The sequence below is a fragment of the Sciurus vulgaris genome (genome assembly GCF_902686455.1).
Source record: "Sciurus vulgaris genome assembly, chromosome: X".
Classification (NCBI taxonomy): Eukaryota; Metazoa; Chordata; class Mammalia; order Rodentia; family Sciuridae; genus Sciurus; species Sciurus vulgaris.
The window spans coordinates 71,434,822-71,506,910 of NC_136471.1; the positions used below are offsets into that span (position 1 = coordinate 71,434,822).

Below are 72,089 nucleotides of genomic sequence, written 5' to 3' on the forward strand. Positions count from 1 at the left end.
TGGAATCAATCACCCTATCATTGTTTTACTTGCTCTAGTTTATATTTGATCCTCTTACTCCACATTCATGCATTTACATTATCTGCTATTACCTGAAATATGCACTGTCCTTCTATTCCTCCTTTCTACCTTGGTTAAAATTATTCCTTTCTGTCTTTTCTCTCTCTTTCTGTCTCTCTTTTTCCCTCCTGTTTCTAATCAATCTTTCTTCTTCACCCCTTTTAGCCCTCATTTAAGGTTATAGCAATTTTAGTAAATTTAATAACTATATTCAAACTGTTCCAAGCTTTACCTGGATTTGGGAAACTATTGAGAAAAATATCAACAAGTTTTGGTTTCTCATAAAGTTTAAAAGCACGAGGGCAGGGATATAGCTCAGTTGGTAGCGTGCTTGCCTCACAAACACAAGGCCCTGAGTTCAGTCCTCAGTATCACACACACAAAAAGGAAGTGGCTTAGCACTGAAGTGATTATAGTAAATAGGGTTCAGTGGAATCTCTCAAAGTAGCACTGATATTGGGATCAGCAGAAGTCAATGTTGACTTAAAGTATCACTATCTGGATATCCACCCAAGCCAAAGCTGTCAAGAGAAAGCAGCTCACAAAGTAATCCCTTACTTAAAATAAAAAGTGCTAACTATTCATATTGCTGGGTAGATATACAGACAATATGAAAAATCAAGGGAAAAACCATTCCAAATAACCCTAACTGATGCTGTGTATACCACAGGAGAGGAAATGTCAGAAATAATTTAGAAATTTCACAGTTAAAATGATATATGAGCTAAAAGAAGACATAAGGAGTGAAAATAAAAAATACAAGAAATGAAAGATCATGTCGATAAGAGATAGATTCTAAAAAAGAACCAAATATAAATCCTGGAAATAGAAGATTCAATAAACCAAATTAAAAATACAATAGAAAGCATCATCAATACTTTGAAGATAGACTTTGAGGCCCTGAAGACAAAGTACACAATCATAAAAATAAAGTTGACCACAACAAAAAGATGTTAAGAGACCATGAACGGAATATTCAAGAAATATGGGATGAAGCAGGCAAATTTAAGAACCAATGAAAAAGATGAAGGCTCTGAAGTGCATGCTAAAGAGATACACAATATTTGCAAGGAAATAATATTAGAAAATTTTCCAAACCTTCAGAATGGAATGCCAATTCTAATACAAGTGACTTATAGGATATTAAATATAAAAAAACAAAAGAGATCCACTGTAACGGACAATATGATAAAAATGCCTAACATATGGGGTGAGAATAAGTTTTTAAAGCTGAAATAGAAAAAATACATAGAAACATTTAGAGATAAACCAATATAAATTTCAAATGATTTCTCAAGCCAGACCCTAAAAGCCAGGAGGGCTTGGAATAACATATATCCAGCTTTGAAGGAAAATGGATATCAACCAAGAATACTATCCCCAGCCAATTCAAGCTTCAAAATTGAAGATGAAAAAAACCTTCCATGATAAAAAGAAGCTGAAATAGTTCATATCTAAAAAGCCTGCACTACAAAATACACTCAATAATTATATCCTGAAGAAGAAATACAAATTAAAACATAAAACAAGCATAGGGAGGAATTACACTAGAACAAGTCAATTAAATGAGAATCATGTCAGATTTAAACACAAATAAATTAAAATGGCAGGAAATAAAAATCATATCTATAATAACATTGAATGTAAACAGTCTAAATGCCTCAATCAAAATACATAAGTTTACAGATTGGATGAGAAAACAAGACATAACAATATACTGTCTGCAAGAGACACACCTCAAAGGCAAAGACCTACAAGACCTACACATTTGGAAAATGAAAGGATGGTAAAAGATATACCATTAAAATGGTACTTGTAAAGAAGCAAGGGTAGCTATTCATAGCTCAGATAAAGTTGACTTCAAGCAAAGATTAATGAGAAAAGACAAAGAGGGTTGCTTCATACTGCTTAAGGGAATCACACAAAAGCAAGTATTAATGAGTGTAAGCTGGGGTGGTGGTCCATGCCTGAAACCACTGTCACTGGGAGGCCGAGGCAGGAAGATTACAAGTTCAAGTTCAGCCTCAGCAATTTAGAGAGGCCCTGAGCAACTTTGTGATTCCACATCTCAAAATAAAAAAATAAATTTAAAAAAGGGGCTGGGAATGTGGCTCAGTGGTCAAGCACCCCTGGGCTCAATTTCTGGTACAAAAAAAAAGGGGGTAAATATTTATGATCCAAAAAATTATGCATATACATACAAAAAGAAAACACTTCCCAATATTAAGAATCAAACAGACCACAATGCAATAGTAATACTAGTTTATTTTAAAACACCCCTCACCCACTTAATAGATTATGAAGACATAAACTAAGTAAAGTTCCTATAGAACAGAAAAATACAATTATAAATATGGACCTAACAGGTATTATACAATATTTCATCTATGGACAACTCAATACGTTTTTGTCTCAGCAGCACATGGGAACAGTTTCTAAAATAAAGCTTATTTTAGATCACAAGGCAAATCTTAGCAAATAGAAAAAACATACAGATAATACCTGACATTCTATCAGACCATAACAGAATGAAATTGGAACCCAATCATAAGATAAAAATAGAAACTCTCTAATACCTGGAGATTAAAAAATACATGATTGAATGATGTGTGGATAGGAGAAGGCATCAGAGGAAAAATAAAATATTTTAGATATAAATGATAATAACTGAGTGGTTCAAGAGACTGAAGCAAGAGAATTACAAGTTCAGAGCCAGCCTCAACAACTTAGCAAGGCAGTATGTCAAAATTTTTAAAAAGTCAGAAAAGATAAAAATGTTGTGATTGTACCTCATTGGTTCAATCCCCAGTGCAAAAACAAAAATCAAGTAAATGAGAATAGGGATATGACATATCAAAATCTCTGGGACAGAATTAAAGCAGTTCTAAGAGGAAAGTTCACAGAATTGAGCTCATACACTAAAAGAATAGGAGATATCAAATTAATAATCTAATGGTATATCTCAAGGTCATAGAAAAGAAGAAAAATCCAACACCAAGATCACTATAAGACAAGAAATAATTAAAATCAGACTTGACATCAATAAAATTGAGAATTAAAAAAATGAAAGTTTATTGAATTTGAGTTGACTTGTTTGAAAGATAAACAAGATCAATGAACCCTTAGCCAAAATAACTAAAATAAAAAGAGAAAACATTTAACTTAATGTTTAGGGTGAGAAAGGAAATGTCACCACAGACACTACTGATCATTTGAAGTATTTTGAAGATTTAGACTCTAACAAACTAGAAAATTTTCAAAATATTGAAAAAATTTCTGGAGACTTATAAACTACCCAAATTGAACCAAAAGTATATAGAAAACTTAAACATCAATATCTAGTAATGAAATTGAAGCAGCTATCAAAAGCCTTCCATAAAACAAAGCACAGGAATGGATGGATTCTCAGCTGAGTTATTCCAAAGCTATACAAAAGAAAGAAGTCCAATTCTCCTCAAATTATTCTATGAAACAGAAAAGGAGAGAATACTGTCAAAATATTCCTACAAAGCCAGGATCATCCTGATATCAAAACCAGACCAATATCCTTGGTTAACATGGATTCAAAAATTCTTAATATTAGCTAGCTGCATACGGAAACTCATTAAAAAGGTAATACACCATGATCAACTGAGTTTAGTCTCAGGGATTCACAGTTGCTTCAACAATGGAAATCAATACATGTAACTCACCATATAAGCAGAGTTAAAGTAAAGAATATCATAATATCATAATTGTCCAAATGGGTGCAGAGAAAAGAGTTGACTAAGTACAGCACCATTCATGTTTAAAACACTAGACAAACTAGGGTTAGAAAGAAAGCACCTCAGCTCTATAAAGACTGTAAATAACAAATTCAAGGCCAGTATTTTGTGGAATGGAGGAAAAACTGAAGGCATGTCCTTTACAAAGAGAAATGAGATAAGAATGCCCCTTTCTCCACTCCTATTCAACGTAGTCTTTTGAACTCTAGGCAATCAGGAAAGAGAAGGAAATTAAAGGATATAAATAGGAAAAGAAGAGCTCAAATTATCTATTTTCTGATGACATGACCTGATGTTTAGAAGACTCAAAAACTTCCAACAGAAGACTTCTAAAGCTTATTAATGAATTCAGAATTCAGCAAAGTAGCAGAATACAAAATCAACATGCAAAAATCAATTGAATTTCTAAATTCTAAAGATGAATCTGCTGAAAAGGAGATTACATAAAATATCACATTCACAATAGCCTTAAAAGATGAAATATTTTGGAATCAATCTAATCAAAGAGGACCTCTAAAATGAAAACTATAGAACACTGGAGAAATTGAGGAAGACTTTAGAAGATGGAAAGACTTCCCATGTTCTTGCACAGGCAGAATTAATATTGTCACAAAGGCTATACTACCCAAAGTGCTATACAGATTCAATGCAATCCCCTTCAAAATTCCAATGATGTGCTTCACAGAAATAGAAAAAGTAGTCATGAAATTAATTTGAGAAGATAAGGGACTGAGAATAGTCAAAGAAATTCTTAGTAAGAAAAGCAAAGCAGGAAGCATCACAATACCAGATCTCAATTATGCTACAGAGCAATAGTAACAAAAACAGCATGGTACTGGCACCAAACAGGCATTAAAATAAATGGAATAGAACAGAAGACACAGAAATATACCCATGTAAGTACTGTTATGTGAACTAAACAAAGTTGCCAAAAACATACACTTAGAAAACATATCCTTTTTAAGAAATGGTGCTAGGAAAACAGGAACTCCTTATCTGCACTACTAAAGGGGAAGATTTGTGAAGAACATTAAAAAAAAAAAAAGGAAGAAAGTGTTCCAAACAAACCAAGATACTATATTACTAGAATCCAATGACAGCATGGTAGAAGAAATGTCAGAAAAGGAGTTCAGAATATACATAATTAAAATGATTAGCAAAGCAAAGGATGAGATAAGAGAGCAAAGCAGGCAATGAATGATCACTACAATAAACACTTAAAAGAGCAAATGCAGGAAACAAAAGATCATTTCAAAAAGAGATAGAGATTCTGAAGAAAACAAACAGAAATCATTGAAATTAAGGAAACAATAAACCAAATAAAAAGCTCAATGGAAAGCATCACCAACAGACTAGATCACTTGGAAGACAGAACCTCAGACAATGAACACAAAATATTTAATATTAAAAATAAAGTTGAAGATGGTAAGAAATCATGAACAGAACCTCTAGGAACTATGGGATATCATGAAAAGACCAAATTTAAGAATAGTCTGTATTGAGGAGGCACAGAGATACAAACCAAAGGAATGAACAACCCATTCAATGAAATAGTATCAGAAAAATTCCCACACTACAAAAGGCTTACAGAATACCAGATGTACAAAATTACAACAGAGCCACACCAAGGAACATTATAATGAAAATGCATTACCTACAAAATAAAGATAGAATTTTAAAGGCTGTGAGAGAAAAGCATCAGATTACATATTGGGGGAAACCAATATGGATATCAGCAGATTTCTCAGCCCAGACCCTAAAAGCTCGAAGGGCCTGGAACAATATATACAAAGCTCTGAAAGAACATAGTTGCCAACCAAGAATCTTATACCCAGCAAAACTAACCTTCATATTTGAAAATGAAATAAAATCCTTCCATGATAAAAAAAATTTAAAAGAATTTACAAATAGAAAGCCCATACTACAGAACAATCTCAACAAAATATTCCACAAAGAGGAAATGAATAACCACAGTGCAAGTCAGCAAAGGGAGGAACTATCCTAAAGAAAAATTCAATCAAAGGAGAAACCAAGTCAAGTTAAACACCAACAATAATCAAAATGACCAGGAGTACAAATTATATCTCAGTAATAACCTTGAAGGTTAATGACCTAAACTCATCAATCAAAAGACATAGACTCACAGATTGGATTAAAAAGAAAGACCCCAAAATATGCTGCCTTCAAGAGACACAACTCATAGAAAAAGATATCCACAGACTAAAGGTGGAAGGAAGGATGGGAAAAATATACCATACACACACAGACTCAGTAAAAAGCAGGGGTTTCCATCCTTATATTGGATAAAGTAGACTTAAAGCCAATGTTAGTCAGAAGGGATAAAGAAGGATGCTTTGTACTGCTTAAGGGAACCATAAATCAGCAAGACATAATGATCATAAATATTTATGCCCCAAACAAATCCTTCTCAATTCCAGGAACAACATAGACTGAAACACAATAATTCTGGGTGACTTTAACACATGTCTGTCACTACTGGATAGATCTTCCAAACAAAACCTAAACAAAAGAACCACAGAACTCAATAACAAAATCAACAACTTAGTCTTAACTGACATATATAGAATATTCCATGCATCAAAAAGTGAATACACTTTCTTCTCAGCAGCACGTGAATCCTTCTCTAAAATAGCCCATATGTTATGCCACAAAGCACCCCTTAGTAAATACAAAAAATAGAGATACTACTTTGTATTCTATCAGATCATAATGCAATGAAATTAGAAATCAATTATAAAATAAAAAACAGAAAGTACTCCAGCACCTGGAGACTAAATAATATGCTACTGAATGAAGCATGAATAACAGAAAACATCAGGGAGGAGATAAAAAATTCTTAGAGGTAAATGAGAATGATGATACAACATATCAAAATCTCTGGGACACTATAAAAGTGGTACTAAGAGGAAAATTCATTGCATGGAGTGCATTCCAGAAAAGAATAAAAAGTCAACAACTAAAGGACCTAACATTACATCTCAAAGCCCTAGAAAAAGAAGAACAGAACAACACCAAAAGTAGCGTAAGACAGGAAATAATTAAAATCAGCACTGGAATCAATGAAATTGAAACTCACAGGAGAAGATATACAGGTGATCAACAAATATATGAAAAAGTACTCATCATCTATAGTATGCAAATTAGCACAAGCAATAATAAGTATCAGTGTGGATGTGGGGAATAAAGAACACTGATATATTGCTGCTGAAGTTGCAGTTTGGTGCAGTCACTCTGGAAAACAGTATGGAGATTCATCAGAAAACTTGGAATGAACCCAACACTTGCCCCAGCTATCCCACTCCTCAGTTTTCACTCAAAGGACTTAAAATCAGCATACTGTAGTAAAGCAGCCACATCAATGTTCATAGCTGCTCGATTTACAAAAGCTAAATTTTGGAACCAACCTAGGTGCCCTTCAACAGATTAATGGATAAAGAAAATGTGATATATATATACCACTCAGTCATAAAGAAGAATAAAATTATGGCATATGCTTATAAAAGAATGGAGTTGGAGTATATCATGCTAAGTGAAATAAGCCAATCCCAAAAAACTGAGGGTGGAATGTTTTCTTGGATAAGTGGATGATGATACATAACAGGGGGTGTGGGGGGTAAGAGAAGAATGGAGGGACTTTGGATTGTATAGAGGAAAATGGAGTGGGAGTGGGTGGGGGGAGGAAAGATAGTGGACTGAGATAGGTATTACCCTATGTACGTGTATGATTACATGAATGGTGTGAATCTACATTGTGTACAACCATATAAATGAAAAGTTGTACACCATATGTGTACAATGAATCAAATTGCAGTCTGTAAAACTAAAAATAATAAAAAAAAGACAAAATCTACTTATCAAAAGCCCTAACCCTTTAAAGACAGAGCAAGGAAATATACTTTCAAAACATGCTAGAAATGAGAACAGAGAAACAAATGGGTACATGTATAAAGGTTCGTGAATCTTTCAACATACACTCACACACACACACACACACACAAATCTTTATGAAAAATTAAGAAATCATTTCTGTTGTGGTGGATAGAATAATCAATGAGAATATATGTCCACTGTCTGGGCCCAATTGTCTTTACTTCCACTTCTTCTTGAGGTTTGTACTGATTCTTTTTTTCCTTTTTTTTTTTTTTTGTGGTGCTGGGGATCAAACCCAGGGCCTTGTGCTTGCAAGGCAAGCACTCTACCGACTGAGCTATCTCCCCAGCCCTTTGAGGTTTGTACTGAGTGCAGGAGTAGGAGTTGTGGGCTGTCAAATCCATTTCTTGTGTGTTGTTCACCAAGATGCCAGTTGATGTTCAAAAAAATCTCATCTTGACTTCTCAGCAGTATGATTAGGACAAAATGGGAAGGGCTGTCAGTTCCACTCCCAGAGTGAAATTGCTGCTGGATTCTGAGAAATATGTTCCTGTATGTGGAGATCCTGAGGTTGTGACTTAGATCTAGTGAGGTCCCAGGGGCTTTATTGCATGGCATGTTATTTTATTGAGCACCTCTAGAGCCCAGCAGTTGCTGATCTATGCTTGGAGAGTGTACACAAGGAGTTTCCCCAGGAGAGACTCATGTAACAGAGGAACCAATCTTTCACCACTTATTTTGCTTGAAGTTACCACCTTTTCCACCTCCCAGGCTCAGTCTCTGACCACAGTTACAACTACCCATTCAAATTTGTGATCTGCTGCATAGTGGGGAGGGAGCTGGGCTCTCCCCAGCCTCCCTGACTTGTATTACCCTGGGTAAAATACTCTCTGCACCAGGTTTTCTATGGATTTGCTTGGTACACTCTAGGTCATGCAGCTGGTATCTGCCAGGACTGTGTACCAGAACCAGTCCCCATCTTCTACATCCAAGTTGTGGGTTCCTGTTGGGTGCCACCACAGTGTAGTGGCCTCAAGATGGCTCATGCCTCAGCTCTCTATGGACAATTGGGAAACAAGGGACATTGTTCATGCACCAAATTATTGTGACCAGCCTCTGGATCGGCCTAAGCAGGCCACCCCTCCAATCTCAGGAGTTTCTATGCTAAATCTGTCCATAGTATTTCTCAATTTTTTCCATCCTTGTGTGCTAATGCCACTGCTCCCCCAAGAAGCTTAGCTCTAATTTTGTACCTTTCCTTGTTTAATAATTCTGCCCAAAAGTATAAGTCTCTAAGGCATTCTGAATTCCAACACTGAATTTCAGTGAAATCCCTCTTTCACCCACCTTGCAGGAGAATATTCCCTCTGCTTGAAAGCCAGGTCACCAAATGATAAGAAATACACCTTTCCTCTAGTCTGCCATAATCTACTCATTTTTTTCTTTTGCTAAGCTTTATCATTCAATAAAAAATAAAGTAGGCTACATATTCCATTTAATCAGCATCATTTCAGCAATTGTGAAAATGAGAAAACTAAAAAGTAGGGGAAAAGGAAAAACACAGAACAGAATGAACATGCTTTCTTGAACCACACATCTTTCTAAAGGCACTGGAATCCCAAGGATATTTGTGTGTGTGTGTGTGTATGTTTTGTATCTTGATGTTACAACTTTATTGAATTTGTTTATCAGTTATAAAAGTTTTATGGGATCTGCAATTAGATATCATTTTACTTATTATTTTATAATTTGAATTCATTTCTTTTTCTTGTTTAAATGCTCTGGGTAGGATTTCCAATGCTATGTTAGATAGAAGTGGCAAAGATAAATTCCTGTACCTGGTCTTAGGGATTGTAATCATTAATTGGAATTGTCAACTTGGGTGTATTAAGGGATGGTGAAGATCAAGTGGCTTCTGGGTGTGTCATTGAGGGTGTGTGTAGGAATAGATGGCATATTGTAAGCAATATGGAGACCCTCCCTAAGCATGGGCAGCACCATCTAATAGGTTGGAAGCTTGGATGGAATAACAGTTGGAAGAACAAGTAAGCAGCAACAAATACAAGCTCGATTCTCCTTGAACAGGTTCCTGATTGCTGCTGTGATCATATGAGGACATTAGACTCTTGCTCCTTCACTCTTCCAAATCAGACTATGCCAGTGATTCTCCAGAGAGTTTCCAGAAACATTTGGTCTCAGATTGGGATAGCATCATTTATCCCTCTTGTTCTGAGGCTTCAGCATCTTGGACTATGCAGATACTAGTTCCTCTAGCTCTCCAGCCTGAACATGGTCATTGTGGACTATCCAACTTCTGTATGTATAAGCTAATCTAATAAGGTCCATTTTTATAATCATACCTCCTGTTAGCTCTGTTCCTCTAGAGAACCCTAACACAGGGATAAAGCTTTACATTTTTCACCATTATGATGTTACCAGAGGGCTTGTCACAGATGACTTCTATTATGTTGCACTGCATTCTATACTTCGTTGAACATTTTTATATTGCAAGGGTTTTGAAGTTTTTCAAATGTTTTTTTCTGCATCTATTATGATGGTCATTTGATTTTTACCCTTTATTCTCTTTTATGCTTTTATTAGTGCATTATAGTTACACATAATATTGAGGTTCATTTTGACATAATCACAGAATGGAATATACTTTGCTCCACTGCAGTCCCCAGTACTTCCCTCTAATCTCCCCTCCTCACAACCCCTGTTCCTCCTCTCCTCCACTGGTCTTCCTTCCATTTATAGTTTTTTTATTAGTGTTTTATAGATGTGCATAATGGTAAATTTCACTGTAATATATTCATTTATGGACATAGCATAATTTGAACAATTTCATTCCACATTTCCTCTCTTTCTGCTTCCCTCCTCCCTTCCGCAGAATCCCTTCCTCTGCTTCAGTGATCACTCTAACATCCTCATGTGTGTACCCAAATTTTTTTAATTGAGTTTTTGCATGTGAGAGAAAAATTCAACCTTAGACTTTCTGAGTCTGAATTACTTCACTTAGCATGAGGTTCTCTACTTCCATCCACTTACCACCAAATGCCTCCTCTTAATGTAATACATTAAATTTGTTGATTAGTTGAGGTTTGCTCTGGAGGTTATCAACAGAGAGACTTATGGATGCCCTGTTTACAGACCAGAAATTCTCAAACTGGAGTGATTTTTGCCATCCAGGAGACATTTGGAAAAGTGTGGAAATGGTCTGTGTTGTCATGACTATCGAGAGGTATGCTATTTGCTTATAATAGGTAGAGGCAAGGATTTCCTCAACCCTTTGTAGTGCACAGGACAATAACAACCCAAAATTACTCAGTCAAGAATTTGAATATTATGGAGTTTGAGGAATATTGTCATGGTCTAATAACCAAAGTTCCTATGTTGTTAAAAAAGGAACTTTTGTGCTAAAAGTGGAGCTATGAAGGCTGTTTTTCTCTGCCAGTGTTAACAGAACTAAGGTTGCAGGTGAACTCAGAACTGGACTAAGAAGATATTGTATAAAGTAACAACAGCTTCTATAAGCAACATTATTTCATCTCTAAATTTTTCCTTAATCAAGTATATTGTGAGGTTAAAGCTAAGTCCATGAGAAATGATCTTGGAATCTTTAGGAGTTACATTTATTGCAAAGAAAATTTAATAGCCACATATTTTCCAAATATGCTGCTAAATCACATTAGTTTTCCCACTAATAAAAAAAGGCTTTGAAATGTGCATGCCTTAGAAATTCCAAACGTGTCTCTTTCTCTCCTCATGAAAGCAAATGAACTTATGGACAGTATCATGTTCATGAATGTCACCTGGACAGATGATTTATTGGAATTGCCAATGTTAGAGAATTATAATTAAGTAAAATATTATGTAAAAATACAAGGGTGGACTCTTACAGAATGTGGTTATAGGGGAAATGAGCCTTCCTAGTTTTTTCTAGTTGTTTCATATACCTTGGCATGCATATAATCATCTTCACGAGGATTTCCTCAATGTTCCCGGTTTCTAGTGACCCTTTACTCCATGGAAAATCAATAGAATATTGTCTTATTCTTAGACAATATATTATTTCTATTATATAAGACTATATACAGTTTTACACGTAGCTGTATATATACTTTCCTCATTTTTCTTACTAGATAGCTTCTTGTAGGCATATCATTTCTGAAATTCTCACAGGGTACTATATTATAATAAGGGGCACCAAGTAGATATGGAATGAATAAACATGGAAAATGAATAAGTGAATTAACATTTATGAAAAAAATATTAAGGTATGTTGAACTAAATTAAAATGAAAACATCAAATTTTGGGAGTGCAATGAAAGTAGTTCTTAGAAGGAATGTTTTAGTATTAATGGATATACTTTTATAGAATATAGTCCTAAAATCAATAATTTAACATCTTTCTTTGGAAATTATAGTTTAGATGTGGTGTCCCCCAAAAGCTCACATTCAAGACAATGCAAGGTTTAGAGGAGAAATGATTGGGTTATATATCAGTGAATTAATTCCTGATGGGATTAACTGAGTGGTAGAAGCAGGTTGTTTGGCTAGAGAAATGGCTCATTGGGAGCATGGCTGTGAAGTATATGTTTTGTATCTGGGGAGGGGAGTTCTCTCTCTCTGCTTTTTGATCATCATGTGAACTGCTTTCCTCTGCCACACTCTTCCTCCATGATGTCCTTCCTCACCTTGAGCCCTAAGGAATGGAACCTGCTGTCTATGTACTGAGACCTCTGAAATCATGAACTCCCAAATAAATGATTCCTACTCTATAGTTGTTCTGGTTGGGTCCTTTTAGTCACAGCAACAAAAGCTGAGTAAAATAGAAATTGGTACCAAGAAGTGGAGTCGTTGATGTGACTAACCTGACCACATGGTACGTAAGTTTTTGGAGCATTTTGAAATTATTTGGAGGAATTTTGAGGTGTTTAGCAGTACAAGCTGGAAGTGCTTTAGATTGCAGTAAGTGAGCTTAGTGGCCAGTTCTGGTGAGAGCTCAGAAGACCAGAATGCCAGTAGGACCTAGCATAATGAAGACAGTGCTTAAGAGGATTTAGAGGAAAAGGAGGACACTATTGGTAACTGGGCTAGAGGACATTCATGTTATGTTCTGGCTAAGAAGTAGTCTGCATTTTGTCCGTGTCCTGGGACTTTCTGTAAGGCTGATTTCAAAAGTGATGGACTTCTTGGTAGAAGAAATATCTAGGCAACATAGCATTCAGGAAGTGGCATGCATATTGCTGGCAGATTTAGTGAAGTTTATTGTGATTCAGAAACAAAAAGCATAGCAGAAAAATTTGAAAAACTTGGACTTGAAAGGTGGGAATGAAGCTAAGGCTAAGGAAGTTGTAGTTGTTAAAGACATCACTGCCATTAAAGAAATCCTGAAGACTTTGCCCAGACAACGAAAAAGGTGCCCTGAGGGCATCTCAGAAATCGGGATCAAGGGAGTAAAAGTGAAAATTCTCTTGAGATCAGTGAGGAATCCTTCTTGCACAAAAGGGTCTAGGAAGTGTTTTCAATCTGCTCAGCCACCCAGACATTCAGAGGTTGCTGCAGTCAGCATCCCTGGAAGCTTGGCTACTGCTTGAGATGACAGCAGATCTTATTGTCAACCACGTGGTGTTGTTTCTGTTGGAATGCAGGATGCTGGAGTTAGGATTCATGGAGGCTTTCACCAAGATTTCAAAGGAAGGCCTAGGAGGTCAGGCAAAGTGCAGCAGCTTCAGAGTCTCTGCAGGCAACCCCTGAGAGAGCAAAGCATGGAGATGTGAGGATGAGGCCAAAGCTGCAGTGGAGATTCCCAAGAAATGCCAGTAACATGGGACATCATCCTAGGAAAGCTGCAGGAATTGAGCAGAGACAAGCCAACAGAAAGGCCACTTGGGCTTCAACAAACAAGGCCACAGGGGCAGAGGTATGGAAGCTCTTTGGAGAGAAAATCACAATGCCATGTGCCCCAATTGGAGCTATAGATATTATTTGCCCAGCAAGATCTTGGTCTTGCTTTGGTCCTATCCCTTGTTTCTGTGCCCTTAATTTTGTGAATGGAAATGTTTACTCTGTACCATTATATATTGGATACTTGTAAATTGCTTTTAATTTTACAGGAGCTCACAATGCGCAATTGCCTTGAGCCTCAGAGATGACTTTGGACTTGAACTTTGAACAATCTCATAACTGTTGAGACTATTGGAACTCTTGAGAATGGACTAAATGTATGTTACATTGTCAGATGAGTGTGAGCTCTTGGGGTCCAGGGATGGAATGTTGTGGTTTAGATGTGGTATTCCCCAAAAGCTCACATGTGAGACAATGCAAGAAGGTTTGAAGGAGTAATGATCAGGTTATATCCTTAACTTAATCAATAAATTAATCCTTGATAGGATTAACTGGGTGGTAACCCTTGTAATCTTAGAATGTTTTGTTGCTGTTTTAAATTGGGATACATGAATTGTTTTTTTAAACCAGAAGTTGTGTGGAGAAAAGCCAACTGACATAATGTTGTATTACATACCATATTTATATAGCAGTATATATGATGTATGGTGTGTATACATATATATGTGTGTGTGTGTATGTATATATATATACACATACACATATATATTATATATATTTATATTTAGATATATATATATATATATACACTGCTATTTGTAAAACACATTTATGAGAGATTATTGTAATATGAGGGAACAAAACATGTTCCAAATACATGGTTATAACACATTTGAAGAAATAAGAAAAGCTCTTAAGTTTTTATTTTGACAAAAATTTTCAGAATACTTTGCTATTTGCCAGGTGCTTTATGTATCACTTAGCTTTTATCATAGTCCAGAAACATGAGCAAAGGAAGTTATTTGTTTATGTATCTCAAAACAGTCCTTGCTAACACATTAAACAGGTAGAGCAGATTCTCAGGAAATTAAATTGTGGGCACTCATCCCTCACTAAATACATGGAATTGTTCAGGACTACCTTTCTATCAAAATTTGTGAATGCTCAAATTCCCTATACAAAATAATGAAGTGTGTGCATATAAGCTACATACATCCTCCCTTATACTTTAAATAACCTCTAGATCATAATACCTAATAAAATACAAGTGATAAGGGAAAGTCTGTACATATTCAGTATGGTTTCAATACTCTCCTAAATACTTTCAATCCACAGTTGATTGAATTCTTGGATGTGAAACCTAAAGATATATATGGCCACCTGTGCATTTTACTTTTTATAATTTTAAGTTGATTTTGTGGTTTAACCATTTTTTTAAATATTTTTTTTGTTTGTCACTGGATCTTTTATTTATTTATACATGGTGCTGAGTATCGAACCCAGGGCCTCACACACGCTAGGCAAGCACTCTACCACTGAGCCACAACTCCAGCCCCCGGTTTAACCATTTTGAACATATCGTTTTGATACTTAAATTCAATAGATACTTTTGGTAATAATATTGGTTAGGTTAAATCATTTTTAAAAAATAGTATTATTCAACTAGCAAAGCCTGAATTCAGAGTTATATTGTACAGTGAGTCTACTCATAAAATGATAACTGAGTCCTACTTTAGAAGAGTTAAGAATCCTTTGGCACTATCAATATTTGGTCTGAATAATTCTTCATTGTGGAAGTACATTCCAGCAAATGTAGGATGTTTAGAAGTATCTCTGGGCTCTCCAACACATGCCATTTAGCACTACTTCTCCCATGACAAAAAATACTGTATAATAATGAAAACATAAAAATGTAATCTTATCAAAAATATTACAGCATACATTATTGAAATTAAGTCAACACAGAAAGTCAACTAAACCTAAAGCTGATTCTTAGAAAGTGTAAAAATATATGATGAACCTCTGTCTAGAAAAATGAAGAATAAAAGTCAGAAGACACTAATTATTAATATCAACAATGAAAGGAAACATCGCTACAGATTCTATGAGCACTATGATGATAATAAATACTATGAATGCTATAGAATACTATGAACAGTTATGTGCCCCCCCAAAATTGATAACCCAGTTAAAATTGATAAATTCCATGAATGACATAATCTGTCAAAACACAAACAAGAAGGGGAAAAAAAATAACAGAATGAATCAAACAATATTGCCCTATGTAAATTTATGATTTTTAATTAAAAAAAAGAATTACCTGCAATATATATATCAGAAAAATGAGATTACACTCCATTTATCTATGATCTATCAAAGTGTATAAATGCATTCTCCTATCATGTACAACTAATTAACAAATAAAATAAAAAATATAAAAAAAGAAAAAAAAGAAAACACTCAAAAAGTAATTGATCAATGAATAAGTGAATGAGTTAATAAGTAAATCTTATAGAAATAGTATATCAGCAAAGAGATCTAGATTGGGACATTGGATTAATTTCATTTTAAAAAAAATTATATTTGTTTGCTCTAATTAGTTATATATGACAGCAAAATGCATTTCAGTTCAAATGGAGCACAACTATTCATTTCTCTGGTTGTACTTGATGTAGAGTCATACCATTTGTGCAATTGTAGCAGTACCTAGGGTAATGATATCAATCTCATTCCACTATCTTTCCCATTCACCTGCCCCCGAAAACAGTATGGAGATTCCTTAGAAAACTTGAAATGAATTTCATCTCTTCTTCTGAGAGTGATTGATATTTGGTTGATATTAGATACCTTGAGTATGGATTTGAGAATTCTTGGCTCAGAATGAAGAATGCCTTCACATCTGCATGAATGAGTCAGGGGAATTGACAGGATGCATGTCAAGAAGTCATTTAAAGTATATGGAATTGCCTTTGTATGTAAAAAAGTAAAATATTGGTAGTTTTGTATTGTTTAATGTAATATTCATTGACCTTGAAAAAAAAACACAAACAAGAAAATGTAGACAATATGAGTAGTCCTATAGCAATTGATTAAATTGAATTAATAGTTAATAGCATTATAAAAGAGAAAAATGTACACTGAAGTCATCGTTAAGTTCTACCAAACATTTAAGAAATAAATTACAGAAATTCTCTACAATTTTATCTAAAAGATATAAGCAAAGGGGATAATTCCAAACATTCAATGAAGCCAGCATTAACCTAATACAAATATCAAATATATTACAAGATACCTACAGGTCAATATTTCTTACAAACATGGAATGGATGCAAAATCCTCCACAAAATATTAGGAAACTGAATTCAACAATGTATAACAATAGCTATATATGATGACCACATGGAATTTATTCCAGATATGCAGTTGTCAACTTTCAAAAATCAGTTAATGTAACCAGTGCATTAATATAATAAGAAGAAAATCACACAATTCTGTCAATAGATGCAGAAAAAACATTCGACAATATCCAACATCCATTCATAATAATAACTCCAAATGAACTAGAAATAGAGAGGAACAGCCTCAATTTATAAAAATTTAAATTTAATAGTTAATAAAAATTATATAAACCACAGCTGACAACACATTTTATGCTGATACGTTTGAAGCTTTCTTGCTAAGATCAGGAACAAATAAGAATATCTGCATTTTTATATCATACTGGAAGTCCTAGTTAATTCAGTGAGACAAAAAGGAACAAAAAGATATATTTATTGGGTAGGAATAAATAAAACTGTTTCTGTTCACATATGGCATGGTCATCAACCTAGAAAATTTAAAAGAATCATCAATAGAAACTTTCTGAAACTAATCCATAATTATGGCAAAATTGCATACCAAATTAATACAGAAGATCAATCACTTTTCTTTATACAAAAAATAAGCAAGTGGAATTAAAAATCAAGGTAAAATAACAGTAGTAGCATCCTCAATATATGCATAAGATCTATGTAAGGAAAATGACAAAACTCTAATGAAAGAAATTCGAGAAAAACACATAATTAGAGATACTCTGTGTTCATGGATATGAAGACTCAATACCATCAAAGCATAGGCTACTTTCAACTTGATCGCCTGAGTCAATGCAATCCCAGTCAAAATCCCAGAAATTATTTTGTGGATAGTTATGTTCCCAAAGGTTAAATGGAGAAACAAAAGAACTATAATATCCACCACAATATTAAAGGAGGAACAACTGAGTAAGAGGAGAGGCTCTATCCATTTTTAGTACTTACTATAAATCTACATTAATGAATTCAGTATGGTATGTGTGAAAGAATAGAAAAATACTTCAATTGAAAACAGTAGAAAAGAAAGATTCAAATATAGTAAACTGATCTTTGAGAGTGGAGTTAATGCAATGAAAAAATGTAGTCTTTTCAATGAATGGTGCTGGAACAACTGCATACCCACACATAAGTAAGCGTAATCATAGATTAACTATCCTTCACAAAAGACAACACAATGGATACAGAACTAAATTTAAATTACAAAACTGAAAAGTATTAAAAATAAATAGGAAAAAATTTAAATGACATTGTGTTTGGTCATCCAACACCAAAAGCATCAAAGGTGAAATTCAATAATGAAATTATTGGTAAGCTGAACTTTATTAAAAGATCAGTGATATATTCATATATGTACATAGGATTCAGTCCTCTGTTCTTCCCTTATCCTGTCCCTTCTCCTTCCCTTTCAGTCCCCTTCATCTAGTGCACTGATCCTTCTTCTATTTTGATGGAATTTCCCTCCTTTCCATTTCTTTTCCTCTTTCCCTTATTTTGGACTAGCTTGTGCATATCAGAGAAAACAATCAGCATTTGGTTTTCTGAGTCTGGCTTATTTCACTCAGTATGATAATCTCCAGTTTCATCCATTTACCAGAAAAATGCCATAATTTCATTTTTCTTTATGTCTGAGTAATAGTCCACTGTGTATATGCCCCACATTTTCTTTATCCATTCATCTTCTGAAGGGCACCTTGGTTGGTTCCACAGCTTGGCTACTGTGAATTTTGCTGGTATGAAAATTGATATATGAATATATCACAGTGAATCTTGACATCATGTATATTCATAAGACACTAACCAAAAAAAATCTAAAAGTAAACAACAGACACTAACCAAAAAAAATCTAAAAGTAAACAACAGAAATGTCAGGGTAGAGGGAAGGGAACAGGGAGTAGGAGGCGGGAAGGGAAAGGGGAAATACTGGGGACTGTGTCAAAATGAATCATAATGTTATATATAACTAAAAAGAAACAAACAACAGGAAAGAGGTGATAATAGGTGATAAAGGTAAAAATTCAGTGATTCTCAGGGGTGAGGAAGAATGTATGAATGAATACACAGAGAACAGGGTTTTTCCCCCCAGGGTGCTGCAACTATTCCATATATTATAATGACGCATACATGTCATTGTACATGTGTCAAAATTTACTGTATATAAAATGCAGTATGTACTCTAATCTATGGATTTTGAATAATAATAAACAGATCAGGTTTACAGAGTATAACAAATGTATCATTCTGATGTAGTATTTGATATTAAGGGAGGCTGAACCTGTGTCAGGATGGGATGTGTGAGAACCCTTATTTTCTGCTCAAATTTTCTGTGATCTTGACTACTCTAAAAATAATTTCTTTTCTAGTCATGCCACAAAACTTGCTCTTCTAATATTCAATCATTTTTTTCTCCTAGAATTGTTGCAAGCTTCTGTTTAATTTCCAGAATTTTGAAAATTCTAACCCTAACAATTGATACCTTTTCCACTGTTATTTCCACTAAGAATTGTTTTTTCAAAGTTTTATTTCATCAGATTTTAAGTTTCTTTTTAGTTATAATGACGGTATATTTTGACATATTTATGCCAACATGGAGTATATCTTATTCTAAATAGGATCCCAGTCTTGCGATTGTACATGATGTGGAGATTAACTGTGGTGTATTCTTATATGTACATTAAGAAAGTTATAATGGGTTCATTCCAGTCTTTCCCATTCCTGTACTTCACCATTTTCATTGATTTTATCTTACACATTTCACATGATCTCAAAATGTCATTAACAGGAATCTTTGTTAATATTTTGATGTAGGAATGTTTTGGGTACAGTTCATGGAGGAGAAATCATATTAGGATATATGTGTAATAAGGTGGATGAGATAGGTTGGGTGAGGTGGAAGGCAGTGCAAGGCTGCAGAGACAAATATATAGGGGTCTGAGTCCTCATAAGGAAATGACAATGCCATACTTAATTTTTCTGAATCCTTCTTGAACAACTCTGTTTAAAGTTACTTCATATTTCTGTTGCAGTGAGAGAAGGAAACCAACTCTTCATAGATAGTGAGTTTTGGGTGAGTTTTGAAACAAGATACCTTTCCATAGAAAAGGGAGCATTTTCAATCTCTTTTAGCATCAACCCAGGTGCCAGGAACCTGTAAGAATGTGATAATTAACTTCCTATAAAACTATTCTGAATTCCTTCATTTTCTTTAAAAATTTATGTAATGTTAATTGAAAAGGACTCTCAGTTCATCTACTGTCTTATTCCTATCTCTTGTGAGCCCAGAGATAATTCATTTCATTAAGTTTCAGCTATTACTTAAAGCCCTTCATATAATTTGAGTGATGTGATCAAAGCAAGAAAGTGAATATCCTTTAGAATATAGATATATCTGAATAATGAATCTTACATTTCTTTCAGCTCTAAACTAGATACTCCACCCCCATCCACATAGCCAAATGTAGCAGGCACTTAATACACATTATGGGGAAAATCAGTTTTGAAAGACAGATCTATCTATATATATATATGTGTGTGTGTGTGTGTGTAAATACATACATATATATATATAAAATCCATGATTTAACTGGAAGGTTACAAGCAAAATTTCATTGAACAACTAAAGGACTATAGTAGACTATTTTGTTCATTTACCCTGCTTATTCTTAAAGTTGGTTATTTTTATGTAAGTGTGGACTGTATCTAGGGTTTCTGGCAACGTTTGAAGTACCTGACAATTTATTATTGTATTTTAAAAGATTAAAAATCTGTTGACTGTGTTGGTGATTCATTTTGATTTTTACATTGCAATTACCTATTTTCCTTCAAGTTTAGTCATCTGGTAATTTGCATTATGTAGAAATAATACCCCACTTTTATTATATTTACTGACATACTACTCCATATTTCTGATACTCATATTTTCAGACAGGCTAGATAATTGCTAAAGATGCGTAAGCTTCAAACAAACTATATTGATTATTGTTCTCTCCCTCCAATTACTTTTTCTCTAGTTCTTTATTCTTCTAATAAAGCCTATATTTAAAACTATTTTGTACACATTGCTTGGATATGTGGTCAGTATATACAGACCTCTACATTATCTGGCTGTACTGAATGTGATGTGGATGTGCCTGTGTGTATTTGGAGTTAGATTAAATAACTGTAATATAATTTGTCATTTGCCATTTTAGTTATTTCACCACCAATTTTGTCCGTATTCAAATGTTGTAGTTACCATTTATTTAATGGGGAGGAAGCAATTAGTAAACTTTACCAATATAAAATCAAATGAAATTAGGGAAATAAATGGATACAAACCATTTATATAATTAGGCTATGTGGATAATATTATCTTGGTTGGTGCTATTTGTTGGTTAATCTGTTATAAATGGTAAAAGTCAATTATAAACAGTCATAATATTTGGAAAGTGAGTACTTTTTCATGTTCCATGTGTATAAATAACGTCTATTGAAATCAGTGGTGATTCTCTACAAATTCCAAGGTAAAAATCACTAATTTTTTTGAACACACTGTAAAGAATTAATTTATACTAGTTGAAATAATAGACTTTACCCATTTTGCAGTTGGCACATCACTGTATGTTTCGCAGTGATTTTATTTCAGAACTCCTTTTAATCTAATAATATTTACAGTGCTTTTTCCACATAGTGCACAAAAGCACAAGACAAACAAATGATACAGGTATAAGAAATTTTAGATAAATAATAAAGGGCAAATTTTTATTATATAATCAATTTAGAAATTAGTCTGCACTGAAAGGTTCCTGCACTGATCATATACCATTAACTTTTTGCCAACAGTAAAATATATATATTTTCCAAAATAGTACAATTCAAGTATCAAAACAATGTAACATAATAAAAAAAACTATTGTGATTTAACATATAGGGAACATTAAAGCAAAGATACACGTTTCACTCAAACTTTGACATTTCAAATATATCTTAGATACCCCATTCCTTAAATATGTCTGAAAATTTTCATTTACAGAAACACAGTAATTTCTTATGAACATTTCAAAATTTTTGCATTGAAAGAAAAAAATTGGTTATGCGAGTTTTAAGACTAAAAAGGCGCCTAAAACCTTTATAAACCTACATTTACATTCACTGCTTTCCTGAAAAGCTGAATTGTTTTGTGTTAAAATGTAAATCTTCTTGATGTAATAGTATAGGAAATCACATCAGCAATTTTACTGAATTCTGGACAACAGCACTGGGGTTTTACTACTTTATTTCCCACTCTGACTATAATTTCTTTCCCTGGTATTTTCTTTAATGATAAACACCTATATGTGAATTTATTCAAACTTGAAACATATCTTTAAGAGAAATGCTTATGGATGCAATTTGTTTTCTTAGGTCTGAATTCAGTACAACATTAAATTTATTCTCATCAGATGAATTGGTTTACATCTAGTTTAATGGTACTATAGAGTTTTTGTCATATCCAATAATTTTGATCTAATTTATATAAAAAAAACAATTAGTCAAGGATGTGAACCATAAATAATTAATTTTCATCTTTCATTGTTCATAACATAGTACTGACATATTTCTGGACTGAATTATTGGATAATTGCTTTAATTCTTTGTTGTGCAGATTGAGACATTTACTTAACATACAGATGAACTTTACAGATTTTGTAGCTGTTTATACTTTTCAAACTAGAAGGAAAAGTTACTAAAACAATTTCACTCAATCTAAACTGGAATTATCTGAGATTAAAGAATTTGCCACAAGTTTCCAAAGTGAGTGTTAATTTTCAACTAAAGCTGGTGACAATGTGTGGATATAAAGTGGATACAGGTTTTAGAGATATATGGGATGTGTTTTACCATAGAAACACATAATAAAGAACAAGTCAGTGCTTGTCATGTCACCTTATACTTTAGCATGAGTCACATTAAAAGAAAACTATGATGAGTTAAAGAATTGAAAGGGAAATTGAAAACATAGCTACAAGGCAATATCATCCAATTTTAATGAATTGAGATCTGGAAGATTTAGATAATCAAACAGGTTATTGCCAATCTTTAATGGAAGACACTTAAGACAGAATGAAATATAAATAATTTAATTATTTGGTAAATGTGACATTGCATTATAATTTATGAAGGAAGTTATTAATAGTTTTATATTTTAGTGTAATATCAACTCTGTAGGAATTTTTAAATGTATGTTTGTACGCTTTGACACAATTTTATATATTAAATCTAAACTGAAATTTGTTTTTTGTTTTTGGAAATATATGTTTTGTCTTATAACTTATGTATTTGAATTTTAGCTGAATTAAAACTTTCTAAAAAAACAATAATCATACAATAGCACATAACAATGCTTAAAAGGACTACTACTTACTAACAAAATAAGTTAGTAATTTACACCAGCCAGAACTCAATGACACAATAAGTGAATTTCTTCTAAATGCGATTTCTTCACATTTAGAGTTGCTTAGAGTTCCAAGGTTCTTCAAGAACTGAAAAGTGAATGTTTACCTCCAAAATAATGGCTTCTAATTTATTGTGCTTTTAAAGATTTCTAGGTAAAGTAGTTGTGAAATGTCAGATCATACAAAAATTGAATTCTCTACCATATACACATGGATACATGCTTTTCTAGAATGGGACCATCTCAGGGCACAATCCTCCCTGATCCAATAATTGTGACATTTCCAGATTCTCCCTTCTCTAGAAACTAAAATTGGAGATAGTACAATTTTGCCTCTTGATAATATAAACAGTAATAAACTGCCCCAGATTTTTATTCTTTATTTACATTCACAGTGAGAAGAGAGAAGTGTCATTTTAATATACAGGGAAAAGGTGGAGGAAAAACAAGTGATTAAAAGGTTGTTCTTCAGAAGGGTGACTACAGACAACAATAATGCACTGTATATCTCAAAAAGCTAGAAATTATTTTTTAATCTTTGCACCATAAAAAATGTCAAATATTGGAGGAGATAAATAAGTTAAATGTGATTTAAACATTATGCAATGTGTCCTTATCTAAAAACACTGCTTGGTACCCCATTAATAGACACAATTTTGTATTTTTGAACATAGGTTAAATACAAATTTAAAAACGGCTAAACTCTTGCTCTTCAGGAAAATGGATTGCATGCTCTCCTTTTGGAAACTGTCAGGATTACCAGGATTTATACATCTCTTTTACAGAATACTCCTTAACTTAATAAACAGGCACAGAATTCATATAAATCTATTTGCAACATATTAAATATGGTCCTCAACATTTCCACGTCAGATATTTTCCCTGGCATAGTTTCTGGTTTGGTACATGTTTACCTCAAAAAATAATGCCTTTCACTTTAAATATGTATTAAATTGTTCTGAAAAAAAGTCAATATTTAATCACCAAAATTGTTACAATTTACACTTTTTATCTGCTGATAGCATCTGAAAGCATTTTGCTTCATAGAAAATATGAAGTCGTAGTAGTTATTTGACAAGAGTTAATTGAAGTCCACTGCAACCATTGGTTTCTGAAGACATTTAATTCTCAGTCTCCCAAATCTTCTCTAACAAAACTCACAAAACAAGAAGTAACATAATTTACACAGAAATCCTTTTGTTCAGGAGGTCATATATAAGGCTTATATGATATTCACAATTTTATTTGCTTAAGCATCTGCTAACATTTTTGTGTTGACTCTGATTTTACTGGGGGGAAGGTGAATATTTTTTAAATATTTTAAAACAGTAAACATAAAAGTCAATGACTATCAAATATCAATTTTTATTTTAATGAACATTTTTGGAAGTGGCTAATATGAACATACAGGAATGACTTAAACTCTGATATTACTAGCATATTATATTATGATTTTTTCTTTTGGTACTGAAGTTCCATTTTTTAATTATTTTATTTTTACAGACTGCATTTTGATTCATTGTACACAAATGGCGTACAACATTTTGTTTCTATGGTTGTGCATGATGTAGATTCATACCATTTGTGTAATCATACATGTACATAGAGTAATGATGTCTGTCTGAGTGCACCATTTTTCATACCCCCACCCATATTTTATAGAAAACTTTGGTTTATTTTATTCTCCTCAGAGAAAAATGAAATTGATGACTAGCATATTAGAATACTCATATTACTCTCTACTGTCATTTTCAAGAACAATCTCCCTTGCTAAAACCTCCAGAGCTGTACCAATACTACACCAATAATCTAATGCCAGGTTTATGGATTCATTAGTTGAGCCAAAGGACTAAGTATGCCTGGATCATGTGTATTTATGGCATAAAGTAGATTACTTAACATTTTAGAGAATATTTCAAAGTCTACCACCAGTCCTAGAATAAGTTGTCATAAATTACCATTAAATTATTTCATTGGTTTATTTAATATATCAGTTTTAATTTGGGAACTCTAAGAATATTTGGCAAAGAGGCCATTTCAAGGCATTTCTCTATTAGAAAGGCCATTTTAGGCATTGGCAGGAGTTCATTATTTTGTCCAGAAGTACTAAATGGTTTATCCATGTGGTACTATTTTTACAGGATGGGGAGATTTATCATTTTGAATGGTCATAAAAAGCACATGCACATAATATTCATCTATAAATCACCCATTGCTCTTTCAAGGGCTACATCTAAAAAAGTGTTTTTGTTGTTGTTGCTGTTCTTTTAGTTTTAAACACTAATGCAATCCATGTAGCACTATTTTAAATGCAATAATTTTGTGAATACTGTTCTCAAATTCTCTCATAATAAAGCAAAGAAAAAACAAAAAAAGTGATATATTAAGCTCAAAGGCCACCAGTTATGTGCTAAATTGGTATCCGAATAATATATACTCCAAATGGTATGTTTTTGCTCAAACCTGGAAAAATCAGGGAAAACTTTCCTAAAGAAAGCAACCAAGGGCTGGGATTGTGGCTCAGTGGGGGAGTGCTTGCCTCTCAGGTGTGAGGCACTGGGTTCCATCCTCAGCACCACATAAAATGAATAAATAAAATAAAGGTAACATGTCCATCTACAATGAAATTAAAAAATTTTTTAAAAAGAAAGCACTTAAGAGGAATATATTAACAGTCTAACAAAATTTCTACTTCCAGTTAAACATGCTGAATAAATGTTCAAAAAAACAGCAGCAGATAGGCAATACAATTTCCAACACCCATTACGTAAACTATGAAATTATATATAGAATATAACCCTAAGAAGGACAGAATAATTGAAAACAAAACATCATTACATATATTTTATAATGGAATGTAGAGTAAGTTGAAATGTTCAGTTTTATGCCTTGTAAAAGTCATTTTCAAGAGAATGCTTATTACATATACCTCCCAATTCTGTTTAAATGCTAACATATAAAATCAAAATTTCTTAAATCTATGAATTAAAAGGTTGTTTTCTTAAATCAACATAACTTTGAAAAGAATTACAAATTTTAAAGCTTCTGAAATTTTCTCAATTATATATTTTACCTTCCCACATTTTTTAAAGTTGAAACACTTCAAATAATACAATGACTGAAAGAAATTTTAATCATATATTAAACATTTTGCATGCTACCTTTATTAATAACTAAAACAAAATGTTATTCTAAACACAAATTTTAAAAACCCTTTATAATTTGGAAGCATTTTAACAGAATCTTATATAAGAAAATGGAATTTGTGTGCAGAATATTTTCCTAGTTTACTAGGGGTGCCAGTTCACAGCTATTCTAGCTCTGAAAATTTGTCTTGAATTGAGCTGGGTTATCTGCCAAAACAAGTTATTCCTCCTGTTTCAATTTCCTTTGATTAAACTGAACATCAGTCACCATTAGAAGAATATCTCTGAATTTAGAAGTTACAAATAACCTACTGGTAGATCTTTGATAATAATGTGTGGGTATTTCTGAAATGTAAAAATATTCTGGCTTAAAAGAATGTTTACCTGCAGCTGATACCAAATTTATCCCACCATATAGATAATTTTTCTTTTATGTTTTCGATTTAGTTTCTGGAAAAAAAGACTTTCTAAACCAAAACCACTCCTGGATTTGTACAAAATGAAATGGTCACAGGTTAAAGTAGTCTCTCTAATAATGGGATGGCACATACTCTAGAGTGAAGTTTTTAAAATAATTTCTATTAACTTCTTTAGTTGAAGAACATTGCATTTATTGATTGATTTATTTACATAAAAAAGCTTTCCTATTTATTATCCTAATGAACAGAATGAGATAATACTGGAGAGACATTCATACACAACTGAAGATAGATAAATTATTTTTTTCTGGTTGGTTGAGGATAAAGGAAAGCCTAGCTTAGTGATAGTATCTATAAACAGAAAGCCAAGAGAAATAAAGCCAGAGCTTTCTCTTCAATGATATCATTCCCATTCAATAGGTTAAGATTCTCTCTTGAGAAAATCTTAGATAACAGTTTTGATCTTTTTTCCCCCAAGGGAAACACATGCTTGAAGTGTTAGGAGAAAGAATAAAGATTTCAGACCATTCTTCCGTTATGACTTAAAGTTTTAGCAAATACCATGAAGAAATCACTTATTAGGGAAGATAGAGTCTGAATTCCCAGCAAGACCAAAGGCAACTATGGGAGCATACAGGGGTATTATGTTTCTAAACATCTTAAGAATTCTATTATTCATTATAAAACGTCACTTTGGAAAATACTGAACCTTTACCATTGATATCATTAACATAGTTCTTTTATTCTTAAATACTTTTCCTGTATCTTTTGGGATTATATTTTGTTACTGATAAATACCTTTAGTCTTATGTACATGTACTTTAACTAACTTCAAAGTAAAGAGTATATTTAAGAAAGAAAGAATGATCAATCATCTTTAGTCAATACAATATATACATAGATTGCTGAATATTCTTTTCAGTATAGTATTTATAAATTCTTTATTTGTCCCAGAGGGGGCAAGTCCATACGTTTTAAAGTCTTAGGGTTCTGTGATATACATACAATTATTTAAAAATATACTGCTGTGGTATAAAATGTTGGAAAGATTGAGTATTATTTGAAAATGCCATATAAGGTTTACTTCTTGTGTTCCATATTGTAATACAGGGAAGATAGGTTAAAATACTCTGTAAGTGACAAATAGTCAGAAAATGACTGTTGGGAAACATTTTGATGTAAAAACATTTGCTGGTCAATGAAAACTGCGATGGAAACTCAGAAAAAAATCAGAATCAGAAGCAGTAGAAATACAGAAGTTTTCTGATGGTCTTAATGATATTCCTTCCAGTCAGTTCCCCTTCTATCATCCAGATAATACTGACCATGGGTCATTTTCATTATATGAAGGACATTCATTTTGAATTCCACTGGTAGGTCTGGACAGTGGCATGTCTGATACAGTGAGTAGATATTCTGATATATTATAAACATATGCAATTGCTGAATAAATTGGTATTATGCAAAGCCTAAAACTAGGAGGCAGTTGAGTGGCATATTAGAAACCTTTGGTAATGTTAAAATGAACAAAATGCTTCATTTAGTGATAAAGAAAAAGCTTTCACTTACTAAAAAGAATGTTACCAGATACAGTAAGATGTTGGGTAAATAGGTCATAAAAATTGTAAATGACATGAGTAAAAACCACTTCCACATTTTTTTCCTTTTTGCCATTCAGAATTTCATTTTAACAGACAGAAAGGTTTAACATTCAGAGAATTTCATTCTTTTCAAGTTATTTTTCAGAGAGAGAGAGAGAGAGAGAGAGAGAGAGAGAGAGAGAGAGAGAGAGAGAGAGAGAGAGAAGGAATCCTGCATAACCAGTCACAGCACTGATTGTATACCTGGGTGGTATTATTTTTCATATCCACAAATTGGCTAAATATCCTACTGTATAAATGATAAGTTACTAATGTCCAATACTTCCAGAACCATTTTTTCCAGTGCTTTTTCAAGCTACAGTTGGAGTTTGAACCCAAATTAATTTAATTGGGACACAAAATAAATGCTTACAAAGTCCAGGGCTTTAATATCTTCTGAATCTGTTGTCTTTGAATTTACACATTTCTATAAATACTGAGAATTCATTGATGGCATTACTCACTAGAAAAAAAATGGAGTATAACAAAATAACTGAATACAAAAATTTTGGCACTTGTCTTCACTATACCTTAGAATTTTAAAACATGAATGGTGTTCTTACATTTTAGTTAAAGATGCAGGCATCTCAAATGTATTTGTCACAGCAAATTTGAAAGTCTTAAGTAGTCAACAAGATCCGAAAATTATTTCAATTGGTCCACAATATTTGAAAGTTGAAACCAGTCAATAACATTTGAAAATTATTTAAAGTTGTCAGTTCACAGATGACATTGTGCTTACTATGATGGTGTAAGCAGTAATTGATGGAAATTAGTTGGTAACTGCACAACAAATAAAAAACAGATCTTGTGAATTTTGTAGAATTTAGAAACTTTGCTTTTAAGAGGTATTTAATTAAAGCAAAATTTCTGTTGTATCTGCATTTCTTAAACCATACCATTTGGCACATGAAAGTGCAATGCATGATATGGCTGGAAGAAAATGGGTGGTGGCCCAGATGTTACATAATAAATAGGGTACACTCCCTCAGCAACTAAGTATGGAGCAGGCTGATAAAAGCAAGTTACGTTGTCTGTATTGGGTAGAATATTCTGTTCTCCAAGTACTTTTAAAGCCATAAGGGTGATCATGTTCAGTGTTTGTCTTCTTTCATGTCCCATGAGACAAACAGTGCTTTGGTTCACAACTCCACGCAAGGTCATAAGGTAGTCATATTTGCTCTTTTCTTCACCTATGAAATGGTTGCGGAGGTATGATTCAATTTTCTTTTGTTGTTCTGTTACATCAGGAAAATCAATGAAGAATCTAGAACACATATAACGTTCCAGAGTCTTGATTTCTGCTTCACAAGCTGGCTTGAAGTCACGAACCAGCAAGTTACTGTATTTCAGAAGGCCACCACCTCTAATCTCTTCAGGTTTCCTGGTAGATATAAGCTTGTATTTTAAATGTATCATTGCTTCTTGGAAATCTCCATACATACTTTCAGCTACAACAACAGGATAGAATTCTTTGGCTAGTTTAGCACTTTTGTTGCTGTAAAAGTCTAACATGGGATCCAAAAGAATTTGAAAGGAATCTACACTAAATTCAAATTGTCGTCTGAGTGAATTCACAAATTTTAATTCTACATTCTTCCCAGTGTTATTTGAAAGAGAGATGAGACTCCAACGATCATGCTTATTGCAAACTTTGACCATCTTCTGCACATAAGCCTCTTTCATGGTCTTTAGGGTAATCTTTTCCTTTTTTACACCTTTTGGTAAAAAGTCAAGTAGACAACCAAGAACTGAATCCTTAACTACCTGAAATTCCTGATCACTTGGAAGTTCAACACCAAAAATTATGTCCAGATCTTTATAGATGATTCCATTATGACTTGCAAGTATGTAACTCGCTGTGGAACCATTCAATCTGGTATCTTTAACAATAATTCCTTGTTCTATGAGTTGGTCTTTCACAACATGAATGATATCTTTTGGTTTTACCTCCAGTGTAGGGAAATTTCCCCTTCCATGAATTGGAATTACTTCCTCTAACACGTGATCCAGTGTTATAACTTGCTCCCAAGTGAGATTGCTGAATCTGATTTCAGACATTATGAAGTCAGTAGATCAACTAGGGAGCAAGCAAAACATTGAGAGGAAATATTAGCATCTTAAAATCAATGTTATGCCTAAAGTATATGAAGTAGTTAAAAATAAACTTACCTTTTTTGTGTACCAGGTATGCATTACCACTGAGCTCTATCCCCTTATCCTTTTTATTTTTTATATTGAGACAGGGCCTCCCTAAGTTGTTTAGGGCCTCGCTAAGTTGTGAACTTGCAATCCTCCTGCCTCAGCATTCTGAGTCACTAAAACTACTGGAGTGCACTATTATACCCAGCCCAAACTAGAATTTACTAAGAAGTAAATTCTCAATTTATATGATTATTTTTAAATCTAGTGAAATGAAAGCCATGATGGTTATATCATTAGATTCACTGGTAAATGTAAACATATTTCTCATGGATTTGTTGAAGCTGTGATTACCATTCATATAAAATGCTGGCCTGTTTCAATCTTTATGTAAATACGATAATAGTGGTGTGTTTGGGTGGTATAAATTTTGTTACCAGGGTAATCATAGTACATCACTGAGGTTAACTGTCATGAGAAAAAAGGTGAAATTGCACTGAATCTCTGGTTTTGTTAGGCCACAGAGACTGAATGTTGTAGTGCTAAAAAACAATGTATAGCATCTTTATTCCACACATATGAGACCACTGTCATAAACATCATTTCATACACATTTCTGTTCACATTTTAAAGAGTATTACTGAAGTCAACCATTGAATATTAATTCCTTGGATTGACTGAGGTTAAGGACAATACCTAATTCATCATCTCTTCTATATACATAGAAGTCCTTTAAGAAATATTAGTTGAAGGATATAATGAGTGGTACTTTGAAGTGAAAATCAAGCTAGACTAATTACTTTGTGCCCAAAATAAAAGTAAGAATATACAAAAGCATAAGAATTTTTAACTTTAAACAGTAAATACTGCAGATGTACAATATAATATACTCATAAATTTGATAACAAGGAGAGTGTCAGGAAATTAAAATTTCATAGTGTTTATGAACAATATAAATGCAATTGGATATGATTATTTAATTAGGAATAATTACAGTGAATACATGGACTTTCAAATACTCTATGAAGCTATCTAAGCAAATAAATCTAGGAAACTAAATTTCACTGTGGACATAAATTTGAAATTAGACATTCTTTCCTGAATAACAGACATAAAAACTCTATGATTCTTAAGACAGATTCTTATGGATGTCATTATTATTTTTCCTATCTAGGGAACTATTAGAGCAAGTCAAATATTTAGAATTAAATATATTTTCCCAGTAGAGCTAGGACAAATGGGATCACTTTATTTGACATCTGTAGAACAGACACTGATATTCAAGTCTTTTTCTAAGGTACAAATAAGAAACAGCATATTTGCATAACTAAGAAGACAAAACAACCTGATTTTCTATACATAATTCTCATAAATAAGAACTAAAGACTTAATGTCTATTTTTATTTTGCTCATATGATGGGTTGCATTTTATCTGAAGCCGCATTAATTAACAAATGTGTAAAATTTGATCAAGTATGGGAATAATTATATCAATCCTTAAAGACTGATGAGTTGAACTGACTACAAATCATATTTTTGTATTGTGGTAATTCATCCAACAAGGGAAATGAACTGCATAGTGCCTTTTGGATATTGGAAAAAGGAAGATGCTACATGAATTAATAGTATATGCAATATGAACTTGAAATCCTAATTTTAAATATGCTTTCCTGGATTTATCACTGGATTATTTGAAGCTAACAGATTTTTTATGTTCAAATTCTCATTTTGGAAAAGTAACAGTAGTTAACACTGCCTGGATTCACATAAACATTTTAGGAAGATCAAAATTATCCTGATAATTATTTTAGAAATATCACATACAAACTATATAATTTTAATTGATGATATAGCAAAGGTTCTAAAATTCCTCATTAATATGAAAGTTTCTTTTCAAATGAAAATTTTCCTTTCCTTAATGGAAATTTACTTTGCCAGTGTTAGTGCAAAGAAAAAAATCAATGGCCTGGAAAAACAGAAAGTAATTCCTCTAAAATCAGGAACAATAAAAGGATGTCCACTCCCTTCACTCCTATTCAATAAAATTCTTGAAAATCTAGCCATACCAATTAGGTAAGAGAAAGAAATAAAAAGACTACATAGCCAGGTGTGGTGGCACACACCTGTAATCCAGCAGTGCAGGAAGCTGAGGCAGGAGGATGACAAGTTCAAAGCCAGCTTCAGCAAAAGCAAGGCACTAAGCAACTCAGTAAGACCCTGTCTCTAAATAAAATACAAAATAGTGCTGGGAATGTGGCTCAGTGGTCGAGTGCCCCTGAGTTCAATCCCTGGTACCAGCCCCCAAAAAGGAATACCTATGGGAAAGGAAGAGGTGACATTATCACTTGTTTGCGGATGATATGATCCTATGCTTAGAAAATCAAACAAAAATCTGTACCAGAAGGCTTATAGAGCTAAGAAAGAAATTCAGCAAAGTAGCAGGATACAAAATCAGCACATAAAAAACAAGTTTTCCTAAACACCAATAATGAATTCGTTGAAAAAGAAATCAGGAAAAGTATTCCACTAATGACAGCCTTAAACAACCATAGAAATAAACCTAATCACAAAGATAAAAGACCTCCACAACAAAAATCCAGAATGCTAAAGAAAGAAATTGAAGAAGACACTAGAAGATGGAAAGGTGTACCATATTGATGGATATACAGAATCTACATTGCTTAATTAAAATGTCTATATTACAAAAAACGTTCAACAGATTTAGAGTAATCCATATCAAAATACCAATGGCATTATTCACAGAACTAGAAAAATCAGTCCTAATATTCATAAAGAATAATAAATAACCCAGAAAGGTCAAAGTAATACTGCACAAGAACAACATGACTGGAGGTACAACAACATCTAACTTCAAATTATACTATAGCTATTAAAACAAAAACTACACAGTATTGGCATAAAAACAAAAAAGGACAACAACAATAGAATAGAATAGAAGGCACAGAGATGAACCCCTGCAGGTTGTCATCTCTGACCTTTAACAGATGCAGCACCAAATACAGTCATTGTAAAAAAGACAATTGTGTAACAAATGGTCCTGAGAAAACTGAATATCCATATGTAGGATATGTGAAACTAGATCACTGTATTTTATCCTGCACACAAGTCAGCTTAAAATAGATTGTAGGGCTAGGGTTGTATCTCAGTAATAGAATGCTTGCCTAGCTTGTGTGAGGCACTGGGTTTGGTCCTCTCCACCCCATAAAAATAAATAAAGGTAACAAATAAATTAATTCATAAAATAAAGGTACCATGTCCATCTACTACTAAAAAGTATCAAAATAAAATAAAATGGATTGAGTAATTAGAAATTAGGCCAGAAACTACAACTGCTTGAAGAAACTGCAGGGTCAACAGTGTAACATATGGGCACAGGCACCAAATACCTTAATATGTACCTAAACCTCAGGAAATAATATGAGGAATTAATGTATGGGATAGCATCAAATTAAAAAGCTTTTTCACAGTAAACAAGAGCATGAAGACAAAACCTACATAAAGTAAAAAAGGCTGTGATAGGTACTCTTCTGACAGAGGATTAATAACCAGAATATATAAAGAACCCAAAAAATTGATACCAAAATAAAACAAACAATAAATGTGCAAAGGAACTAAACAAATACTACTCAGAAGAAGAATCAAATGGTGAACTAAATAAAAATTTTCAGAGAAATGTAAATAAAACTATACTGATATTTCATCTCACTCCAGTTAGAATGGTAACCATCATGAAAACAAATAACAATAAATGTTGGAGAGGATATATGGGAAAAGAAATACTCTTGCAGTGTTGCTGGGATTATAAATTTGTACAACCACAATGAAAATCAGTATGAAGGTTTCTCAAAAGACTGGGAATGGAACTGCCATATGACACACACATACCACTCTTTAATAATTATAGTCAACATATTATAATGATAAATGCATAGCTATATTTATAGTAGCACAATTCACAAAATCCAAATTATGTAACCAGCCTAGGTATGTATCTATCAGTGAATAGAAGGATAAAGAAAATATATATACACCATGGGGTTTCATTCAGCCATGAAGAACAATGGAATTATGTCATTTGCTGGTAAATTAATGAAACTAGAAAACATAATGCTAAGTGAAGTAAGTCAAAGAAAGAAAATGGTCATATGTTTCTTATCATCTGTGGAAGCTAGAGAGAATAAAGGAGAAAAAAAGTGAGAAGGATCTTGTGTAAATAAAAGGGAGATAAATAGCACAGAGTAAAGGAAACCAGAGGGAGGGAGGAAAGGGAAAAATGAAAGGGGAAAAACTGGGGAATGAAATTGACTAAATTATACTTTTATATTGTGCATGTAAAACAAATAATAATAAATCCCACTGTTACGCATAAGTATAATGCACTGATATAAAGGGAATATATTCAATGGCTTAATCCTAGGCCTATAATCTCCATGTAAATAATCTATGGTATGAAAATAAAGAAGAACATTAATGTTGCTATTTTGGCATCATCAAACTTAACATGTTATATTTCATAAAGAATTTGTCAAATAAAACCATCCAAAGACATAATTAAATTAGCTAATTATCAGAATGTAGAAGTCCTTGACCAAAGTGTGTCTTCCAAATGAAAAACTGAAAGTCCTATTTAATATTTTGGATCTGTTTATAGATATTAGAGGAAGAACAGAAGGGATATAACTCTATTTCCTAGACAGAATCATAGTAAGACCTTGTAAAGAAAAGAAACAAGTACAAATTTTAACTTTATGCTATGAAAGTGGCATCAGGAAACTTCATCAATGTTCAACTTTCCAGTTGTAAGTTGATTGCCTGTGAATGATTCCAAAACTTCTTAGTCTTTAGAATTATCAATAGAGCTTTAAAAATTACATATATAGAGTAATCCTGGCCTAGTATTTCCTAATTATAATAAAATAATAATGAGGCCAACTTACTAGTATGTGGGAGAAATGGTGTTGTTGACCAAGCAACAAACTGTCAAACTCAAGTGTTTTAACAACCACTTAGGTTTTTGATTTTACATTTCGTTTACCATAACTTCATAATCTTGTTTTTAAAATAGTTTATTATTCCATTAAATTAACATATTATTACTGAGGAATTCTAAGCTACTATATCTCACTGATCATTGCATTACAAATTTATAAATTGCTTTAGGAAAAAACTTAATCATAACAAATCTGTGATATGCATACACACAAACATATATACACATATAGACATGCACATGCAACATATAATAAAATATATGCCACAATGGGATAAATACTGGTCATTTGCATTGATATGGAATGCACCTGATACAGAGCTCACACAATGCTCACTTCTATTAACATGGATAATCAAGATTTGATGGTAGGAGTATGCTTTTCTTGCTACTGTTCATTTTCATATAATAGACAACAAGCTATGAATACAAATTTTAAATATAACATTAAAGTATTAAGACTTATTTTCATATGTGGACTATGGCACAGCATTAACTGTCATACTTCACATAGCACTGTCAATCCCCCATATATCAAAGACAGAAAAAGCACATTTTAAAACTTGGAAAACAATTTGAATTTGTTGAACTAAAAAGCACAGCTACATATAATGGGGGAAAGAGTTCAACCATCTGATATATTCCTTATGGCACAATGTTGTGTACAATAGAGCTCTCAGTTACTGAAAATGAATTTCTGAGTATGAAGTATAAAGTTATATTTTCATAGGCTATATATCCAAATTCAAGCTCTTCAGTATTTTGCCATAAAGCTGAACACAAGTACAAAACCTGAAATTTCTAATCATTCTTAAAATGTGAATATTAGCAGTTCATTTTTACAGATCATATAAATCTTACTCAGACTTCTCCCAATTTACTTATCCTTCAAGTTAATTCTTTCCCCATGTAGTTAAAACAGTATTGGTATGCCTATAACATTCTCAGTATAGTAAACACTGAAATCAAAATAAAGTGATTTTATTATTTAACCAATTAAATTAATCTGGAAATGCAAAGGAAAGCAAAAGATCTGTCAAGAATTTACCAAGGACTAAAACTGGATATTTGTATAAGTAAGTATAATTGTTCTCCCTAACAAAACCTTATAGTGCCTCTGACTATGGGAAATAAAAGGGGGTTCAGCCACTCTTTTCTTATATTAATGCTTGAACTATTATTTTCAAAGAGAATGAGAAGTAACTTAAGCAAGTTCAGTGGATTAGGCAAAGGGGAATGAAGGGAAGTGGGGTATAGGAATACCAAAGACAGTAGAATGAATCGGCATAGCTTTCCTATGTACATATATGACTATACCACAGTGAATTTCAACATTGTGTGCATCCACAAAACTGGGATCATAATTAAAATAAGATATATTCCATGTTTGTATAAATATATCAAAATAGATTCTATTGTCATGTATATCTAAAAGGAACAAATAAAAATAAAAGGACTTACATTGGAAGGATAATTTTCAAAGATGCAATGTAGTTAATATGACAATTCAGTAGATCTTTCAGTGAAGATAGCAATTTTCATCTTATTACTGAGTGAAGTCATGAAACAACGAGTCTGAAGAGAGAAAAGCAAAAAGTGATAATTTGACAGATGTTACATAAGAGTAATTTGATGCTCCTGGTCAGGACTCCTACAAATTACACACACATACACACTTGCTCACAAAAGATAGAAAATATTACACTAATACAATGGTTCTAAAACTTTAGCATGTGTAAGAGTTATATGGAGGGCTTGTCAACACATACATTTCTAGGTCCAACCTCCAGAGTTTCTGATTCACTAGGACAAAGGTGAAACCTGAGTATCTGCATTTCTAACAACTTCCCAGATGATATTAATGTTCCTGGTCAGGGGAACACAACTTAAGAATTACTACACAAAAGGAAACTGAAAAAGAATGGTAAAGGAAGAGTAGTTTGAACAGAGTACCTCATAATTTGTTTTTTTCTATTTCATCTAATACCTTATAATGAATAATGTGGGGAATTTTAATCAATTGCACATTTTTAAATAAGGATTGAACCCAGGAAACCAGGGACACTTTGAAACTGTGGCTTTAAAAAATTATTTGTTCTTATATATGATAGTAGAATGTACTTATGTATTTTGAAAAAATCATACATAAATGGAGTATAATTTCTCATTTTTCTAATTGTACATATGGCTTTTAAAAACATTCTGACATTTTTTATCAACTAGATATTAAGACTAATGGTAAAATTTTCTAAAGTTTGTACTGTTGTTCTAAAACAGAAGTCTTAACTTGTTTCTATACCTATAATAAATGACTGTATATAGAAGTGAGTTCCTGGACTTCAGAAATCTTCGAGTTATATAACCACACATACCTACCTATATATATAGATAGATTTAGATCACACAGTGTATTGTATTTCACCAGTCCAAAGAAGTAAGAAATATTATTTGACTATAGGAAACAGGTATTGAATATTTTATATGACATACTGCATTTGTTTCCAGGAAAGAATATTAATTTCTGTGAGAAATAGTGGGAAATAATAGTGTAATATTTAATTAAATTATGATTTACTTGCATCCAAACATTCCTTTACAAATACAGATATCAATTTCAGAAAAAAATAGCATTTTCCTTATATCAGGAAGTAAACATGATAATTGCTTTGCTGTTTCCATGTTGTACTCAATAAGACAGTATGCTGGCCAATATTAATAGTGCAATACACCAAAAAATGTTATGAGACAAAGTGTTAATCATCTCGCAGAAGTGCCTTGCATTGCTTTTTCTTTGTCGAAATAAAGATTATAGTTTTACTTTAACCCACAAGAAAATTCTGACTCATATTTGATTCACTTAAATTTGAAATGAAGAATAGTTCATATAATACAGACTGTCTAGTGAACAAAATAAGTCTGGTGGAGTCAGAAAGAGTCCCCAACCCTTCACAGTTACTACTTTGTGCCTTGTTTCATGATGAAAAATGTTAAGATGCCCACTGTTTTGTCATTTTGCCTTTCAAAAATAAAGATGTAATAGCAATCAAGTACTTGGTTGCTCAAGTCAATTTCTTTGATTTAATAGTTACTAAGGAGCAGAGGGGAAAACTGTTTAATGAAAAAAGTATTCCAATAGCTTTATAGGAATAAATTAGATAAACCTTTTAAACCAAATTATCTCAAGAGTCAGGTTTTATTTTTTTCATTTCTCAAAACTGCAAAGAATTTTTCTTTCCCCAAAGCACAGGGATACCAAAAATAGTAAAAAGTAGTAAAAATCAAAGCAAATAAATTGCTTTAAATGTGACAAAAGTGATCTCTGTATCAAGAGAGAACACTAGTGATTTAGTTGCTGGATTACAGAGAAAGCAATTTAAAAATAGCTTTTGTTATATTAATATAAATTGGATTAAAAATAAATAAGAAAATTGTGAATATTTGGCAATTATTCCTACACATCAAAAACTTCCCTAATATCTCCCATTATCTCAAATCTACAATAATTATACATATTTTCTTTTCTGAATGTCTACTGCATCTACCTATATAACCCTAAAGTAATGTTTATAGTGATCAGAATATCAGAATGTATGCCCCTCCAAAAGCAGAGATGATTCCATAAAATAGTTCAGTTTATATACCTGGTGAGACTAATGGCAAGATGTTAAGAAAATAAATATGTGTTTAAACTTGATCGTAATATTATCCAATCTCATTTTAAATTAATATTTTTAGTTGCATCACCATGAGGCAGATTTTCTCTATGGCTATTACAGTAACTTATGCATATGATAGCTGAAGTTTTTTAGTGCAGCCACTCTGGAAAGCAGTGTGGAGATTCCTTAGAAAACTTGGAATGGACCCTCCATTTGACCCAGCTATCCCACTCCTTGGCCTATACCCAAAGGACTTAAAATCAGCATACTACAGAGATACAGCCACATCAATGTTCATAGCTGCTCAATTCACAATAGCCAGACTGTGGAACCAACCTAGATGCCCTTCAATTGATGAGTGGATAAAGAAACTGTGGTATATATACACAATGGAATATTACTCAGCCATAAAGAATGATAAAATTATGGCATTTGCAGGCAAATGGATGAAATTGGAGAATATTATGCTAAGTGAGAGAAGCCAATCTCAAAAAGCCAAAGGACGAATGATATCGCTAATAAGTGGATGATGACACATAATGGGGGGAGGGAAGGGTTAGGGTTAGGGTTAGAGTTAGGGTTAGGGAGGGGGGCAAGTATGGAGGAAGGAAGCACTGTATAGAGGGAAAAGAGGGGTGGGAGGGGTGGGGGGAAGGGAAAAAATAACAGAATGAATCAAACAACATTACTCTATGTAAATTTATGATTACACAAATGGTATGCCTTTACGCCATGTACAAACAGAGAAGCAACATGTATCCCATTTGTTTACAATAAAATTTAAAAAAATTTAAAAAAAGTATATAAAATAAATTGTAAATTACAGTGTTCAGTGGTACCCACTGACAAATGCACCTTAGATAATTTTGAAATTCTTATGAAAGGCAATTAATTTAAATTCATTTTAATTTTAAAATCAATGTTTGTATATTGAAAATGAAGTTACTATATGCATTTTCAATAACTAGAAATGGGACGGTGCTCAAAGTTGTAGTTGTAATCAGTTTTATTATAATCAGGCTTGGGGCCTTTGCTGTGAGCGGGAGGAGAGCATCACTTTCTAGTTTCTATTCAGACATATAAGACCAGCATAAATTTTCTATTTTAATGTTATTCATATTCTGGTCTTCATTCTCTTCACTTTATGATCACTTCTTTTCAAGTACTATGTTTAACACTCCATCCTATTTTAAGGGTCAAAGTGTTTTTACAGAAAACTTATGTGTGCCCAATTTCCTGTCACTGATGTACAGAGAAATAACTTCTCAAAATGCATATATGTATGTGAAATCATGCTTAAAAGGGGCTTTGAATTGAAAGAATTACATAAAGGTACACTGAAAACATTTAGGACGAACATGCCAAGCACTTGAACCTAGAGGAACAAACACAGAGGATCCAAAAAAAGAACTGTAGTGGACTTCAAAACTTGATGTTCAGAAACTTAAAAGAAATGTCTTCCCCTGAGGCTAACCATCTGGCCCAAATCCCAGAAAAATCTTATCACTTTCATTTCATTTTTCCCTAACTCACATATATACACTTCTTGCTTGTGTTATTTTTATTGTCTGTGTTTCTGCCGTTGTTGCATGTTTATTTAAGTGATAAAAGTGTGTACTCTTCTAAGTAAAATATCTCATTCCTTTCATGTTTAGCATCAATTCCTTCTAGTGAGATATATGAGCAAGTGTTAGCACACTTCTTACTCTTCCTCTGCTCCTTGTAGTGCCTAGCAGGGGTGATAGCTATGAAAATTCAATAGCCAATAGTCCAGCTTATTTTGCTTCCGATAAACCTGATGCAGACCTGCCACCTCTGGAAACTGCCACCAACTTCAGAGAAACACAATTGTAAGAGAGAACTCCAATGTCCTTTGAGAAAATGACTGACTGGGGATGTCACTAATACTAATGTGCAAAGACCTTCCTAGTAAGTGGGGAACTAAAGCTATCTAGTGGGATCAAAGCACAGACCCCTTTTCACTAGATGCTGTGTGGCTCACAGTATATAGAGTAACCTCATAAGCATTTCTCAAGTCATTCCAGATCTCTAACTGCTCTTGTGGATGTCTTTAAACAATCAAGGGATTAAGAAATCTCTGGCAGCTGAAGGGGATTCCAGAATGGTAGCTAATACCACATGACTCACAAGCACTCTCCTAATAAGCAGGGAACTAGGAACTCACCAGAATGCTCCAGGAAACAAACAAAACAACAAAATTTATTTTTGAAAAATCTCTGTTCAGAGCTCTTCCCTGTCCCTTCACCATCCCCTCTCAGCCAATAAAACTCACTTCACCAACTGCTATTCTCTTCAAATCCTCAATCCTGTCAAGGAGGGGGATGGTGCTAGAGTGAGGCTCCGAATGGAGCCTGCTGGTAAACAAGCAGAAGGGGGATGATTAAAGAGAGATAGAAAGAAACGCAACTTTTAAAAGGAGATGAGTAAAGAAAAAAAGGAGAGAAGGAAATTAAGGAAAAAAGGAATGAGAGTGCAGAGAGCAAGCACATGCAACAGCTGCCAGGGCTGCTAATCCATTGCTGTCCAAGGAAATGACTTCTCCAATATTCCCTTCTAGTTCCATTCACCCACTCCACAGACTTCCCTTCCTTTCAGGCTCATCATTCCCTCCTCTGTTAGTGTAAAAACATTTCCATATCAACATGTTGTCACACAATTTAAGGTGGTTGGTTGTATTGTGTCATATATGTTCTACGTACCCCAGGTGGAGGGATCTCTCTACTATTTTCCATTCTCCTTTAGTGTTAAACTTTCTCCAAAGGAAAAGTACTACCTTTTCTCCCTTTCTGGACACAAAATAAATTTCCTCTTTTTTCTTCTAAATACTGCATGGTCCCTCCACTTTTTTGCCTCCCACCCAATAACTTCCCTTGCTCCACACACCATACATATACACACTCCTTCTCCTCCCTGCATTTACTTTGGTCATTTCCAACATAAACACAAACCTAATTTCATGCCCAGAAGGGGCATGAAATAAAAGTAGTTTTTATTTTTCTAGCAAATTTTTCCTTAACTGGCATTTTCATGGAGAGTCTCCTCCCTCACTTCAATACCTTTGTTCTTGGTTTGGTTAGAAATATTCAGGTTTTCATGTTTTCTCTCATATCTGCAAAAACGTATAAGTTCAAAGAGCTGGATAAAGTCATTCTTTAAAGAAACAATTTCAAAATGCTATTTTCAAAACTGTAAAATAGAATTGCCTTAATGCAATCCACTGCTTACTATTAATTTAATGATTGTTTCTAATATTACTTAATGAAAGTAAAGTTTAAGAGGGGAAAAAACTATATATTAAGGGATGATTCATAACACGTAATGGGAAGAAAAATAATCTAGATAGGAAGTTCAGTATTACAGAAAATTACATACATATGTAAACATGCTTGATTACCTCACTATAACTTTCTTTTCCTGATATGTAGTAAAGACATTTGATATCTAAAAAAGAACTAGCTTACTTTAATACTTCAGTTTAGAAATGTCTTAAGTTTAATTTTGAAAATCACTGACTCTCAGGCTATTTACTAGGATACCAATGTGTCAGTCAAATAATCTAGGGAATTTTATAATTCCTTTACCTTAGAGTTATGAATAAATGTAATTCTGGATATCACATCAAGTATGTCTTTCATCTGTGACTCTTGAATTAGTTCAGAAAATATAATATTGAAATTACTGATAACTTTTTTAGCATAGTAAGAGTTGAATTTTAACACAGCCATGAATAGGGGTACAACTATTAGTAAAAGAAAATTTTCTAAGATGTTAAGTGTATAAAATAAGTTTATGCATAAAATGTAAATTAAAGGTCAATTTCAATATCTACTCATAGTAGAAACTAAAAGGAAAAGTAATGAAACTCCCTCACTACAGTATTTCTTACCATATATTTTGATAACACACTTTGTTGAATTTAAATATAACAACACTACTACTCTGAAGACTTTCTTCTCCCAGAGTTCCCCATTAACTGATCTCCCCACATTCTCTGTACCTTACTTTACACAATTCCATGGATACTGTTGCCAGGAGACAACGAATATTACTATTGCATCATTAATGATCTTAGAGTTAGAAATATTTTTCAAATGAGAAATTTAAATGAGGTAATTCTATTCTGTATTCTAAGTCTGAAGGAAAAAAATGCTATGGGTACATATTAAATATTAAAAGTATGCTACTCAAGATACCTGAATTTTGGTTTAAAATAGTAAAGATAAATAGATAACCCATATAGATGAACATGAAGCCAAATATTTTTATTATACTGTATTGCTTTTTGTGAATTCAAATTACCTTAATTTTTTAAATACAGATTTTGGTGAGTACTGTCCATTTACTTTTTCCTCCCCAAATGCACATTGTTTAAAAAATACTAAAAAGAATCAAAAAGCATTGCAATTCATTAGCATTTTATAATTAGAATGCCAAAAATGAATAGAAACAATTTAAAATAATTATTTCCACATGTTTTCTAACAGTATGTCCAGTCTATAATAATTATCCCCTGAAGGTTTTTGTTTTTGTATCAGGGATTGAACCCAGGAGCACTTAACATCGAGCCACATCCCCGGCCCTTTTTATGTTTTATTTTGAGACACTGTTTCACTAAATTGCTTAGGGCCTCACTAAATTGCTGAGTCTGGCATTGAACATGTGATTCTCCCACCTCAGTCTTCCGAGCTGCTGGGATTACAGGAGTGCACCACTGCACCTACCTCTGTACTTTCACTCCCACCCCCATATTTTACATTTTATGTCTGAATGTATATCATTTTGTAACATGTATCTTTTAGCAATTTATTTTAGCTATATTTATTATTAATAATTTGGCCCTTTAGCCCTTATATTAGGGATAAAATATGTTCATAGCTCAGTATCAGTAAATTCTAACAGTTCCATAAAGGTTTTGAATAGGACTATCAGAACTGAGAATATATCTATATAATTTCTAAAGAAAAATATGGAAATTATCTGATAATTCATTTTACCCCAATACTGAATAGATTTTTTAAATTTTAAATATTTTGAGAGTAGAAATTTTAAATATAAGTAAATAATAACTAAAGATTTTATATTACTTATAATGTAATATGTGCCAGGCACTTCAATTAGCTCATTATTCAACACTGCCTTTAAATATATCTAGCAAAATCCTGTACCATTGGTCATCATTCAGGTTCATCTTATAAATCTATTTCATCCCTGAAACCTTTCCTGATCTCTCTCACATTTGGATGTGCTTGTATCTTTCTTATGACTTTTAGCAGATTCTTATTCCTATTAAAGTTTTATATTTTTATTTTAGCCCTGTTACTACATATGTATATCTCTTGATAGAGATTAGTATTGTCCTTGTTTGTATATTCTTCAAGCTCTTTTCTCAATTGGATTAGGTTGAATCAGATCTATAGAACTTGAACTAATGTGTAAGAGAGGTAAATTGGGAGTGATTTTACATCTAAGCATGTATCTGGTAATGTTGTCACAATTGGGTGCTGGGAAATTGCTATTTACATCTGATGTGTAGAAACCAGAGATTCTCCAAACATCTTGTAAAAGCACAAGACCACTTCCCACAACAAAAAAATTAAACCCAGCCTAAGTATCAACCAAGCAGAAATGAAGAAAGCCTATATTATTAGCAAACAGACTGACTTACATTCAATGATAAGTATTGCTAGTAAGAGATATTAAAGTCTTTAAAACTGTCAAATTCCTGATTTCAGAAAGGAAATTATCAGGTAATTTACAGCGTATTAAAGGCATTTTATATTTTTATCTTTTATTTTTATCTTAATTCATTTTTATTATAAACAAATGGGATACATCTTGTTTCTCTGTTTGTACATGAAGTAGAGGAATAACGTTTTTGAAATCATACATTTACCTAGGGTAATAATTTTGATTCATTCTGTTTTTTTTTCTTCCCCCACCTCTCCTACCCCTCTTTTCTCTATATACAGTCCCTCCTTCCTCCATTCTTGGTCCCCTCCTACTCCCCCATTATGTGTCATCATTCGCTTATCAGTGAGATCATTTGTCTTTAGTTTTCTGAGATTGGCTTATCTCACTTAGCATGATATTCTCCAATTTCATCCATTTGCCTGCAAATGCCATAATTTTATTATTCTTTATGGCTGAGTAATATTCTATTGTATATATACACCACAGTTTCTTTATCCATTCATCCATTGAAGGACATCTAGGTTGGTTCCACAATCTGGCTATTGTGAATTGAGCAGCTATGAACATTGATGTGGCTGTATCTCTGTAGTGTGCTGATTTTAAGTCCTTCATACAGGGTATAGGCCAAGGAGTGGGATAGCTGGGTCAAATGGTGGTTCCATTCCAAGCTTTCTGAGGAATCTCCACACTGCTTTACAGAGTGGCTGCACTAATTTGCAACCCCACCAGCAATGTATGAGTGTACCTTTTTCTCCACATCCTCGCCAACACCTATTGTTGCTTGTGTTCTTGATAAACGCCATTCTAATTGGGGTAAGATGAAAACTTAGGGTAGTTTTGATTTGCATTTCTCTTATTACTAAAGATGTTGAACATTTTTTCATATATCTGTTGATTGCTTGTAGATCTTCTTCTGTGAAGTGTCTATTCATTTCCTTAGCCCGTTTGTTGACTGGGTTATTTGTATTCTTGGTGTAGAGTTTTTTTATATACTGTCATTTTGATGAGTATTTTGTCAGAATCTTTTTTTAAAATACCAAGATGCAACCAGACTATGTTTAATGTTTATTTAAAATGCATTTAAGTGATATAACAGTATCTTAATTTTAGTAAAAATCATATGCATTCACTTGATCATATCTGGGTAACAGAAAAATTATAAATGGGATAGAAAAAATTATTTTGAATTCTACCAGAATTAACATTTGAAGAATCACATTCTGGAGCACTTTGTTCTCACTGTGCATATATAATATGAAAGGTTAGAAATAAATGATTTTACTTCAAAAAGATCATACATTACTTTAAATGTTAACCTTAATTTTAATGTGTTTAAGGCAAAGAAAGTGACGGTAAGCTGAAGAAATTGTTGAATATCAGATAAATACCTTTTCATAACAAGATAGGTTTATAAGATTCCTCTAATGTTAAATAAAAATGACTGAACTACATTGACATTAAGGCATTATTTTTTAGTCACCTATTTTAACTTCATTAGAATATACTGATACCGAGCTATGAACATATTTTATCCCTAGTATTAGGCCTAAAGGGCCAAATTATTAATAGTAACTATAGCTAAAATAAGTTGCTAAAAGATACATGTTACAATATGATACAAATTCAGACATAAAATATAAAATATGGGGGTGGGGATGAAAGTACAAAGGTAGGTGCAGTGGTGCATTCCTGTAATCCCAGCAACTAGGGAGACTGAGGTGGGAGGATCACAAGTTCAAAGTCAGACTCAGCAATTTAGCGAGACCATGTCTCAAAATAAAACATAATAAAGGCCAGGAATGTGGCTTAATGGTTAAGTTCACCTGGGTTCAATCCCTGCTGCCAAAAACAAAACAAAAATAAAACAAATTATACACACACACACACACACATATATACACATATGGGGGGAGGAGGAGTATGTTATCAAAGAAAATTAAGCGTTAACAGCTTGAACTAGACTTATAAAAGGTACAATATTCTATGTGAGTCTCATGGCAACAAAAGAAAAAATCTTCAAGAATCACAGACACTAAAATAGTGAAGATTTAATACATATCACTACAAAGAACCATCAAACAGGAAACACAGACTTCAAGAAATGAAGAAGGAAACAAAGCATATGAATAATCAGACAACCATCAACAAAATGATCAATTGTTACCTTAAAAATAAATGGATTAAATTCTTAAAAAGACATAAAGTGAATGAAAGGACTTTTGTGCACACAAACACTGAGAGTAATGGATGACAAAAAGCCCATGCAAACAGAAAGTAAAAGAGGGGGGCTGGGGAGATAGCTCAGTTGGTAGAGTGCTTGCCTTGTAAGCATAAGGCCCTGGGTTCGATCCCCAGCACCAAAAAAAAAAAAAAAAGAAAGTAAAAGAGGGAAAGGATTGTCATATTTGTTTCAGACAAAATAGAATTTAAGTTGAAATCTGTGTAAAGATAAGGAAGTTATATAATGATAACATGTAACTATATGTATCAAATATTAAATGATCTGAAAGAGAAGACAACTTCAGTAACATAACAGTGTGAAATTTAAATATACCACTTTCAAAAATGGACTGATCATTCAGATAAAGAAAAACTGGACTTGAACAAACTTAAACCAAATGGACCTAACAGACAAGTATATCTTTCTCTCCTACTGCAGAAGAATATATATTGTTCTTAAGCACAAAAAGAAATTCTTCAGGATAGGTGTCATGTTAACTCACAAGATAAGTGTTAGCAATTTAGGGAGAATAAAATGTCAAGTACCTTTTCTGACCAGAAAAGTAGTATAAAGCTAAAGATCAATAACAGAAGGAATTTTGGAAAATTCGAGTACACAGAAATTAGATAGCACAACCAACAGATCAATGAAGAAATTAAAATAAAATATCTTGAGACAAATGAAAAGGGAAATACAACACACCTAAACATATGAGATGGATCAAAAGTAGTTCTAAAAGTAAAGTTTATGGAAATAATCATCTCCATCAAGAAAAGAAAAAAATCACAAATAAACAATTTAATGTTATAACAAAGAAATAGAAACCAGACAACAAACTAAGTCCAATGTTTGGAGAAGGAAATAAACAACAAAGAGCAAAAGTAAATAAAAATATGTAGTAAAAAACAATATAAATATCGACAAGCTTTTTTAAAAGAAACAAAAACATCACACCTTTAAAGTAATCAAGAAAAAGACCCAAAACTAGAAATGAGGGAGATATTACAATGGACACCAATGAAATACAAAGGGAAATCATATACTGTTATAAAAAATTACATGCCAAAAATTAGATAACCTATAAGAAATGTATAAAATCGCCAGAATTATACAACGTACCAGACTGAATAATGAAATAGAAAATATGAACAGAGCAATGAGTGATGATGTTGACCAGTAATAAAAATTCTCCCATCAAGGAAAATCCCAACACCTGATAGCTTAACTGCTAAATTCCAGCAAATATTCAAGGAACTAATATCAACTCTTCAAAAACTTTTCAAAAAATAATAAAAGTGGTGAGAATGCTTCCAAAAGCTTTTTATGAGTCCATAATGGTGACAAGAAAAGAAAACTTGAGGTGAATATCCTTAATAAACATATATCTGATTTCTGTGCAGTACAGCAACAAAACAAAAACAAATATGTTTTAAAACAATATGGTCTAGAAAACCCTAAAAAACATACCACAAAAGCTTTTTTTACTGTATGAATTCATATAAGGTAAGATAATATAAATGGAGTTCATTATAAAGAAATATGACCACTGTGAACATCATTAATGAAGAAAAATATTTATAACAAAGAAAGAGGTGTGAGGGCTACAGAGGAGTACCAAAAAGAAATATATTACTTTAACATGTTTTATAGCTGCTTTTGTAGTACTTTTAATAAGATGTAGAACAAAGAATGATTCTTTAAAAAATTATACATATTCCAAGAGTTTCAAGAATAACACTCAAATATTTATCTAAAATTATTTCTATAGATTGAATGGAAATTAAGGTATTATTTAAATCACTTTGTCTTTGCAACTGCAGTGCTCCAATGTATATAAAATCCTGATCTATTTCAAGTAGTAAAAATGCACCTTCTCACATCTCTTTTAAGTAATCTTTTCCTTAATACAATGACCCTCTTATTAAAAATAACCTTCCACTTTTAATAAGAATAACCCTAACATAGTTCCAGATAGGTCCTGACAATTCACAATTTTGTGTTAACTATTATAGTGTAGTTAAAGTAGAGATTCCAATCTAGTTCTTTTCAAACAATGTACTTCTGCTTTCTTGTGGCAATTTTTGGAAAACCTCACATGGCTAGATTCAAAGTCCTTTATAAGTAGAGATCCTTAATATTTTCGACCAATATATTCCCTAACACTGAATGCATGCCCAGCATAATAAAAATGCTCAAAAATTTTGATGAATAAATGAATTTTAAGAAACTAAATTGGAGAACATTAATTTAATATTGGTTTTCTCAAGATCATGAGACTTATTAGCAAACTATATAGCTAAGTTAGAAATCTTCTGACTCAAAGCTGACATTTTTATCTAAGAGACACACCTCTGATAATGGAATCGTGTTGGTAAATATTCTTGTTTTAAAATTGATATAGACAAATATTGCATGCAAGTATATACACATGCACACATGCATACAAGTTCAAATTTATTGATTTTTTTAAATATCCACCACACTGATGATCCTGCTTCCAATACCACTGCTTTTCATATCTTGACCCTCTTATTAAATAATCTTGTCTTTTGTCCTATGGAAGACATTTATTCCCATGGTTATCTTCTTTAACAATAACTTGCTTTCCAAGTACTCTATTCTATAACCATCTTACCTTTATATTTCATATCTTTTAGTACCTTGATTCCAAAATTTCTATGCCCCCATGTACCTTGAAATCATGTCACTGATTCTACTATTTTCACTTTTCCTTACCTAGCTCATATAGTCACTTCAATACTTAACCAGCTTACATTTCATGGTCAGTTATAATAATCACCACCCTACATATTCTCTCAGTTACCATACCTCTTTTCCTCACTGCAGTAAACCCATTTAGCCAAACCACAACTCCAGTCTGCCTACTCCTCGCCTGAACTCATGCAAATAAGTATATAACTACAGAAAAATCCACAATAATGCTGACAGGACTAATTATAAAATTAATAACTACTAACTTTGAGAGACATTGTAATGTTGCCAGGCAATATTATTAAACTTCCCTAGTTTGTTCTCTCTCCCATGTTCCTAGATAACTATATATATTTTCTCTTCTCTACTGACACCACCTTCTTTAGCACCTTCAACCCAGTCTTATTATCTGAGCACCTTGTTTCCTAATTCAATGAGAAAACAGAATCTATTTTCCATAAGCCCCTTTAACCCATTTCTACTTTCTTATCTGCCTATATACTTGTATATGCTTCTGCCTTCTCTCTTTTAATTACAAAGGAATTTCCCATTTTCTTGACCAAAGTAAATCCCTCTGTCTGTGTATCAAAGCCTATCCTCTCAAATATTCAAGTGTTTTCTTTCATTAATTTCCTCCTTTCTCCTTGAGAGGCATTCTTTACCACTCTACTAGATCATTCTCATTAAAACAGAATTCCCTACCATTTCTTCAAGATTAAATATATAAAATCTCTCCTGACTGTATCTGTTTGTCTAGCACTATCTTTTCTTCTTTCCTTTACGGAAATATTCTTTTTAAACTTAGCTGTATACCTCATCTCCATTTCATTTCCTTTTATCACTATCTAACTACCTACATGGCGTATGCACTTTGATGTTGAATATAATTCTCAAATTGAATATTTCCTAATTTGAGTTCAGGGTAGCACTCACTTGTGAATGTTTCCTACATCTTAGTTAACTGCTTCATCATGGACATATCCTATTTTCTCATAACTAAATCTAATCCACAAATAAGTGCTGTGAGTTTAACTTTTAAAATATGACTAGATGACAAATAACTTCTTAAAACTCCACCACTTCCACCCTGTTCTATGCTATCAACATCTTTCACCTAGATTATTTCAGTAGACTTTTATCTGGTGCCCTTGCTTGTGGCCTTATTTCCTTGTAGCTTTTATTTTTTTCAACACAGAACCCAGAGTAATCCTTTAAAACCAAAGTCTGTTCATATCACTCTTTTGCTCAAAACCCTCTAATGGATTCCCACTTCAGTGAAGAGAAAAAAAAAAGCAATTCTTGACTATGACCTACAGAGACTACATGTTTTGGCTCTCTATTATTTCTCTGGCCTTATATATTTCTCTTTCCATACCCACTCCAGCAATGCTGGCCTTCTTTGGGTCCCTTAAATATGCCTAATACACAAACACCTCAGAGAGTTATCTGGCTTGGAATGTTCAATCACAGATATATCTGGTTGGCTACCATACTATCTCCACGTCTTAAAAGTCACCTTCTCAGTAAGGTCTTCCTTAGTCACCCTATATATAATGTCCCTTCTTTCCATTCCCCATATCTCACACATCCTCTTTCCCTTTCCCTTGCCTTTTCTCCTCAGTATACATCACTTTCTAATATTATGTATTTGTCTTTCTTTCATTCATTGTTTCCTACAAAAATAAAGGCAGAATTTCTGTTCACTGATAATGTCCAAGCAAGTAAAATAGTAAACTGCATATAGTAGATATTCAACAAATACTTCTTGACTGAATGTATGAGTTTGTTATTAGTCAGTCACTATGCTGGCACTAGAGATTCAAAGATAAGAAAGTGCCAGTTCCTTATCTCAAGGACTTCATATTCTATTAGAGCATATATAATCTCAAATAAAGAGTTTCAGTTATTTTTATTTTATTTAATATTAACCATAATATTTTCCAATCATAAATGAGTTATTATTTAAAGAGATATTCCCAATGTTCCTTAATGACAGGGTGTTGACTTATTTATCTTTGATAGTAATTAAACCATTAATAGCAATAGTATAAACATAGTATACAGTATAGAAATAATGGAAGAATATAAAATAAATGTTAAAGAGAAGATGAGATGCAAAATAGAAATGTGACTATATATAAACATTTATTTTATTATATATAAATATAAACCTTCACTAGATCTCCTATAAAGTGTGTTCTAGGAAATATCTATAAATGGTATTTTTCCAAATAAATTAGATTAAATGCTTGAAATAGGGCTTACCATTCTACACTTTACTGGGGTACAGGGAAACGTATAGGTTAAATTTAAAATAAGATTCCAATATTTTAAAATAGCCTACTAAAAATGTAAAGCATACTAGCAAACTGAGAAAGATGAATTTATCAAATTTTATCTTTACATACAAATACCTAATGAATAATAACTTTAATGTAAAATATCCATCATCAGATTCAGAACTATAATATATAATATTTTTACTTTCTTTGTTAAGCCTGGTTCTGATCATTACCTTATTCAGAATGTTCATATTCTAGGACCCCAATTATACTAGATATCAGTGAGTAGAAAGTCAATAATTTAGAAACTACCATCAGTTTCCAAATGCCCCCATAGACAATGCATTGCTTAACTCTAAGAGTTAACATTCACATAGACTGCTGATATAAAAATGGTGCTCCCTGATCAATGCAGAAGCCTTGGATGTGGGACCTCTACCTAAAGCTTCCTGATTCAAACTTAGTTTAGGACTGACTCCTTACGATTGACAGAGCAGGGGCTGGAGTTGTGGCTCAGTGATAAGAGTTCTTGTCTAGCTTCTGTGTGATACTGGATTTGATCCTTAGTACCACATAAAAATAAATGAAGGTATTGTGTTCACCTAAACTAAAAGAATATTTTTAAAAAAGATTGGCAAGGCAAGACTTTCTTTCTCCCTTTCTACTTCTTCCATATTCAGACACTTAAATTAAATAGGAATCTGCTCCACACACCATTATTAATTTTATTTTTGCTTTTTCTGCCCCACACTTGCCATAGGAGTGTTGCTCTAAAGATTTATTACAATGTTAATCCAGTGATATTTAATTCAAAGAAACAGAAGTGCTACTACTATTACCACCAGTCATCTAAAAATCTTTGCCCAAAGTCATGTTAAGGTATTAGATGCCAGGACAGTAAATAATAAAGTTCAATTTTGATACCTATTTTTTTTTGTAGGAAGAAGGGGTGATTGGCAAGACAGAATTAAGCAATTTGTGGATTCCTGCATACTATACCAACCATTATTATATCAACCAATAGAAATCTAAGCTTTAATCTCTAGCAGAACCTATCATTCATCTTCTCTATAATGACTCAGTACTCAATAATGGTTTCTGTAAAAAAGATCTGAACTATAAAATAAGTCTAATCTTTCGCATTATTACAGTATAATACTGCAATTATTTAAAAATAAATTTATTTCTTCATGATTTTCATAAACAAAACAAAGAACCCACAATTTCAAAACCTTCCTTGAAATGGAAAAGTCAATGACTACCACTTGAGTGCTTCCTCACATCTAACTTAGTACTGATTTTCACTGTTCTGTTGATTTGATAATGTAATTTAGTTAAAAGGTGTTCCAAAGTTGGAATAAATAAGACAAAAAAATTGGAGATTAAAATGGGAAAATACTGAATAGAAAAGTTAATGGTGTGAATAAAAGAAAATGAAAAATATATGACTAAAAGATATTTAATAAGAGAAAGAATAAATTCTGTATAACCCTGTTCATTAAGGTTTCTTAAGAGCAAATTGGTTATATTTTGTATACTTTATTTTTCATGGGAAGTAAATAACATAAGAACTTATTATCAGAGATTGCAAAAAGTAATATTATTTCATAGGGTTAGTATATCTTCAGCTAAATATTTTATATCTTATATAGGTATGGCATCATATATGATAGTTAAAATTTTTAATGATGATTCAAAGAGCCTATGGAATTCTTAAATGCATTCCCATAAAAACTGATTTCTTCAAGAAATGATAAAATATGAATGTGTCTGGGGCAACAATATTTTCTTTACCAAAACACTTCGCAGCTCAACACTCTAATTAACTAGTGTTTATTGCACACAAATTAAATAAAGTGAGTCAATCCTTAGGTTTCAATTATCCACTTACAACATATTTGGGGATTAAAAAAATCGAGATTCTTGGGTCACCTATGTGATTAATCACCATTACCATGTAACTAACAGAAAAGGAAAATAAAACCAAAAATCAGAATTGTTTGTTAGAACATGTCTTCTCTTGGGTAGGAGCTGATTTGAGTTCCGAGTAAGAAGAGAGCAATGTATCTGAAACACTTGTCACTGTGTTGTTCACTCTGATTCTGCAGCTTACACATTAGTCCTTGTCATGACATAACCAGCTTATGAGTCAGTTGTATAAGACAAAAGCATAGTAGATGCCACTTTTATAAACAGAAGTACAGAGCAGATAACCAGTTTATAGGGTTCTCTTAACAAAGATAAAGCCTGGATTTTCAAAATTGTATTTATAAATAACAAATCATTTACTCAAAGATATTAAGATTTTACAGAACAATTATTATCTGTGGACTGTTTCCAGGTTTTGCTTGTAATTTTGTTTGTTTGTTTTTGTCTTTGTCTTTCAGGACCCTATAAAATCCACAGACTAAATTGAGGACACCAAGATCAGAAGATATGGCTCTACCAAATATTGAAAAACTGTATAACAAGACCTACTTTGATAATGTGTTAAGAAAAGAGATTTGCATTGAATTTAATCAAATATTTTCTATTTTTAAAAAACCAATGAATTAGCCCTGTATGCAAAAGAATATATACTGGAAAATATGCACAATAAAACTATCAATCAAATTTATACCATGGTAATTCAAAGATATTCAGCCATCTATGGTTCAACCATGACCTAGAACTGTATCCTGTCATTAGATTATTCCAAGGTTTGTTAATTATAATACATCAAAATGATGGTATTGATACCAGGATCATGACAGCAGTAATCTCATTTTTAACATGAAGCGTGTTGCAATACATTTGAGAGGAACCTAGTACTGAGCACTATTATTCACAGGCACCATTCTGTATTGCATGTAGTGTCCCATTTATCTCACAGCAATTCCATGAAGTACCTACTATATTCACAATTTACAGTACACAAACAAGACTCAGAAATATAACTAGGTGAAATAACACTTGTTGATGAAGGCAGGTATTTAAAAACATAGGAATAGAAGCATCCATGCACTTTTCATTATAATCATCTATTCTTTTCAACAATCTATTCTTTTTTACTTTTACTAGAAGTTTTCATTGAGTAACAGCTACAATAAGTACCTGAGGAGCTTTAAAACATACTGATATTGAGTTCCCTCAAAAATATTCTGATGGAATTTGCCTGGTCACTGAGAGTGCCAGAGGTTCTCAGATGATTCTAATGTGTAGTCAAGTGTGAGAATCACTACTCTATGTGCCCAGACCATTTTCTAGGACCATTGGTCTGTGGGAAAAATAGTCTATTATTTTCCCTCAAAAAGATAATGAAATACATGGCATCAAACTGAAAGTACAATCTATATCATAGAAAAATAATGACTGTGGATTAAAGCCAATTTTTTTTATATAACCTTACACATTGTGGTACATTATAGAGTCTGGCTCTTCCTTAAGCAAACAAAATATTTACAAAAATAGATTAGTTACTAGGTGACCATACTAGAAAATATTTTCCCATTCTGTTTCTTTAATTGGTTCCTCAACTAACTTAAATTATAGTTTAACTCAGTTTTTCCCAAAAAGTACACTAATGGCAAATAAGGGAAAATTATATCTGGCAATGATGTAAGTCCAATTAAAAAGCAATGAAAGGTGAACAAAGTAAAAGAGCAATAAAACAGTACATAAGTAATTCATGAAGGAATGATTGGAATAATGTGGTATTCATCTGGAAACACTTTCTATAAAATGGGAATTTTGAGGCATTGTTGCATGAAGTAAGGAACCCAAATCAAGTAAGAGGAAAGCAAATGGTATTACAGATGTAACACAAAAGAATATGCAACACCTAAATTGGTGCAACCACTCTGGAATTCAGTTTGGAGATTCCACAGAAAACCTGAAATGGAACCACCATATTTGACCTAGTTATCCCACTTCTCGTTTAATACCCAAAGGACTTCAAATCATACTATAGTGACAGGGCCACATAAATGTTTATAGCAGCTCAATTCAAAATAGATAAGCTGTGGAACCAACCTAGATGCCCTTCATCAGATGAATGGATAAAGAAAATGTGGTATACACAAACAAGGAAATATAACTCAGCCATGAAGAAGAATGAAATTATGGCATATAGTGGCAAGTGGAAGGAACTGGAGACTACTATGCTAACTGAAATAAGCCAGTCTCAAAAAACCACAGGCTAAATGTTCTCTCTGACATGTAGATGCTTACACACAGTAAGGCAGTGGGGAGGGAAGAATAGAAGTTCACTGGATTAGACAAAGGGGAATGAAGGCAAGGGAGGGGAGATGGGGAATAAGAAAGACAGTAGAAAGAATTGGATATAGCTTTCTTTATGTACATATATGAATACATGACCAGTGTAACTCCACATCCTGTACAACCACAAGATGGGAACTTATACTTCCTGTATGTATTACTATGTCAAAATACATTCTACTGTCATGTATAACTAAAAAGAACAAAAAATTTTAAAACATGAATATTCAAGTCCTGTGGAAGAGAGTAGAGTAGAGAAGCTAAGAAGAGACCAAAGGGAAGGAAGCATTACATAGCAAATGGATATTTAAAATGTGAAGGTAACAAACATTGAAGAGATAAAAAATAATGGTAAAATGGTTGAGGCTCTGGAGCATAAGTGGATTTGTTTCCAGGTTCTAGCACTTACTTCTTGTCTGGTTTTATAATAGTTTTCTTACATACCATCAAATAAGTTTCAAATTATAAATGCAGAGAATATTATCGACAGTTCTTGAGTTATTTTGAAAATCATGTGAGTTATATATAAAATCCTTAAGACAGTATCTGACACATACTAAGTGCAAAACATACAATCTTTTTAAATTTACACCATAGACAGTGAAGTTCTAAAAAGTTAAGTGATTTGTTTAAGATCATACAGCTAGGAAAAGATTGTGTAATAAACTGTAATGAAGGTATTTGGATTAATTTTTAGAATTTATTTGATGTAACTAAATATTTTTGCTTGAAGGAAAAGGTAAAGAGAAATATGTTATAAGCTGTTTAGAGATATAGATAATATAATCTCACAGATAGGCTCTCTACTAAATTAGTGGAACGAACTGAATTATTGATGAGAAATTACTTTTTTATGGTAGATAAGAAAGGATTGAATTATTCAACATCTTTGGACACTTAAGATATTTTCCTTGCTTATACCTAGTTATGATCCTTATGGGAAAATAAATAGAGTAACACCAGTAGATCCTGTGGTGAACTTTATTCCCACTCAGTTATTAATTATATTAACATGCCTTAGAGTTCCTATTATAATTAACTATATATCATGATGTATGCAAGCAAATGTCAATTCTTCCTTATGTTTGAGAAAATGGGAGTAAAAAGACACAAATAATTTATAGTCAAGGATAACCATCAAAACTCCTATGTTTTACCTTGACATACATTACAGACTTTTTATGAAAATTCACCTTTCTATGTAAGCTTCTGATAGGTTTATAATATGATTAAATTATATCTTTAAACTATACATAGGTAGGTACACAGCAAGGAAAACCTACATGATTACAGGATGACAGATGGGGAAGCTAAAAACCTAGAAGTGAAGATAAAAGTCTGGAAAGGATTTTATCTACAAAATAATCAGCAAATGAAAACATGAGGCCTAATAACATGACAATATTCGACTAATTTCTATTACACATTTTGGTAAGTTTGAAAACAATATTTGTCCAAAGGTAGACTTGACAGAAACACTTGGAAGATAGGATGAAAGGTTACTAAAACAAATAAAGGAAACTGACTTATAGACCAAAAAGATAAATTTTAATGAAATACTTTTAAAAAAAAAATTTCTTTGTACACCTTCCTAGCAAATATATTATTTTCTTACTTTGATAGAAAATAGCAACACTATACAGATTGAAGAAAATTTTCAGGACCTTTTTTTTTTTGTAAACAAAAACTAACCATAAAGAAAAATGGGACTTAGTATTCAGTAAATATATCACTTCTTATTTCAAAAGAGGAAAATTAAAATCAGATGAAACAAGCAACTACACCATAAACTTTAATAATTATAAGAAGCAAGATATCAAATTGTTTTACATCTATCATATAATCTTCAAAAAGAATCAACATTGAAATTTCTTGTCTAGTCCACAACAGTGTAAATGTTTCAGAAAACTGTTATGGTTACCTCTAGAGACACGAAAATCTCTTTCTATCAAATACAAAGTTGAAAACATATGGCCCATAATATTGCCTGTTCATTACAATCAGGTATTCCATTTCATCAGAAACATCAGTAAGTGCAAAGCTACAGTACTCAACAAACAAGGATACTTTTTCAGAACTCTGTAGAAAACAGATTTGAATTTTTACATTGTCATTAAAGACTTCTACTTTTTTCAAAAATGGGATGCCTGAATTACCCAAGGTTTCATTAAAAACTAGTATTTCTATAAATAGTATAGCAACCTTTTATTATAGTGATTTCCTTGTTGTCCAAAAGTGAGCTCAGAAATGATGTAGAAAGTAAAGAGAAAGAAAGCAAATCTGTGAAAAGTACACCTTAATTGTCAAAAATACACAAGTACACATTTTATGAAATATAGTTGGAAACTTCTAAATGATGAGGAATTTATCAGTGTAGCAAAACTCATAAAGTTACAATTTCTTCAATGTTACAAGTCATATGCTTATCAAGCACCTATAATATTAAGAGATTTCAGGAACCACAAAAACTGTAAAGCACTATCCTTGCCTACTAATAATTTTCATGGTAGCTACAAAAATAAGAATCATACCTGAAAAGTCAACCATCAATATAAACAGTATATATAATTAAGTTACCCAGTGAATTGGGCAGAAAATAAGAGTTCATAGAAGGAGAGCTATCAAGGTTTCATCAGTAAAAGGTTCTAGGTATTTTGAGATATAGGTAGAATTCTAACAAATGGGATATGGTAATAGAATGAATGTTTTAAAGAATAAAAACTGTAAACCAGAAATAGAAATAGAATGTGCAAGCTAACAGTAACAAAGATACAGAAATGGAATGCAGAAGGTATGGACATAGGAGGCAATAAATAAAACAGGCTGGTTTGTACAGAGAAGAATAATTTCACAAGATAAAGTTTAAAATATATTTTTAAGTATTATGTAGGCTCATCCTATAGACCATATAGAAAAACTAAAGATTCTTAGTATGCAAATGACATGTTAAAATGATAAAGATTAAGATTAGTCTAGATACAATATAGAATATAAATTAGATGGGCCAAGATATAAAACCAGGGAACACAATGAGAAGAATGAAAAAACAGAAGCATTAGGAGATGCCGAACAGTACAGCTTTAGAATCAACTGCAGTTGGGGACTGACTATATTTGGGAGATCAGGAGAGAAAAATTAACCAGACCATCATGTATGTAGCTTTGGTCAAATTATTTAACTTTTCAGTGCCTTACTTTTTTTTATGTACTATAAGAAGCAGTTTCTACAGAGTTCATTCCAGGTCCAAATCAAGCCTGCTAATTTGAAGAATGAGGGCAATAACAGAAGAAATAATTTCACCTAGAACAGTATTTCTCAAAATATATCCTACAACAGAATTACCTGGAAAGTCTTGTAAAACACAGATTGCTGACTCCCAAACCCTAGAGATTCTGATTGGGAAATAGGGGATGGACTAGAAAATTTGCAATTCTAACTTCCCATATCATGCTTACCCTACTGGTTCAAGGATCACATTTTGGCCTAGGAAGTGAGGAGAAACTCAAAATAGTATCTGTATACACTTCCATTAGGAATGGTTTCTACCATAGCACTCTCAATACTCAGAAAAGTATCCTCCCTATCACTAGTGATATATTTGTAATAACTTAGTTTTATGAAATTTTACATGAGAAAATACAATCACAATATTATATAATTTACTATAAAGTCATACTTGCTTCTTCTAGTTTACACAGCATTTTGACACGCATATTACTTCATATTGTTAGCACTTCATGTTGTATAATATTATTTGCTTACATATGACTCTTTTATTAGACCTTCAAGTCTTAGAAACATATCTTACTTATATTTTATTGCCAAGCTAATAATTTTGGAAATATATTAATATAAGAAATGAGATAGCACACGTGCTTAAAGTGAAAATTTAAAAAATGAAATGTAAACAAATATTTGTGAGCAAAATATCCACTGAAATTTAACCATAAAATAAAGGCAAAGTTTGATGCATTATGGATGCTAACCTACTAAGCAGACATTTAAAATCATTCTATGAGATTACTTATTAAAATTATCTGCAAATTTGTAAATAGCATGATTCAATTTATGACATATATAATATACATATACACACCTAAATAGAAAACCATAGGGAAAATAGAAATATTAATTGGGTTATCTTTTGAGGATTTTTTTTACTTTTTTGATAGTTTCCAATTTTTTTATAACAAGACTCTTATAGCCAGGAAAGAATTTTAAGTCAATAAAAAGCATATAATGATTTCATTAGCAATATAAGGTTTAATTGTGATATATCAGAGTCAAGTGAAAACAATTTTGCTGTGCTATTTAATTTGCTTCCTTTGATCAATAAAAACTTATGAAGAAACTACACCAAGTAACCATAGTGTTAAGTAATAGGGAAAAATAGTATGCTGAAACCATTTTATTTGGAATTTGTCAATTAACACATTAAATTTCCTCCTAAACGCTAGATAAATCATTTGTAATATTAGGGGCTAAGCATCTTTCTGTCTTAGTTTCTCACTGATGTATTTTCAAAATTCCTTGCAGATATTTAGAATGAAAGGTATCTTCGGGACAAAAATAAAAATTTAAGTACAATTCTCAGTATAATCCTCCCTAAATTGGGATTACTTTGAATTTCTATTTGACAACATTAGTATTTGATATGAAACATATTTTTATTCATGACAAAGAATATATAGTGTTCATGTTCTTGAAAATTTCCCTTTAATTTTTGGTTATTATGTACCTAACACAAAGTGAATTTACATCCAGATAAACTAGGAAACTGTTATAATGACTCAGGCACCCCAAATCACTTGTACCTGATGACATCAAATAACTAAAGAATAAAATCACCACTATGTGTCTACATAAAGGGAAGTTCATTTATCTTTTATAGCTCTTTGTTCCTTTGATAGTATCTATAAAATGCCTAGCCAAAAAAATAAGAGCTCAAGAAACACTGATTGAAATAGCATAGCCATAATAAATACTATGTACTAATACAAGGAACTGATGTTTTAAGGGAAAAACGGTTATTAGAAGTAATAAGTTTTCATGACTTAAACTACCAGGTAATGGACACCAATCTTTGGAGTATGAGGAGTTCTTTTAAATACCAAAAAGATTCAAAAAAAGCCTACAACAGTAGGTTTTATGTTCTCTGTTCCTGAATGAATAAATATACAGTAATAACTTTGATCAATTCAATAAAACTTCTAAGTAACTGTGTTTCAAGTTATATATCTGCATAAGTCATTCTGATCAAACTACAGTAGACACTTGCTGAAAATAAGTGTGACCTCTTACTAAGGCTCAGATATTCTGATCCCTTGGTGAAACAACTGGGAATCAATGCACAAATGTATGTGGCTCTAACAAATGTGTACATAATACAATAAATATTTCTAAAATACTTTCTAGGTTTCAGGAACTATCACAGGTGCAAGTGATAAATTATGAATACAATCTCTGACTTTAAAAATTTCAGTATATAGGGAAACACTAGCCAAAATAAAAGTAATTGACAAATACCAAGTAGTTCGTAGAATGGCCAAGAAAGAGTTACTATGATTAACATAAAATCCAAGTCTTAAATGAAGAATAGTAATTAATACAATTTAAAGAAAGATGAAATTTAAGTGTGAGTGAAAGCACAAAGCCAAGCAACAGGGATTCTAAACTGCATCATACGGAATTGAAAAGTTCTGTACTGGTTTTATAAAGCAGCGTAAAAATGTGGATAAAACAGACATAAAGAGGTCTTTATGAAAGGCCTTATGTGACTATATATCTATACTACAAATGATGAGGAACCATTAAAGAATTTAAACTCATGTGTCATCATCACACTTGTTTTAGATAGAGCTTTATGGTAGTTGTAGTGTAGATGGATTTGAAATAGAGAACAGGTATTTGAGAGAGGCAACATAAATACTTTTGACAAAATGATCACTTACCAAATAACTCAAGCTGTTATAACCAAGATGTTGAGAAGATGAACTAGAATAGCAGCAGTAGAAAAAGGAACACATTGAAGAAATATATGTGTGTATGTGTGTGTGTGTGTGTGTATGAAATCAGCAGGACCTAATGACTAATTAAATGTGAAATCCAAGTGAGAAGAAGTATAAGATAACCTAGCAACAAAAAGAAAAATGCCATCTTCAATTAAATTGAAAATATCATTTGAAGAACTCTTTCTAAAAGGAAATGATGAGTTTAATTTTAGATATATTGAACTGCCTGTGGGACAGAGACACCCAGCAAGAGTTAGAAAATAAGTGTTACATTTGAGGGAGAGAAATGTGGGATGGAAATATATATTCTGTCTATCTTATAATGCTGGTTAGATTAACAAAATAAAAAATTAGTTTACATAAGGGGAGAGGGCAAAATTTTTTTAAAAAGTCACTTAAAGAGAAGTCTCAGAACATATGAATTCATAGTGGAAAAAGGAAAGGAAGAGTATGGAAGACACATAAAAGTACAATTATATATGTACAAAGAGAGTCAGCAAGATTTGCTAAGTATGACGCTATTTACTCTATATAAACTGGTGGACAAAATAGCTATGGGCTTCTCCAGATAGGAAGCTTTTGTCCATGTTAGTAGATACTTACCTTACCAAAGCTCTGGATAATGGAGAATAATCTCATCGATATTTTTTTAACTAAGGAACCAATTTGAAACTATTTTCCTGGTTGGAGAGAACTGTACATTGAACTGTATTCTAAAAAATTATAAAGATGATTACAAATCATATATTTTATACACAAATACACACACATACACACGTGCACACACACTCAATTCCATGATTCTGAACTGGCTGCACTCCAGGAATTACTGCAAGTAACCTGGACATTTTGTGTTGCCTTCTCCAATTGAACAAATGACAAGAAGAGAGAGAACAGATTTAAATAGAAGTTGTACGATACAAAACAAAAAAATAATTACTTGACTACCAAGGACATTTTTTTTTTTTTTTGGCAGTGCTGGGGATTGAACCCAGGGCCTTATGTTTACAAGGCAAGCACTATACCAACTGAGCTACATCCCAAGCCCATACCAAGGACATTAAACACTAGAAAGAATAAAGATTAAAAAGTATCAACCACAGAGTTGTGCTTCGTTGTAACACAAACTTATTGATAACACAGAGAAGATGGCAATCTAACTACCTAAGCAATGGTCTAGATAAGAGTATCTCTGGCATTTCTTCAAGTTTGAGGTCTCTAGTTTTTTTTAACTACATATGCAATACCATAATGCATAACTTGGAATGGTGCTTCTTCAACTAAATAAATCAGGCTCCAAATATGAGATATTTCTAAAAAAATGAATATTCAAAGCTTAATTTGTCTATACAGAGAAAAAAATTTAAAAAGGTTTATTGACATGCTTCATTTGATCTTTTAGTCTGATATAACATCAATAACATACTAGATCTAATTTCTGTGGTCATGAGATGAATCAAACTATCTAGTTACAGTAATTATTGGGCTAATTTTTACATTTTTTACCTCAACCTGAAGTTCTCTCAATCTCGTTTATTGCCAAGTATTTCATATTTGAATTCTAGAAAGTGTAAAGGAATTATTTCATATTTCACACCTATTTTCTTGACTCCTCAATTTGGAAATGTGCTTTTCCAGGCCTTTCTGATTTCTTTAGGAAAAAAAGTCGTCTTAGTTTCTGCAGATTGTATGCATCAATAGTCCTATAATTTTTGGACTTTCTAAGAATCCTGGATTTTTCCATTATTATTTCTAAATTGCTTTCAGGGAGAATTTTTTCCTTTCTTTTTGCTTTTTACCCATGTACATTTAACTCTGATGTTTTTTCTGTTTTCATTCCCAACTTCCTCTTTGTGGAAAAATTTGGGTAAGCTCTGATCGACTACTGATATCCTTATCTTTTTTTTTTTGTTATTTTAAAGATAAGTAGACTTTCCACTTCAGTTTGAATTTTTTAAAGTCATTTGAACTCTCTAGACATTGATTCTTACCACTATTCTTTGACACTTTGAAAATATTTGTAGACACCTGTAATTGTCCACGCAATGTGAACAAGATACTCCTTATTGTAAACCTACTGGCCAAGCTATAGATAATTATCAAACTCATAATCTCTGTTTATTAAGACGATATGGTTAATATCTTAAAATGGACTATTTGAGTTAAGGATGCATATTGTTTGTATGGTGTGCTGCTAATATTGATCTGTCACTTCAAGGTGAGATTTGGAAACCTGTAGGGACACTATAAGTCTGTAGGGGGGAAACTGCAATACCTCAGTTTCACACTGCCAGAGGGGAAGATACATGAGTAACATGAGAAAATAAGGGAGGAAAGTGTCCCAAACAAACCTAGATGCTAAATCAGTAGTATCCAGTGACAGCATGGCAGAAGAAATGTCAGAAAGGGAGTTCAGAATGTACATAATTAAAATGATCAGACAAGCAAACAATGAGATAAGAGAGTAAATGCAGGCACTGAATTATCATACCAATCAACATTTAAAAGAGGAAATTCAGGGAACAAAAGATCATTTCAATAAAGAGAGATTCTGATAAAAAACAAACAGAAATCCTTGAAATTAAGGAAACAATAAACCAAATTAAAAACTCAATAGAAAGCATAACTAACAGGCTAGATGACTTGGAAGACAGAACCTCAGAGAATGAAGACAAAACATTTAATCTTGAAAACAAAGTTGACCAAACAGAGAAGATGGTAAGAAATCATGAACAGAACCTCCAAGAACTATGGGATATCATGAAAAGACCAAAAATATGTTATTGAATGACGCATGGATAACAGAAGACAGCAGAGGAGAAATTAAAAATTCCTAGAGGTAAATGAGAACAAAGATACAACATATCAAAATCTCTGGGACACTAAGAAAGCAGTACTAAGAGGAAAATTCATTGCATGGAGCAAATTCAATAAAAGAAGGAAAAGTCAACAAATAAACAACCTAACATTACAGCTCAAACACCTAGAAAAAGACCAGATCAACACCAAAAGTAGTAGAAGACAGGAAATAATTAAAATCATGAAATCATGAAATCAATGAAATTGAAACAAAAGAAAGAATTCAAAAAATTGACAAAAAAGTTGGTTCTTTGAAAAATTAAACAAAATTGATAAACCCTTAGCCATAGTAATGAAGAGAAGGAGAGAGAAATTACTAAAATTATGAAATTACTAAAATCCATGATGAAAAAGGAAATATCAGGATACTACTGAAATACAAAATATAATTAGAAGCAATTTTGAAAATCTATACTCCAACAAAATAGAAAATCTCAAAGATATCAACAGGTTTCTAGAGACATATGATCCACTCAAACTGAATCTGAAGGATGTACACAATTTAAATAGATCCATTTCAAGCAATGAAGTAGAAAAAGTCATCAAAAGCCTACCAACAAAGAAAAGTCTGGGACCAGATGGATACCCAGCTTAGTTCTACAAGACCTTCAAAGACAAGCTCATTCCAATACTCCTCAAAATATTCCATGAAATAGAGGAGGAGAGAACCTTTCCCAATTCATTCTATGAAGCTAAGATCACCCTGATACCAAAATCAGACAAAGACACATTGATGGAAGAAAATTTCAGACCAATATCCCCAATGAATATAGACATAAAAATTCTTAACAAAATTTTAGCAAACTGCATACAAAAACATATTTAAAAGATAGTTTACCATGATCAAGTGGGTTTCATCCTAGGGATGCAAGGTTGGTTGAAAATCCAAAATCAATAAATGTCATTCACCATATCAACAGGCTTATACTTAAGAATCACATGGTTATTTCAATAGGTGCAGAAAAAGCATTTGATAAAATACAGAACCCCTTCATGCTTAAAATAATAGAAAAATAGGGATATTAGGAACATACCTCAACATTGTAATGACTATCTATGCTAAGCCCACGGCCAACATCATTCTAAATGAAGAATAACTGAATGCATTCCCCCTAAAAACTAAAACAAGGCAGGGAAGCCCTCCTTCACCACTTCTGTTCAACATTGTCCTTGAAACTCTAGCCAGAGCAATTAGACCAAAGAAATTAAAGGGATACAAATAGGAAAGAACTCAAACTATCACTATATGTCTATGACATGATTCTTTATTTAGAGGAACTGAAAAATTCTACCAGAAAACTTCTAGAAGTCGTAAGTGAATTCAGTAATGTAGTAGGATATAAAATCAATGCTCATAAATCTAATAAATTTTTATTCATAAGTGATGAATCCTTTGAAAAATAAATTAGGAAAACTACCCCATTCACAAGAGCCTCAAAAAAAATAAAATACTTGGGAATCAATCTAACGAAAGAGGTGAAAGACCTCTACAATGAGAACTACAGAACATTAAAGACAGAAATTAAAGAAAACCTTAGAAGATGGAAAGTCCTTACATGTTCTTGGATAGGCAGAATTAATATTGTCAAAATGGCCATACTTCCAAAAGTGCTATACATATTCAACACAATTCCAATTAAAATTCCAATGACATACCTCATAGAAATAGAGCAAGCAATCATGAAATTAATTTGGAAGAACAAAAGACACAGGATAACCAAATCAATCCTTAGCAAGAAGTACATAGCAGGGGGTATCACAATACCAGAACTTCCACTACACTACAGAGCAATGTCCTGAGATTTTCTGTGAGGCTGATTATAAAGGCAATGGACTTCTTAATCTGGCAGAAGAAATTTCTAAGCAGCATTGTATTCAGGCAGTGGCATGGGTACTACTGGTGGCTTTTAGCTAAGTTTATTGTGATATTCAGGAGCAGAAAGTTGAGCAAATTTTTGAAAAACTTGTACTTCAAAGTTGGGAGTAGAACTGAGGCTAAGGTAGTTACAGCTATTAAAAGACATTCCTGCTACTAAAAAACGCTAAAGACTTTGCCTACAGAAAATGAGAAAGATAGCTTGAGGGCATCTCAGGCATTGGTAAAACCACACGAATCTCAGGCTCAAGGGAATAAGAGTAAAAATTCCTTTGAGATCACTGGGGTACCCTGCTTGCATAATGTGGCCTAGGAAGTTGTTGAACCATGCTCAGCCACTCAGGTACTTAGAGCCTGCTACATCTATGTGCTAGAGGCTTGGCTACTGCTCAACAGGGTTTGCCACCAACCTTGTGGTGCTGGTTCTGCAGCACTGTAGGATGCTGGTGTTAGGAGGTCATAGAGGCTTCCACCGAGATTTCCAAGGAAGGTCTGGGAGGCCAGGGAAAAAGCAGCAAGTTCAGAGTCTCTGCAGGCTGCCATTAATAGGGTGGTGCAAGGAGATATAAGGGAGGAGCCAAAGCTATAGTGGTGATTGCCACAATTGAGAGATGCCAGTAACATGGTACATCTTCTGAGGAAATCAGCAGGAATTGAGAACAGACAAGCAACCAGCAAAGCCCTTTGCAGAGAACATCAGGATATCATGTGCTCCAAATGCTGGACATGGATCTATACGATTTGGTTACCCAGCTGAATTTCAGTCTTGCTTTGGTTGCATCCCTTTATTTCTAAGCCCCTTTTTTTCTGAATGGAAATGTTTACTCTGTACCTTTGTATATTGGACACATGTAACTTGCTTTTGATTTTTATAAAGCTCACAATGCAAGTTTGCCTTGAATCCCAGATGAGACTTTGGACTTGAACTTTTGGGCAATCATGGAACTGCTTAGACTATGGTGACTCTTGGAAATAGACTAAATGTATTTTGTTTTGTGAGATAAGCAAGAGCTTTTGGGGGCCAGGGGTGGAATGTTATGGTTTAGATATATGGTTTCCCCCAAAAGCTCATGTATGAGACAGTGCAAAAAAGCTTAGAGGTTAAATGATTGGATCATGAGAGCCTTAACTCAATCAGTGAATTAATTCCCAGATAAGGATTAACTGGTTAGGCAAGGTGGTGCACACCTATAATCCTAAGAGCCTGGGAGGCTGAGGCAGGATGATTGAGAGTTTAAAGCCAGCCTCAGCAAAAGTGAGGTGCTAAGCAACTCAATGAGACCCTGTCTCTAAATAAAATACAAAATTGTGCTGGGGATGTGGCTTAGTGGTCAAGTGCCCCTGAGTTCAGTCCCCGGTGCCCCACCAAAAATAAAAAGGATTAACTGAGTGGTAACTGAAGGCCAACAGGCTATGGGTGGAGGAAGCAGGCCACTGGGGGTATGTGCCTTTGGGGTATACACTATACACTTTGGTGAGTGGAGACTCTTCCTTCCTGGTATGATGTCTTGAGCCACATTCCTCTAACACCCTCTTCTGCCATGATGTTCAGCCTCACCTCAAGTCCTGAGAAATGGAGCTGGTTGTCTATGGACTGAGACCTCTGAAACCATAAGCCCCAAATTAATTTTTCCTCCTCTAATTGTTCTTCTCAGGTCTTTTAGTCATAGAAGCAAAAAAGCTGAAAAAACAAATATTGACTCTAACATCGTGTACAGGATTTGGCAAGTCACGTCGCCACTATGATCCTCAGTCTGCTCTCCTGTGAAATGAAAGCACTGAACTAGATATTTTCATAAATTTATTTATTTATTTTATTTATTTACTTATTTATTTATGTGGTGCTGAGGAGTGTACCCAGTGCCTCACATGTACTAGGCAAGCATTCTACCACTGAGTACGACACCAGCCCTGAACTAGATCTTTAGGGTATTTAAGATCTTTAAGTATCTCTAACTTTTTTTATAATTCTGTTCTACAAAGACATAGGTCATCTATACTGAGAATACTAAACAAAACTAACTTACTTAAAATTATCATTATTACAGTTTTCAATTTGGTTTCAGTATATAAAGTGAAGAATATCCTTGGTTCCTCTGTACCTTTAGCACAATTATCCTGAGAAGCTGAGCTACTGTTCTGCAACCTCTCTGGGCAGATGAATGGAACTGGAACTGGCCATTCTGCCCGTGGACTCCAAAAGCTAATGTTTATCTCACAATAAAAAATACATTTAGGCCATTTCCAGTCTCTCTGTGAAGACTATGAAATTCAGCACATTATTCTTCTTTCATATCTTGTGTTACTAACCACAAACTTTAACATTCCTAGTAACTTCCTCAGTTCATGAACTTTAACAAAAATATCATGATTTACTAAAAGCTATTTTCTAGCTCTAGTGTAGAACGAATTTAAAATTAATATTCTTTATGCCAAAATTTTGTTTTAAATAACATAGTTAACCAGTTTGAACAGGAACCAACATATATAATTTCTAAAATGATCCAAACTGTCAAAATATTTAAATCAAATCTTAACCTGGCACTTCTCTTGGTTCAAATGCTTAAATTGGATTTTACTTTATTCTTTATTATAACTGTGTGGTTGTAGATCTCTCATCCAGAAGGGTAGTAATTTAAAATTTATTCAACAGAATAAATAAGAACATGTATTTCTATACTAAAAACCTGAATTTTACTCACATCTTATAAACTGTCTGATTTTTTTGTCTGCCAATTGAGTTAAAAGTAAGGAAATCTTATTATGGCATCTTACTTTAGTGTTATAGTAAATGGGAAGGAAAAATGATGATATAACTACAGGAAGTAGAATATGAGTGCTAATGATTTGTGTTTGCTTATCTTTTAAATTAGTGTAATATTTCCATAAATGACAATGGATAAATAAGAGACAACTGATATCTGTGTCTCATCCATGTGTTTCTGAAACCTGTAAAACATTTTTAATATTGCACAACTCCAAAAAAATGACCATTGATATGGTTCTACAAATTAAGAGTCAGCCATGTTTTTATTGCTAAGATATTATCCTTGATATCCATATTTGATTGCTAATAAATACATCCCAAGGAATAAATAAGCCGTACATCATTTAATTATATGAAAACCAGAGTTTCATAGCCTCCAATTTAAGTTTTGAAGTAGAGTTCTTTAATCAACCAATACAAACATAACTCTAGAGTAGGAATAGGTATTAATCATTAAATGTGCATTCCATCTAGCTATTGTAGTATCTGAAAATAATTTCCTTTTCCCATTGGCCTATCCAAATCTTTTAAGTCTGACCTTTTCCATGCATGAAACTGAGCATTCTAGTGAACACTATTCTTTATTATTTAGGGCCAGTGATTCAAAGTTATCACTTAAATGTTCTTTAATAATTCAGTATATGCTAGTTTGAGTTCTACAACCAAGCTATATCTTCCCTGAGGACAGGATTCATGCATTACATTTCTTATTCAAACAGAACTGGATAAAAATGGAAGGTATCTAAAACTGTGAACTAACTGAATAAAAGGTATCCACAGACTATAATTACATTAGTACAAAAATATATGTAGAAGTTTCCTTCAAAGAACTTTCTAGAAAGAAATTAATTCCAATAGTCTGCTCCACACAGAAAGGTAAACTACTGGTTGAAATAAAATCTGTGTATTCTCTGTGAAGTGCGTAACCTAAATTTTTCCTATAATTTCAAGATTCAAAGAGTTATTTCTAGACCATTTTAAAGAAAGAAGGTATACTTTATGTACAACCAGAGAAATAAGTTTTGCCCCATTTGTTTAGAATGAATCAAAATAAATTAAAAAATACTTCATAAGTTAAAAACAATTAACCAGAATGTGTTTCCTGGTATTACAAGTTATTGTTTTTCCTTTAATTTCTTTTAAATAAATTTTTTTGGTTGACAATGGACCTTTATTTATTTATATGAAATGCTTAGAATTGAACCCAGTGCCTCACACATGCTAGGAAAGCACTCTACCACTGAGCCACACCCCTGCCCCTTTTACTTTTAATTTTAAAGCAACTTGCAATATAAATCTTCTTTTGTGTTGGGGAAGATATATTTCCCTTTAAATAGAAATCGAATATGGGTATTCTAACAATTTTAATAACTAAAATTGCAGAATCACTTGTTAAGTAACATTTAATTATACTATTCATAAAAATATGAGTCACTAAATTAAGAATAATGTTGTTAGCACCAAAATTGATTAAATGTTATCATTATTAGCCCAAACACATGTAAAGTTTATAAGGGTATTTTATACCTCTAATTTTGTTGGAAGCTGATTCATGCTTACTTTTACCAAATTATTTAATAGATTTAAAATAAAGACTGCTGTTTGTACTAAACAGGAATTGCAACTTCAGAAAGACTCACATAATGAGAAGGATGATTTTAGGAGATATGGTTGGCTGCTGAAAATAAACTAAGAATTTATTTTCTTCGAATTTGTCTTTTCTAAAATCACTTCTCAAATGTTTGCATACATCTACCAATTAGTGATGTGACTGAATATTAAGATAGCTCTCTGAATGAAAAGTATAACTCTAATTTTAAAAGTGATAATAAAATCTCATCAGTATCAAAGTTCCTGTACTAAGTTTCAATTATTTAAAGGAACTCTATTGGTTCTATACTTCACCACACAAAAATAAAAAAGTAAAAAAACTATTGTGTCAATCTGCAACTAAAACAAAACAAAACAAAACTATACTACAGAGTAATAGGAACAAGAATGGCATGGTATTGGCACCAAAATAGACAGGCAGACCAAGGGTACAGAATAGAAGA

The 72,089-nt window shown here is 32.6% G+C and overlaps 1 protein-coding gene across 1 annotated transcript; it reads right to left on the reverse strand.

The window, feature by feature from the left end:
• Positions 1–29,417: 29,417 nt before the first annotated feature.
• TENT5D (terminal nucleotidyltransferase 5D) lies at positions 29,418–30,590 on the reverse strand (the record flags this gene model as incomplete). Its single annotated transcript, XM_079123669.1, has 1 exon — positions 29,418–30,590. One exon carries the CDS (start codon positions 30,588–30,590, stop codon positions 29,418–29,420), a length of 1,173 nt encoding a protein of 390 aa, XP_078979795.1.
• Positions 30,591–72,089: the final 41,499 nt, after the last annotated feature.